Here is a 71,780-nt window from a genome sequence, read left to right on the forward strand (position 1 = left end):
ACGCAATACTCTTATAAAGAATGCAATTTCATCCTCTCCACATGATTCTCAAGAAACACCAAGCCTAAATGAAGATATTGAACGTAGCTCTGTACCTGAAGACCGCACTTCCCCTACACCACCATCACAGGTGCTTGCTCTAACTTTGCAGTGTGATATGTGGTTGCATGTTGCATACGGTGTCTAGCTTGTAATGCTTCTAATTAGGGTAAATTGCATCTGCTTAGTTTACACACTATACCTGTGAATATGACATGCCTTCCTATTTTTGGTACACACTACATCTATGTGTTAACCTTGTTCTTACATGAAACTACCTCTCTTCTGTATCCTGCATCAATCACTTACGATGAGTCACCTTTATTCGTTGCATATTGCATATTATTTCTAGCCTGTTTCCATGTATTGCTTCTAATTTGGTCAAATACATTTGTTAGGGCAGCCTTTTAATTTGGCAGAGTGATATTGGTTTCATCTTTCATATGGTTTCTAGCTTGCATCGATTCTAACAAGTTCAAGCACCTTGTGCTTAGTTTACACTTTATACATCATACATGTCAATATGTCACGCCGTCCTGTTTTTCATACATATTTCATCCTCCTATCATGCGGCTGCCTTACATGAAAGTAGTGTTCGTCAGTATCATGCATCAATGAGTTCTGAAGAGCAAATTTTATTCCTTTTTCTTGTGGGTTTGACTTGACAAGGCAAAATCAAGAAAGAGGAAGGAAAAGAGTAAGGAAGGCGATGATGGTGGTCCTCTGCAGCAACGTAAATGGAGCATCTCTACAGATTCTCCTTGTACTGATAGTGCATTACAAGGTCCAAGTCTCCGCTCCCCTACTCCACCATCCAAGGTGCTTGCTCTAACTTGGCAGTGTGATATCTGGTTGCATGTTGCATATGGTATCTAGCTCGTATTGCTCCTAATTAGTGTAAACTGCATCTGCTTAGCTTACACATGATACATGTGAATATGACACGCTTTCCTGTTTTTGGTACATACTATATCTGTCTATCACACCATGTTCTTACATGAAACTACTCTTCTTGTGTATCCTGCATCAGTCACTTATGATGGGACACCTTTAAGTTGGCAGTGTGATATTGGTTTGCATCTTGAATATGATTTCTAGCATGTATTGCTTCTAGTTTGATGAACGCCACCTATGACGAGACAGTTTTAACTTGGCAGAGTGATATTGATTGCACCTTCCATATGGTGTCTTGCAGTGTTTCTAATTTGTTGAAGTGCCTTCTGCTTAGTTACCACATCATAGGTGTGAATATGTCAAGCCGTCCATTTTTTCGTACATATTCCATCCTCGTATCATGACTTTGCCTTTCATCAGAGTAGTGTTCGTCAGTATCATGCATGAATGAGTTCTGAAGAGCGAATGATATTCCTTTTTCTTGTCGGTATGACCTCACAATGCAAAATCAATAAAGCTGAAGGAAATTGACAAGGCATTGGATGATGGTGGTCCTTCCGAGCAACTGAAACGGAGGTTCTCTACAGATTCTACTCCGCCATCCTCCCAACAAGATTCGCAAGACAACGCAAGGCTAGACAGTCAACGTAGCTGTGTAGATGATGAGCACATCTCCCCTACTCCACCATCACAGGTGCTTGCTCTAACTTGGCACTATTATATGTGGTTGCATGTTGCGTATGATGTCTAGCTTGTATTGCTTCTAACTTTGTTGAATTGCATCTGCTTACTTTACACATAATGCATGTGAATATGACATGTGTTCCTGTTTCTACATCAGACTACTATTCTTGCATATCCCGCATCAGTCACTCACGATAAGTCACCTTTAAGTCGCCACTGTGATATTGGTTGTGTATTGCATATGATTTCTAGCATGTACTACTTCTAATTTGTTGAAACGCCATACAGTTTGAACTTGGCAGAGTGATATTGGTTGCATCTTTCATATGGTGTCTAGCTTGCAGTGCTTCTAATTTGTTGAAATGCCTTCTGCTTAGTTACCACATCATAGGTGTGAATATGTCACACCATCCTGTTTTTCATACATATTCCATCCTCGCATCATGTGTTTGCCTTTCATCCGAGTAGTGTTCGTCAGTATCATGCATGAATGAGTTCTGAAGAGCGAATTTTATTCCTTTTTCTGATCAGTTTGACTTCACAATGCAAAATCATTACAGCTGAAGGAAATTAGTCCGACAGTGGATGATGGTGGTCCTTCGGAGCAACTCAAACAGGGGGTCTCTACAGATTCTACTCCGCCATCCTCCCAACAAGATTCGCAAGACAACACAAGGCTGGACAGTCAACGTAGCTGTGTAGATGATGAGCACATCTCCCCTACTCCACCATCACAGGTGCTTGCTCTAACTTGACACTATTATATGTGGTTGCATGTTGCGTATGATGTCTAGCTTGTATTGCTTCTAACTTGAATTGCATCTGCTTACTTTACACATAATGCCTGTGGATATGACACGTGTTCCTGTTTCTAGAACATACGTGTACACGATGAGCACATCTCCCCTAGTTCACCATCACAGGTGCTTGCTCTTACTTGGTACTGTTATACGTGGTTGCGTTTTCCGTATGATGTCTAGTTTGTATTGCTTCTGATTATGTTGAATTGCATCTGCGTAGCTTACAACTTATACCTGCAACGATCACTTACCCATAAGACACATTTAACTTGGGACTGTGATGTAGGTTGCATCTTGCGTTGTCTTCTAGCTTGTACTGCTTCTAATTTCTTGAAATGACACTTACGACGAGACACTTTTTACCTGATAGAGTGATATTGGTTGCATGTTCATATGGTGCCTAGCTTTCATTTCTTCTAATTTTGTTGAAATGCCTTCCGCTTACTGTTTTTTCATACATATTCCATCCTCCTATCATACATGTGAATATGAAACGCTGTCTTTTTTGTATATATTCCATCCTCCTATCCTGCGCTTGCCTTACATCAAAGTAGTGTTCGTCTGTATCATGCATCAACCAGTTATGCATAGCTAATTTTATTCATCTTCTTGTGGTTTTGACTTCATAAGGCAATATCAGAAAATAGGAAGGAAAAGAGTAAGTTAGGGGATGTTGGTGGTCCTCCGGACCGACGCAAACAGAGACTCTCTAGATTTTCCACTGCTACTGCTAATGAAGTTGAAGTTCCAAGTCTACATGATGAGTTCATCTCCCATACTCCACCATCGCAGGTGCTTGCTCTAAGTTGACAGTGTGATAATTGGTTTCATGTTGCATATGTTGTCTAGCCTGTATTTCTTCTATTTTGATTAAGTTGCACGTGCTGAGTTCATACGTTATAGATGTGCATATGACATGGCTTTCTGTGTCTAGAATACACTGCATCTATCTATCATACCATGTTCTTACATCAAAGTACTACTGTTGTGTATCCCGCATCAGTCACTCATGATTGGACGCTTTTAACATGGCAGTTTGATAGTGGTTGCATCTTGCATTGATTTCTACGTTGTACTGCTTCTAATTTTTCGAATTGCCACTTATGACAAGACACTTTTAACTTGGCAGAGTAATATTGGTTGCATCTTTCATATGGTGTGTAGCTTGCATTACTTCTATTTTCTTGAAAATCCTTCTGCTTAGTTTGCACATCGTAGCTGTGAATATGTCATGTCGTCCTGTTTTTATTACATATTCCATCCTCATACGGTTGTCTTACATCAAAGTATTGCTTGTCTGTATCATGCATCAATGAGTTCTGAAGAGTGATTTTATTCTTTTGTGTTGTGGGTACAGCTTGACATGGCAAAGTCAAAAAAAGAGCAAGGAAAATGATATAGTAGGGAGTGCTGTTACTCGTCGGGTGAAACGGAAAAGGTTCTGCCGTCGAGATTCTGCTGGTACTTATAGTGCAGTAGAAGGTCCAAGTCCACCGGCTAAATCTACAAACACGGTATCACCTGCTCCACCAGCTGCAGCATCCGCTTCAACTGTACCAGCATCTCAACCAGTTACTCGTTCGTTTGCTCCGGAACTGGCCAGTTCCCAAGCTGCCTTCACACCTAACACTACTTCCGAAGCACTGCTGACACAACAGGACTTGGCAAGATCAGATGAACCTCATGAGCATCAACACCAAGATGGTACCTGACCGAGTCAAGTTGCAGTTGCATGCTCCTTTATATGTACTCTCACAGTTTGATGTACACTAACACTTTCCATATTCGTTGTTGAACTAGCACCACGGCGCAAGCAGAAATAGACATCAGGGATAATGCTTGACAGATTAACAAAATCTAAAGGAGGAAGAATGGAGATCCATTTTGAGGCAGGTTTAAAAAGGCCACGTGATGCTACAGAGTCAGCCAAGTTAGTATCAGAGGCAGCCGTTGCCGTTAGGTGTCATGCACGTATCCTCCCAACGTGGATCCAGTACAGGAATGAGAAAGACAATACCCAGTTTAACACCTTACTTGACCATTTATCCGTAAGTAATGTTATTCATCGCAATTAGTAATATTGTCTTGCTCTGTCCCATACTTTCTAGCTTCCTCCTAATAAGACTCACATTCCTTTTTCAACAAATGAGGTTCGAGTTGGATCTGAAAGATGATGCAACTAAACAAGCATGCACTCATGTTTTTCAGTCTGCTCTGCGACAGTATCGGTACCACCTTAGAAAATCTCACTTTGAAGGCAAGGCTAACAATGAAATCGCCCAAACATCTCCAGTGGAATATATTACAGATGAAGACTGGACAACCCTCGTTAAACACTGGTCTGATCCAAAGTATCAGGTAGGCTATATGTATTTGATCACACCACATATTGAACTTGTATTTATGTATGTGCCTTACAAGTGTATCTTCTTCTTGGCTAACTGTTTGAAGAACAAAACCAACCGTTCTAAAGTGAAATTCCAACAGACAATAGGATCTCGTAGCTATATTGCACATTGTGAGGCTCTTGTAAATAGCTGCTACTTCCTTCTTTTCTTTGTGCCATATTATCGTATCTATATTGACTTGTTCCAAATACAGAGGAAAGCCCGTGCGGACCAAAAAGAACCTGAACCGAATGCAGTGCAAATCTTCAAGGATTGCCACACCAGCAAGATGAAGGGCATGAGCACACCAGTTCAAGCCACTGTTGTAAGTCCTTGCTCCTCCTGCCTTGAACTGATTGGTACTGTGATGTGTTCATTTAACTACTTGGTTTGCAGCCAATGTCAGTTACTCTGTTCACTTTTATTCACAGTTGTCTTAACGTATCATTTCACCTTACATGGTTTAAAAGAGATGAAGGATATTCTTTTGGTCTTGATCTGTAATCTAGTTGTTATGTTCACGTGCGCACACAATGATAAAATAGCCTGTTTGTTTTATATCTGTTTGCCCATGATATGAATGATGTCATACTATGTTCATCCTACTTTAAACCATGTCTCTTTATCCTTAGATGTCAATGAATGTGAGGAAATAGACAATACAGTAGGCATGCTACATGGACATATGTTCCGAAAGTGATTTTATTATGTAGTTGGCACTACAATACATGCTAATGTATTACAGTAGTTCACCAAAATAAGTTATGTATAAACGTTTAACCTACTTTGTTTGTTTTTGTCTCATTAGTAACTTATCTGGTACACTAATCTACAAGTTCAAACTTTCAGGAAGCTATGGAACAAATGATTGAACAGCCACAACCACCTGAAGGTGACGAGGCTACTACAGGCACAATGTCACCTCTTGCTGCAGTGCGTCAGTATCTCTCCACTAACAGTGCAAAAAGCACCTTCCTGCGTAATTCTGGGTTGGTTGTCAAGGTAACCTCGTCCAAATCGCCTACTGAACAAAATCTTCCTGCTAGACAGAGTGATATATCTGTGCTCCAGACACAAGTCCAATCCCTAATGGACGTTGTTTCGGAAACAAGAATAGTGGTTGAGAAATGTCGTCAAGATATGAATGGTTTTGAAACCAGACTATCAGACATTCGCTTCGTTGTTCAAGAGCAATGGCGGAAAAAAGATGGAGATCATGCTACTCCATCAGATTCTACAGCCTGAAACATTAGCACTTTCAGGTCAAATGATTTGTGCTTCTATACATCTGATGGTGCTTTTATCTGGAAGGACTGTAAACTTTATGCCAACAGGCCTTTTGTTGTATGGTTGGAATTTATTTTGTTGTGATACAACATTTATGATGCTGCCTCAGGCTGCAGTAATTACGACGCTATTTTTGTATAGTGTAGGTTTATCTTAGTAATGTATTCGGCCGAAAGCTTCGTAGGAGCCCAACATGCCAACATTCGTCGGGCCCATTCCAATTGGGCTAAAAACGATTACGGGCCGAAATTGGCATGTAGCCCACTAAAAATATCTGGGCCTAAATCAGCATAAGCTTTCATATTTTTCTGGTAGGCCTGTGCCCATAGTGGGCCTTTAACATGCCTAAACATAATTTGGGCCCTCAGTAAAAATAGTCCGTTTACAGGTGTAAATATCTCGAGCCCATAAAAAACATGGGCCTTTAATAGACCGAAAGTGAGATTGGGCCCTGATTGTGCCAAATAACCCACTAGACTTAGCAGGCCGAAATGGTGGCCCATTTACGATGCCGATCTTTGACAGGCCGAAATTCGGACGGGCCGTAAATGCGCCGATCTAATGCACGGGCCTTTAATAGGCTGGAACTTCGATCGGGCTAGATTATCGTCATTTTTATATGGGCCGTTAATGGGCCCGATATGACGTTGGGCCACATATGGCCCATGGTTTACGTCCGGCGTTAACAGGCCGAAAATGACAACAGGCCGAAAGTGGCCCAAAGCTATAGTGGGCCTCTAACAGGCCGAATGTCAGACATGGCTGAATATGACCCAAATCCTTCACGGTCGTTTATGAGCCGAAAGTTTTGATGGCCTGTAAATAGGCCCAAATGAAGCCGGACCTTTAACAGGCCGGAAATACACCAGGCCGTAATTCAGCCCAATTACTTAGCGGACTGTTAACGGGCCAGAAGTGACCATGGGCCGCGTTGATGACAAGTTTAGGACATGCCGTTGACGGGCCGATTTGACAGAGAATGTTGGGCCTTTAGCTGGGCCGGCCCATTATGGTCTGCAGAATCTTGTGGGCCTTTAGCTGGGCCGGCCCATTGTGGTCCGCAAAATCTTGTGGGCCTTTAGCTGGGCTGGCCCATTATGGTCTGCAAAATCGTGTGGGCCTTTAGCTGGGCCGACCCATTATGGTCCGCTAAATTTTGTGGGCCTTTAGCTGGGTCGGCCCATTATGGTCCGCTAAATCTTATGGGCCTTCGGTTGGGCCGACCCATTTAAACTTTGTGGGCCACTTTTGGGCCGGTCCACGTGTCAACATATCATAGGCTCATCTTGACCGTTGGATGAGTGACACCTGTGCCAACGCGAAGCTGACGCGTGGATCCGTCAGCCAATGAGAATTTTACACGTGGAAAATCGGCATTGGTCGTGGCTGTTAACGGGTTATCGGATCCAAAATCCGACCCGATAGCTTAACGACGTTCCGTTACGGTGGATGCCACGTGTCGGTCACCCTTGACGAAAGCACTTCTGTAACGCGCGATTTATCGTCATGGAAGTGGACACTTCCGTGATGATAATTTTGGCAATGTCATGGAACACTTCTACGACAACACAGGTATGACTATCTTGATTCTGTCATAAATTTGTCATGGATGTACATGCATGACAGAAAACGCGACCTACTGTGACAAACACGTATCATCACGGAAGTGTATTTTTTTGTAGTGCAAGTAATAAACTAACATTAAAAAGGTTAAATACACAATGTATTTGTATATATAAATACTTTCTTGTGGTCATTTTTTTTGAAAGATGTTGTGCCCTTGTAGACTTTGGACAAAAGACAATTATTTTACATGATAATCAATTAAGATTAATCGAATATCACGTTCATGGTACAAAATTGACACTACATTGTAATCGCTGATACTCAACTAATAATAATAGCAAGGTGAAGTTTTTCTTCATTTTTAACAGTCCTCTTCCTACATTCTTCACAAAACTCTCGGGATGCCTCCAAGTCCTAGTTTGGTCTCAACTCGAATTCTAGCGAAAACTGCTATGTTTAGGATGCCACAACAATTTCTCGCATGCTCAATGGGAACTTTCATAGCAACAAGAAAAACCCAAGCCAACTCGCTTCAAACTGTGGCAAATAATAGAAGCACTCGACATAACTAAAGAGGGATCGAAAAGATATGAACTTATGAGATATCAGTCAATGGATCAAAACAATTTGAAGTAATCCACACCACTAAAATAGCATTGAGCGTGAGTATGTGTGTCTCGAGTAGTGAATGACTGAGGGGTGGGTGATGTGAGGGACACATTTTAAAGGCGTCTCGAAGACGGTGGGAGTTGAAGGGGCATGTCACCATCGATAAGGTGCATGCATGTTCTTATACTTTGGTCAATATAAATGTCCAATCGGGGTACCCTGAGTTTAAAACGTGAGATTGTACATTAATACTAGTGTACTATGGTAGATTGGGAAGATGATTCGTAGTAGATATAATCGCGGTTGGCATAACCCCAAATGCACTTTTCTCACCTACTCTTATAGACTAGGGGTCTCTGTCCTTGCTCAATTGTATTTTGAGAGATAGTTCTAGGAGGATTGCTTGCTTAGTTATCTATCTGTTGCACAAAATCATTTCAGTGAAATCAAGCTACCTTTTTTATGCCGGTCATACAGTGTGACGACTGCACACGAAAGGTGGTGCGCTGAGTTTCTACCACGCCGCAACACCCTGGATGGGTGTTCCTCAAGTGCACAAAATGATGGGGTATGTGCTTGTTTTGATTCGATTGTTCACCGGATTCGACGCAATTTCGGTAGCTCATTGTTTGCTCATCTATGTGTGTAGGATGGATGCAAGTTTTGGTATTGGGAAGAAGAATACATTGATCTATTGATAGCACGAAGATTGATAGATGTTTGTGCATTCGTTGCTAGAATTGAGGCTAAAGATGAGATTAGATGTGAAGCAAGCGTCTACTTCTTTAGAATCGAAGAAGAAAGAAGTGTCGGAACTCAAGAATATGCAGATTAACAATGAAGACATAGAGAAGATATTAATTTAACTAGTGGGAGCAGTTAGCGAAGTTGGATATCTTCTAAAATGTCTAATTGTGGTTTCTGTTTTCTTTGATCTTGCTCTCATGGCGAAAATTTGGTGAATTATGTACTCCAATGTCGTTGAATGAAATAAAAAAGTAAGAAAATATGTTTCGGTGGCCGAATATGTGATGCAGATGAAAAAAATATTATTCCGCTAAATTTAGGGGATCAGCTAGAAATGGCCAAAACTTAGTGGAGTAAATTTACTTCATTAAAGTTTACGCCGCCATTTACTCCTCTATTTTTTGATGATCGATTAGAATTGCCCTTAGATGTGAGGTTGCTACATCTTATTTAGCCGAGGGCTAGCCGACCAAGAAAGACAGGGAAGGAGTGAAAAACAGAGGAATTTTCCTTTACGCCCTTGCCCACCGTCGTGACTCCTCCATACTCTCGTACGCGGCTGCCCAGCCGCCGGACGGGCGACCACTGTCGTCCCCTCGCCGCCGATCAATACCTCCGGCCGGCACTTGCGTTGCACCGTCACCAGTTGACCACCCTTTTTCCTTGCTGGTTACTACTTTAGGTTGTGCAGGTCCCGAGAGCAGGGAACGACCCGGCTTCGTGCGCCAACTATTCGACGGAATGCCCAGCCCGCTGTTCACTGGTCCGTCGTGTGATGTTCGGCTAATACAACGGGGGGAGCTCCTGATGACGACCATGAACATTTTTGTGAGGTAACCAGGTGATGTTTCGATCAAAATCGTTGGAAAGATTCACGCGATTATCTCTCACATGTATAATTAGCACACTTGTGCATCGACTCGTCAATTATTGCTGTAGGGTGCATCCATATGCCTAGGAGTGGTTTGCTATGTCAAATATAGGGTCTCCTCTATCAGGCAATCTACTTCTGTTACGATTGTTACCAGTTTTTTATGTTAGGAAATATGCAACCTTATATTATCAAGATGCAAAAGCCATCATATATATACATGTACAGAGGGAGGCCAAAGGCCAGAATGCAAAAGGCCAAAGGCCAACATAAATATAACTCGAACACACACACACACACACACCCCCCCCCCCCCCCCCCCCACACCCCAAACTCATGGTGGATCTACAACACTGAGTTTGGAGAGGTAAAATCCATGTCGCGCTCTAGTCTGGGCCTTCGTGAAGAAGTCTGCCAGCTGTAACTCGGAAGGCACATATTGAAGAGCAATAGCATGGTCCTGCACAGCAGCGCGCACAAAGAAAGCATCAACACCAATATGCTTGGTAAGCTCATGCTTCACGGGGTCCCGCGCAATACTAATGGCACCTGTACTGTCTGACAAGAGTGTAGTAGGTGTAGTAACAGAGACACCAAAATCCTCGAGTAACCAGCGTAACCAGGTCACCTCTGCCGTGAGAAGAGCCATAGCTCGCAACTCAGCCTCTGCACTCGAACGTGAAACTGCGGTCTGTTTCTTCGTCTTCCAGGCAATGAGAGAACCACCAAGAAAGACACAGTAAGCAGAAAGTGAACGGCGATCCGAAGGATCACTAGCCCAGGTAGCATCCGAATAGGCTTGGAGTTGTAAAGAGCTGGAACGAGGAAAGAAGAGACGGTGAGAGATCGTGCCACGAAGATATCGTAGAACACGAAGAAGGTGACTGTAGTGAACAGAAGTGGGAGAAGAAACAAACTGACTCAGGATATGGACAGGATAGGAGATATCTGGACGAGTGACAGTGAGATAGACAAGACTCCCAACAAGATGACGATAACGAGTCGGATCAGACAAGGGCTCACCATCAGAAGCACGAATGTGAACATTAAGCTCCATAGGAGTCTCAACAGTGCGCTCATCGCTAAGAGCCGCACGAGCAAGAAGATCCTGGATATACTTTTCTTGGGAAATAAAAAAGCCATCAGAGGTGGAGGAAATCTCAATCCCAAGAAAGTAACGAAGAGGGCCAAGGTCAGACATAGAAAACTGCTCACTCAGACGAGCCTTGACAAAGGCAATGTACTCAAGATCATCGCCAGTGATGATCATGTCATCAACATATAGAAGAAGAAGAGTGCGACCACGAGCAGAAAGGTGGACGAACAGTGCTGGATCATGAGCACTGGGCGAAAAACTAGCCGCAGTGATCACGGAGGCAAAACGCTCAAACCAAGCGCGGGGGGCTTGCTTAAGGCCATAGAGAGAGCGACGAAGACGGCAAACCATGCCATCAAGAACTGAATACCCAGGTGGTGGCTGCATATAAACTTCCTCACGCAACTCACCATTAAGAAAGGCATTCTTAACATTAAGCTGAGACACGGACCAGTGGCGAACAGAGGCCACGGCGAGAAGTGTGCGGACAGTGGTCATATAGGCCACAGGAGCAAAAGTCTCATCGTAATCACGACCATGCTCCTGCTGAAAGCCACGAGCCACAAGACGAGCTTTATAACGCTCAAGAGAACCATCAGAGCGTGTCTTAATCTTATAGACCCACTTACAAGTGATGGGACGAACACGGGGAGGAAGAGAAACCAGATCCCATGTGCCAGTGCGCTCAAGGGCAGCAATCTCCTCTGCCATCGCAAACTACCATTCAGGATGAACAGCATCTCGATAAGAAGTAGGCTCAAGAACGGTCGAAAGACCATAGCGAGAAGGAGAGTATCGGTCAGGGGGCGGACAAGGCCGCGAACGAAGACCATAAGTCGGCTGAGAGGAGGAAGACGACACACCAGAAGTAGAGGGCACATCAGTAGACTCATCCACAACACGTGGACGACGAGTATAATGGAAAGGAAAGGACGGAAGAGGTGGAATCACTGGAGGTGGAGACGGGGAATGTATTGGTGATGAAGGTTGAGAAGGGGAAGATGTCGGTGATGAAGGTTGAGAAGGGGAAGGTATCGGTGAGGAAGGTGGAGAGCCATGCGATGAGGGAGGAGAATAAACCGTAGGAGAGGACGGTGTCGGATCTGCAACAGCGGGACGAGGAGAAGGAATACTAGGCACGGAGGGAGGTGTATTCGGAAACGTAAGAAAAGAGATGTCCTCCGTGGAAAAGGTCGAGGAGGATGGACGCGGGTAGAAGGAACGAGACTCATCAAAGGTCACATCCCGGGAAATACGCATCCGGAGACCGACAGGATCCCAACACCGATAGCCCTTATGCTCATCACTGTATCCGAGAAAGACACACTCAACAGACTGAGCGGTCAGTTTGGTGCGTTCACGAGGGGCAAGCAAAACATAGCAAACGCAACCAAACAAACGAAGCGCTGAATAATCAGGAGAACGACCAGAAAGACGCTCGAGAGGAATACCACCTTGTAGAGCAGCAGATGGCTGTATGTTGATGAGATAGGCAGAAGTAGTAACAGCCTCAACCCAAAAGTGAGGTGGAAGAGAGGCGGCGATCATCATCGCGCCGTCTCAAGAAGGTGACGATGCTTGCGCTCAGCCACACCATTCTGAGCACACTAGTAGAAAACTGGGCTTTGGTCACAGGGCAATATTCACATTAGTCCCGGTTCAGTCATGAACCGGGACTAATGTGAGCATTGGTCCCGGTTCGTGCGGCCAGGGGCCTGCCGGGCCTCGTGGGGGCATTGGTCCCGGTTCGTCCGGCCCCTTTGGTCCCGGTTGGTGGGACAAACCGGGACCAATGGGCCTCGCTCCTGGCCCACCACCATTGGTCCCGGTTGGTGGCTTGAACCGGGACCAGAGGCTCACCCTTTAGTCCCGGTTCATACCACAAACCGGGACTATAGGGTTGGTCCTAGTAGCGGTCAGAGTTTAGTCCCACCTCGCCAACTGAAGGGCGCTCACACCGGTTTATAAGCCCGTCCCTCTCTGCCTTGTTGAGCTCCTCTCAAAGTGAAAATAAATGCCCTTATACAGGGAATTTGACCTAAATTCGGAGTAAATTTCTTTGAATTCATAGAAATTTATTATGAATTTAGGTTGAATTTTCTCTATAGGCGCATCTATGTTCATTTTTTTATAGTAAATAAAATAAATAAATAAACCTTAATAAAATAAAATAAAATAAACTATAGTAAATAAAATAAAGAAACCTTAATAAAATAAATAAAAATAGCAGCAGTGAAATAAATAAAAATAAAATAAATAAAGTAAAATACATAAGTAATTAGAAACAAAATGGAATAAAATAAATAAGTTTTTTGTTGTAAGTAGAAACAAAACAAAATAAATAAAGCAAAAGAGAAAACAAAAAATAGGGAAAAAAAATAATGCCACCTACTAGGCCACCACGGCCTGAATACGACTTGAAACCCATCCATGGGCCAGGATTCAGGCCCGCAGAAGGCCCAGTAGGCCCCACAGGCAAAGAGAACGGTTAGGCCCGAAAGCCTGCAGTTGAGAGGAGCTCGAGAGGGTGGGCGCAGCAGCGCTTATAAACCACTCTCGAGCTCTCTCAACTAGCGAGGTGGGACTAAACTTTTGACGCGGGGCAGCACAAGGCCTTTGGTCCCGGTTGGTGCCACGAACCGGGACCAATGGGTTGCCTATATATACCCCATCGCCACAGCAGAGCACTCCACAGTGCTCTGTTTTTTCTGGCCGGCAAGGGGAGGGCATTTGGGTGCTCTAGCTCACCTCCTATGCACATGAGGTGTTCGATGAAATGTCTGAGCCACACTAGTTAATCTTTCTCCTCTCGAAACTCGACCTCCGAGCTCCATTTTCTCCGAGATTTTTCTAGGTTTAGCGGTCCGTCACGTCCCGTCCCCGTCTTCACCGCCGTCGATCGCCCGCGCCGATCTCGTCGCCAACACCACCGTGGTGATCCTCTTGTTCTTATCTTCTTTCTGAAAGAAAAAAAATTCTTACTTTAGATAGATACTTGTCTAATTTTGTTACTTTTATTATTCCTTCTTATTACATAGTGCGATGGTTTTGGTATCCGCCCCCGTCGGCCCTCGTCCTGTCTATGATTCGGATGTGCTATATATTATCTTTTTATAACTATTTGGTTCATTTATTGTTTATGAAAAATATGCCGACCAACATGACATAGATTTTATTTATCTAGGAGGTGGTTGAACCGGAAATTCCAACCGACCCTATTGTCGAGAGGTTAAATTTAGTTGAAGAAGAAAACAATTACTTGAAGGAAAAAATAAAAAAAATTGAGGAGGAGAAGATGATATTGGAGTTGCATGTTGCGGATGTCGTCGATGATCACAAGATCAAGATGGATGCAATGTGCTTGAAGATTAGAAAGATTAGAAAATATGCCATTCATACCGAGGCTTGGTATCATTATGCCGTTGGATCAATTGTTACCTTGGTTGCGATTATGATCGCATTTGTTTTCGCATTGAAATGTTTTACATAGTTTCAATGTATGGTTTAATTAATTAGATGCTCTGGAGAGCTATATATATGTTGTTAGATGAGAACTATGTATGTACTTTGGTTTTAATGTGATGATGAACTTCTATTAATTTGGTCACTTAATTATCTATTCATGATGTTCTGTAATGGTTTTTCACACACTTAATTATATATAATGCACGCAGATGAACCGGCAATGGATGTACGGTGACAGACACACCTCCGAGTACATTAAGGGCGTGCATGATTTTCTCGAAGTGGCTGAGGCAAACAAGCAGAATGGTTTTATGTGTTGTCCATGCCCTACATGTGGGAATACGAAGTCTTACTCTGACCGGAAAATCCTTCACACCCACCTGCTTTACAAGGGTTTCATGCCACACTATAATGTTTGGACGAGGCACGGAGAAATAGGGGTTCTGATGGAAGACGGCGAAGAAGAAGAGGACGATGACAACTATGTGCCCCCTGAATACGGTGATGCTGCAACGGGGGAAGCTGCTGAAGATCAAGAGGAACCAGACGATGTGCCCAATGATGCTGCAAGGGGGGAAGCTGCTGAAGATCAAGAGGAACCAGTGCCCGATGATGATGATCTCCGCCGGGTCATTGTCGATGCAAGGACGCAATGCGAAAATCAAAAGGAGAAGCTGAAGTTCGATCGCATGTTAGAGGATCACAAAAAAGGGTTGTACCCCAATTGCGAAGATGGCAACACAAAGCTCGGTACCGTACTGGAATTGCTGCAGTGGAAGGCAGAGAATGCTGTGCCTGACAAAGGATTTGAGAAGCTATTGAAAATATTGAAGAAGAAGCTTCCAAAGGATAACGAATTGCCTGACAGTACATACGCAACGAAGAAGGTCGTATGCCCTCTAGGATTGGAGGTGCAGAAGATACATGCATGCCCTAATGACTACATCCTCTACCGCGGTGCGTACAAGGATCTGAACGCATGCCCGGTATGCGGTGCATTGCGGTATAAGATCAGACGAGATGACCCTGGTGATGTTGACGGCGAGCCCCACAGGAAGAGGGTTCCTGCGAAGGTGATGTGGTATGCTCCTATAATACCACGGTTGAAACGTCTGTTCAGAAACGAAGAGCATGCCAAGTTGATGCGATGGCACAGTGAGGACCGTAAGAAAGACGGGAAGTTGAGAGCACCCACTGACGGGTCGCAGTGGAGAAAAATCGAGAGAAAGTACTGGGCTGAGTTTGCAGCTGACCCAAGGAACGTATGGTTTGGTTTAAGCGCGGATGGCATTAATCCTTTCGGGGAGCAGAGCAGCAATCACAGCACCTGGCCCGTGACTCTATGTATGTATAACCTTCCTCCTTGGATGTGCATGAAGCGGAAGTTCATTATGATGCCAGTTCTCATCCAAGGCCCTAAGCAACCCGGCAACGACATTGATGTGTACCTAAGGCCATTAGTTGAAGAACTTTTACAGCTGTGGAATGGAAACGGTGTACGTACGTGGGATGAGCACAAACAGGAGGAATTTAACCTGCACGCGTTGCTGTTTGTAACCATCAACGATTGGCCCGCTCTCAGTAACCTTTCAGGACAGACAAACAAGGGATACCACGCATGCACGCACTGTTTAGATGACACTGAAATTATATACCTGGACAAATGCAGGAAGAATGTGTACCTGGGCCATCGTCGATTTCTTCCGACCAACCATCAATGTCGAAAGAAAGGCAAGCATTTCAAAGGCGAGGCAGATCACCGGAAGAAGCCCGCCGTGCGTACCGGTGATCACGTACTTGCTATGGTCAATGATTTACACGTAATCTTTGGAAAGGGTCCCGGCGGACTAGCTGTTCCGAATGACGCTGAGGGACACGCACCCATGTGGAAGAAGAAATCTATATTTTGGGACCTACCCTACTGGAAAGAGCTAGAGGTCCGCTCTTCAATCGACGTGATGCACGTGACGAAGAACCTTTGCATGAACCTACTAGGCTTCTTGGGCGTGTATGGGAAGACAAAAGATACACCTGAGGCACGGGAGGACCTGCAACGTTTGCACGAAAAAGACGGCATGCCTCCGAATCAGTATGAAGGTCCTGCCAGCTACGCTCTTACGAAAGAAGAGAAAGAAATCTTCTTTGAATGCCTGCTCAGTATGAAGGTCCCGACTGGCTTCTCGTCGAATATAAAGGGAATAATAAATATGCCAGAGAAAAAGTTCCAGAACCTAAAGTGTCATGACTGCCATGTGATTATGACACAACTGCTTCCGGTTGCATTGAGGGGGCTTCTACCAAAAAAGGTCCGATTAGCCATTGTGAAGCTATGTGCATTCCTCAATGCAATCTCTCAGAAGGTGATCGATCCAGAAATCATACCAAGGCTAAGGAGTGATGTGGCACAATGTCTTGTCAGTTTCGAGCTGGTGTTCCCACCATCCTTCTTCAATATCATGACGCACGTCCTAGTTCATCTAGTCGATGAGATTGTCATTCTGGGGCCCGTATTTCTACACAATATGTTCCCCTTTGAGAGGTTCATGGGAGTCCTAAAGAAATATGTCCATAACCGCGCTAGGCCAGAAGGAAGCATCTCCATGGGCCATCAAACAGAGGATGTCATTGGGTTTTGTGTTGACTTCATTCCTGGCCTTAAGAAGATAGGTCTCCCTAAATCGCGGTATGAGGGGAGACTGACTGGAAAAGGCACGCTTGGAGGGGACTCAATAATATGCAGGGACGGATATTCTTGGTCTCAAGCACACTACGCAGTTCTACAGAACTCTACCTTGGTGACCCCGTATGTCGATGAACACAAGAACAGTCTGCGCTCCAAACACCCGGAGCAGTGTGACGACTGGATTACATGTGAACACATCAGGACTTTCAGCAGTTGGTTGGAAACACGTCTCAGAGGTGACACCACTGTTTGTGATGAGTTGTACTCGTTGTCCAGGGGACCATCTTCGACTGTATTGACTTAAAAAGGATACGAGATAAATGGGAATACATTTTACACGATCGCCCAAGATCAAAAGAGCACCAACCAAAACAGCGGTGTCCGCTTTGATGCAGCAACCGAGAGGGGAAAGGACACATATTATGGTTACATAATGGACATATGGGAACTTGACTACGGACATGATTTTAAGGTCCCTTTGTTTAAGTGCAAATGGGTCAATCTGTCAGGAGGCGGGGTACAGGTAGACCCACAGTACGGAATGACAACAGTGGATCTGAACAATCTTTGGTACACTGACGAACCGTTCGTCCTAGCCAATGATGTGGCACAGGTTATCTATGTGAAGGACATGTCTACCAGACCAAGAAAAAGAAAAGATAAGGAAGCGAATACATCATACGATGAGCCAAAGCGCCACATAGTTCTTTCAGGAAAAAGGGACATTGTGGGAGTGGAGGGCAAGACAGACATGTCTGAAGATTATGAAAAGTTTCATGAAATTCCTCCCTTCAAAGTCAAGACTGACCCAAGCATCCTGATAAACGATGAAGATTATCCATGGTTACGGCGCAATAAGCAAATGACACAAGCGAAGAAAAAGTGAAGACTTTCTCCCATAACTATTATGATGATACCATGCCAACTTTGTAACAGACGAGTATGATACCATTGTCCGTTTTGTACACGAAGTGCATCTAGTTTTTGCTGTAACCCTCTCAACTTTCTTGCACATGCTATGTGGATGAAATGATGATACCATGCCAACTTTCAACCTTTTCAGAGTTCATTTGAAATGCTTTTCAATTTTAGGGTCTTATAGCTCAAAATAATTAGTAAATGCATGAAAAATGACAAATGAAGTCAGAAAGGGTTGAAAATTGATGATGTGGCTTTGAATGCTGCATTTTGAACACACAAAAAGTCAGGAGTTCAAATAAGTTTTAAAAAATGAAATCCCTTTGTAACGGACGAGTTTCCGTATGAAATCCTGATACTTCGAAAGAGATTGTCCGTTTTGTACACGAAGTGCATCCAGTTTTTGCCGTAACCCTCTCAACTTTCTTGCACATGCTATGTGGATGAAATGATGATACCATGCCAACTTTCAACCTTTTCAGAGTTCATTTGAAATGCTTTTCAATTTTAGGGTCTTATAGCTCAAAATAATCAGTAAATGCATGAAAAATGGTGCATGAAAAATAACAAATAAAATAAATAAGTAATTAGAAACAAAATAATATAAACTTTAATAAAATATATAAGTAGAAACAAAATAAAATAAACTTTAATAACATAAATAAAATTTATGAAACTAAAATTATCAAAGTATTTTCTGTTCAAAACATTATAAGCAACCTCTAGTATTATTGAAACTAAAATTATATAAAATTGATCCAACTAAAATTATCGAAGTATTTTCTGTTCAAAATCATTGAAAGCAAAAATAATTTTCATAAGGAACTTTTTTTGTTAGAAACTTTAATAGAAAAAAGAATTATCATAAAGTAAAATAAATAAGTAATTAGAAACAAAATAAAATAAAATAAATAAGTTTTTTGTTGTAAGTAGAAACAAAACAAAATAAATAAAGCAAAAAAGAAAACAAAAAAACAGGCAAAGAATAAAAATTATGCCACCTACTGGGCCACCACGGCCTGAATACGACTAGAAACCCATCCATGGGCCAGGATTCAGGCCCGCAGAAGGCCCAGTAGGCCCACAGACATGTACAGAGAGGTTAGGCCCGTAAGCCTGCTTTAGAGAGGAGCTCGACAGCTCAGGCGCACCGCACCTTATAAACAGGTGCGGCTCTCTCTCAGCTAGCGAGGTGGGACTAAACTCCCACCACCACGCCGCTGTGCAAGGCCATTGGTCCCGGTTGGTGGCACGAACCGGGACCAATGCCACCCTTTGGTCCCGGTTCGTGGCACCAACCGGGACCAATGCCCCCCCTTTAGTCCCGGTTGGTGCCACCAACCGGGACCAAAGGCCGCCGCTTCCCGCCCTTTGGGCTGCTGAAAAGAGGCATTTGGTCCCGGTTGGTGGCACCAACCGGACTAAAGGGGGGCATTGGTCCCGGTTGGTGCCATGAACCGGGACCAATGCTCTGAGTATATAAGAAAACACTTAGCGTTTTTCAGATTCATCTCTGCAGTTGCCCCGCCCCGACGACGCCGCCAGGCTGCCCGAGCTCGCCCCGTCGACGCCGTCGCCGCCCTTTGCTGTCTCGTCGACGCGCAGCCGCCCCTTCCCCGAGCACGCCGCCGGCGGCCCGCCCCGACCACGCCGCGCGCCCCTGCCCCGACCACGTCGTCATCGCCCCAGCTGCCCCGACCACGCCGCCGTCGCCTCTGCCCCTGCCCCGACCACGCCGCCGTCGCCTCTGCCCCTGCCCCGAAGCGCCGCCATCGCCTTGGTCAGGGCCGGCACTGCCCCCTTCCTCCCGATTTTTTTCTGCACATATATATGATGTTTTTTTCCTGATTATATATATATGTATGAGTATATGTATGTGTGTATATCTGTTTATATGTCCTTTTTTAGATCTTTTTTTTGCATTTTTATAAAAATGTATATATGTTCTCTGTGTATATATATGTTCATGTATATATGCAAAAGATAGATTTTTAGAAAAGTTAGGATTTTTTTGTTCATAGATTTTTTTGGTGATATTAATTATTGTAGAATATGCAAATGTTTGTATATTCATATGAACAATGCATTAGGCAAAACCTTTACTTTTTTTGAAATTTTCTATTTGAACATTTTTTTATGAATGAGAGGAAAAAGGAAAATAAGAAGAGGAAGAAAGGAGAAGAAGAGGAGAGGAACAAGAGGAGAAATAAATAAGAAGAGAAAAAAAGAAGAAAAAGAAAGAGGAGAAGAAGAAAGGAATAGAAGAGAAGAACAAGAAATAGAAAAAATTCTATTTTTTTTCTTCTCTCCTCTATTCCTTTCTTCTTCTCCTCTTTTTTTTTCTTCTTTTTTTTCTTCGATCTTCTCCTCTATTCCTTTCTTCTTCTCCTCTTTTTATTTCTTCTTCGTTTTCTTATGTTTTATCAGGTCTGTCGTCGTCGATATACCCCTCTCCCGGTAGCTTCAACATGAGGGGGGGGGTCGATATACCCCCTCCCCGATAATATTATTTTCCCATGTACGTATGTCGTCGTTGTCGATATAACCCCCTCCCGATAACTTCAACACGTGGGGGGGGTGATCGATATACCCCCTCCCCGATAACATTATTTTCCCATGTATGTATGTCGTCGTTGTCGATATATATAACTCCCTCCCAGATAACTTCGACATGATGGACGGTCGATATTTATACCCCCTCTCGACCGTGATAACTTATACCACGGGAGCACCCCCCGGCCCTCTCGCTCGACCAAAACTCTCGAGGACACCCAAACCCTAGAAAAAAACGATGTCGGTCTCCTACCCCCTCCCGCCGCGCCCCTACCCTTGAAGCGTTGCCGAGGCCACCCCAAACCCGGAATAAGCTAGGTCTACGTTTGCACTAATATATCCACCTGCTGTCATGTTTGTGTAATAATTGCCATGTTGTAATATTTGCAGAAACAATGGAGCACGGACGAGACGAGCAAGCAGAAGAGGTGTTGGGGGACATAATCTTAGCCGGAGGTGATATCTTGTCGTATCTTAACGACAATGATGGTCTGGAAGAACAGGGTGAAGAAGCAGGCTACGGTGATCGAAGAGTGGAGGAGGAAAGACATGATTATGATGGCTCCGGTGACCCAATGCTGGTGCAAGAAGGAGCCCGTGGTGACGGCTCCGGTGACCGAACAGAGTCCGGCCAGGTAAATATATTAGTTAAGCCTGTGCTGACTAGCTAATTGATGCATTCATTGTTTTGGTATGTACACATATTAATTAACACTCGTCTTTCTTCTTTTTTCTAGCCCTCCGGATCGAGCACAACTTCGGTAAAGAGACGAGGCCCGAAGAGAAAGTTGCGCTCGGATGAAAGGTTTGAGATCACAGCAATCGTGCGCGACGGCCAACCGATTGAACCCATCCGGACAAAGGATGCATTTGCTGCTCAGTGCGGGGTTCTAGTTAGGGACAAGATCCCGATCAGCATCCACCAATGGTATAAGCCTAAGAAGGAAGACCCTGAGGTGTCTTATGTCAATGATATGCAGAAAGATGATCTTTGGACTGAGCTGAAGGCAAATTTCACCCTACTGCCAGAGGAGGATCCGAAGAAGCCAGTTAAAGAGCAATTAATCAAGTCTCATGCTCTTATGAAGATGGCAGACCTATTCAGGAGGTGGAAGAATGAGCTGAAAACGTTTGTCGACAAAGAAGAGACACCAGAATTCATCGGCCGGTATGAGAAGATCAGAGATCACTGGCCCGCATTTGTGGCCCACAAGACATCAGAAAAGAGTAAGAAGATGTCAGCGACAAACAAGATGAATGCTTCCAAGAAGAAGCTTCACCATCGCACGGGGTCAGGTGGCTACCTCAAAGCCCGGCCTAAGTGGGCCAAGGCTGAGAATGATCTGCTTGAAAAAGGGATCGAACCACAGACAATGAACTGGACAGACCGTTGCCGGACTTGGTTCTTCGGGGCTGGCGGAACCTTGGACCCTGTATTAGGGAGGTGCGTTTGGACGAACAAGCTTTTGAGAATACCAGTCAAGAAGATTCAGCAATATATCGATGCAGCGCAGGAAGGGACGTTCGTTCCAGACAGAGAGAACGACGAGCTCATAATGGCCCTCGGGAATCCTGAGCACCCTGGACGGACACGAGGCACGCCAGGCTCCGTTCTGTGGAAGGCTGGTTTTCCGGACGCAGGCGGTTACAAAAGCCAGGAGAGGAGGAAAAAAATGGAGCAGACCCAAATTCAGAAGCTGCATGAAAGGGTTCAAGCGCTAGAGGAACGAGACGGCAATCGACATGCCGAAACTACCCCCGAAGCTACCCCGTCATCTCAGCGGAGAAGTAGTGTGGCTTCCACCGAGCTGCTTTAGCAGGAGCATGTCTTGACGGCTCCTGCTAGCTACCCCGTGGATGCTATCACGTAGTCTCAACATTGCCACCTTATGCCGGAATGGCAGAACTTCAAAGTCAAGGCGGCTGTTGGCTCTGTTTTACCTCCTGAACCCGGCGCAACCTACCACCGCCGGCCGATTCCAGAAGGATATGCTAGGGTGATGGTGGATGAAATAACGGAGGGATTTGAGGACCTCTAGCTTGACCACCCTACTAGTGAAGGGGAGACTCGGCTGGGTTTAGCTCTGAAGACTCCGTGCCTATGGCGGAAGGAGCTCATTAACCTTCCGAACTGGACGCCTCGGGCGAGTAAGGGCACTCCGCCGCCACCACCTCCTCCGGCGAGTGATCAGGGCACTCAGCCTCCTTCTCCGGCGCGTGGCGGCACTCCGCCTCCTCCTTCGCCTCTTCCTCCGGCGAGTGGTCAGGGCACTCAGCCTCCTTCTCCGGCGCGTGGCGGCACTCCGCCTCCTTCTTTGCCTGCACCGGCGTGCCAGAGCAGCCAGCCTCCTCCTTCTCCGCCTCGTCAGCAAGGGCGGAAGAGACCCGCCGCCGCTCCGGCTGCTCCGGCGCGTCGTAGTCCTTCTCCTCCGCCTCGTAAGCAAGGAAAGAAGACAGCCGCAGCCGCTCCGTCTGCTCTGCCGGCGTCTAGCAGTACAGCTGCCAGAGGCGGGAGGCAATACAGATTCGGTCCTTCTCTGAAGACTCCAGAGAAGTTACCATACGAGAGGACCGAGGAGGAGAACGCGAAGATCGTACGAGCCGAAGTGAAGAACTTCTTTGAAGGGGTGAAAGCAAAGAAACATCCACCTCCGGAGGAGAAGGTAGATCCGGTGAAAGCGAAGCGCACTCTGGATGCCCTGACAAAACCACCAAAGTCTCCGCCGAAAGGCAACTATGAGCGCATTATTGCAAAGACATTTGTCGAAGCGGAGCGGTCGGGAAGTACTGTCAGTGATCAAAGGTTAAAAGAACGACGAGCTGGGAAAAAATTGCCCAGCTCGGCGAACAAGCGAACCAATCGTGCCCCCCGCTCAAGGTGTCTAAAGACATCGTCGCTAATGATCCGAGGATGGTGGCCGGTTATAGCAATCTTGGAGATTACCTGCCCGACGATGTACATTATGAAATCATGGAGGTGGACGAACACAAATACCATTACGGGAAGCCTCTCGTCAAAGATGAAAGATCTCTAACAACGATGATGCGAAGATTACATGATTGGTACATGAAAACCTGCAGAGAGTCTGATGGGATGAATACTTTGACGCTGAGAGTTAAACCGGAGCATGACCTCGTTGGAATTGAACTGCTGAATGTTCCATTTGAGGAGTTCTTCCAGTTTTTCAATCAAAAGGCCCTCGATAAATCAACGATCACTTGCTACTGTCTGTAAGTAGTACTACTTCTGTCATTAAGTCTCTCTATATAGGTCAGCTCTTTCATTGCATGTATTTATAATTATCCTCACTATATTATGCAGATTGAAGATCGCCGAATTGAAGAAAAGACAAATCGGTGATATTGGGTTCATTAACACAAAATCTCATAGATGCATATACGGTTGAAAAACATGCCAAAGAAGCCGAGGCCAACTTGCTACGATCGTTGGTATTAAATCAAAACAAAGATATAATACTCTTTCCTTACAACTTCAAGTGAGTGTTACTGTCTTGTGCATATTCGGTTTCCCTTATTAGTCTAGGTTATGGTAATGTAATTGATGACTTATGCATGCATGCGCAGCTTCCACTATATTCTCCTAGAGATTAAGCTTGAGCAGGGAGTAGTAACCGTCTTAGACTCGAGACGAAAAGATCCCCAGGACTATGCGGACATGACTCAAATGCTCGAGAAGTAAGTTAAATCGATCATTATCCACTATATCAGCAACTTTGTTCATTTCCTGATATCAAGTAATTGTTTTCTTTGTCTGGCAGGGTTTGGAGAAAATTCACCACAAAAGCTCCGGAACTACCGAAGAAGCTGCAATTTAGACACCCGAAAGTAAGTACTATAGTAGCATGTTCCGCACATCTCCTAGTGATTCAAGCGCTAGTTTCATCAATACCATTTAGCATGCTTGCTTATCAGTTAGATTGACCTCTATTTCTTGTAAGTGGTTGTGGCAGGAACAAGGGAATGATTTCTGTGGATACTAAGTTTGCGAGTCTATCCGCCACATGACCTGTGAGCGGGGCTACTCTGACGAACAATATGAAGTGCGTAAGCAATAATATTCACAATTTTATTTTATTACCATCATTTGTGTCGAGTTTCGTTTATTCATATATATATGTATTGACCCCCTTCTTCAAATTAGATGTTTCGGATGTGGGATGAACTCCTAGCAGAAGATCGTATGCGAGCAATTCAAGAGGAATTGGCGGCATTCTTCCTTGACCACGTGATCGCTGAAAACGGAGAATACTATGTGGACCCTTGTTCTTACAATTTGATTAGGAGATTATATTGTAAGAGATAATTATTGTATACATGTAGCCGGTAGTGTCAGATAGATATACGAGAACTTCTTGTTCAACCAATCTCTCGGAGAAGGAGAGGTGGTCGATATCACTTCTCTCTGTATGCATATGTTCATGACGATCTTCTGTTTCCTTCATTTGCTTACTAGCTAGCGTGTCTAGTCCTCTCCATACGTATATAGTACGTAGCGTCGACCAAGCACGGAGATAAGAGAGGACACTTCTCTCTATTAATTAGCTAGCTAACACAATATATGAAACACCTAAATTAACCCCCCAACCCCCCCCCTTTAAAAAAAACAAAAACCCCAGCCCCTGAAATGCTGACGCGTGGATGCCTATTGGTCCCGGTTGGTGGCACCAACCGGGACAAAAGGCCCTGCCTATTGGTCCCGGTTGGTGGCACCAACCGGGACAAAAGGCCCTGCCTATTGGTCCCGGTTGGTGGCACCAACCGGAACCAAAGGCCCCCCTGCCTGGGCTGGCAGCAGCGGCCACGTGGAGGACCTTCTGTCCCGGTTCGTGTAAGAACCGGGACTAAAGGGTTAGGGCTTTAGTAACGACACTTTAGTCCCGGTTCGAAAACCGGGACAAAAGGCCCTTACCAACCGGGGTAAAAGCCCCTTTTTCTACTAGTGGCATGAGCACCAGGACAAGAGAACTGAGTAAGAGTACCCTGCTCGGCAAGTCATCCTCGCAGCGCATGGGAGATATACTCACCAGCTGAATCTGCGCGAAAAACACGAATAGGAGTGGAAAACTGGGTATGAACCATGGCAGCAAATTTTTTCTATATAGATAAGACCTCACTACGAGAAGACATGAAATAGATCCAAGTGTACCGAGAAAAATCATCTATAAAGATTATATAGTAGCGATGACCCCCTTTCGAAGCAAAGGGAGCCGGACCCCAAACATCAGAGTGAACGAGATCAAAGGGGCGTTCCGACACTGACTCGCTGTGAGGATAGGGTAGCTGAATCTGCTTACCAAGCCTACAGCCCAGGCAATCCAATGAAGCGCTACCAGAGACAGACCCTAGAACACCGCGATGAACCAAAGATGAGAGACGAGAACCACATAAATGCCCAAGACGATGATGCCACTGTTGAAAAGAGCTGGTAGATGCAGCAACAAGGGCTGCAAGACCGACGTCAGTGGCAGCGGAGGGAAGACGAAGCCAGTCAAGCTCCCAGAGACCATCAGAGCGTCGAGGTCCAGCACCAAGCAGAGCGCCCGTGCGACGATCCTGAACAGAACACGAATCAAAATCGAGAATGACCCTACAACTAGAGTCAATAATCTGACCACCAGATATGAGCTGCATGGTAAGTCGAGGAACATGAGCGACAGAGGGAACATGAAATGAAGAAGTGCTAAGAGTGCCTCGACTAGCTACGGGGAGGGGAGTGCCATCAGCTGTAAGGACACGAACAGGGTACCCGACAGGTCGAACAGAGGTCAAAGTGGAAGAATCATAAGTCATATGAAAAGACGCTCCAGTATCAAGAATCCATGGGGATGTACCTGAATGAGTAGAAGGTGGTTTCTCAATGCCAGAAGAGTCAGTCACGGAACCCGCAGAACCTGTCGACGAACACTCCCAAGCAGCAAGTAGACATCGCAGCTGCGCAATCTCATGCGCAGACAAGGACTCGACGGACGAGGTCGAGGTAGAAACACCTGCCGATAATGAGCAGTCGCCTCCATTCGTGGAAGCAGCGTGTAGAGTCGACATAGAGCCGCATGTGGAAGCTGCTGGGGGAGTCGACGTGGAGCGGTCACCGCCGCGTGCGGAAGCCACGTGAGGAGTCGGCGTAGAGCAGACACCACCACCGCGGGCAGATGCCGCGAGAAGAGTCGACGAAAAGCGACCAACACAGCCTCCTGAAGACGCCGCAGGAGACAACGTCACAGAAGGACGAGCACCAAGCACTGAGCGACGATGCATGTGTGAGACGGGATCAATATAGGGAACACCGTCGAAAATCACCGGACCGCGATGAGCAGAGACCGCCAACATAATATCTCTCTCTTTTTTAATGTCTTTTTTTTTTCTTCCTCTCTTTTTTTCTCTCTCTTTTTTTTAGCTCACATGCCGATCTGAATTCACACGAGACCCAAAGGGAAACCACCGGGTCAACACGATCCACTCCTTCCCGAGTGGAATCAGTGAAAACGCCAAGTACGCAGGTGGAACGCCAGGAAACCACCCGATCACCGGCAGATCAGAGGAGACCGACGGACGGAAGTGACAAACGACCAGCGGACGAGTGTGATCGCCGGCGACCGGCCGTAGCGACTTAGGCCGCGGACGGGAGGAGAGCGGGCGGAGGCGACAAGCGCCCAGCTGGAGACGAGGCCCGCGGGCGACAAGGCCGGAGCGGCTCACGCCCGCACCAGCGAAACGGGCGGACGACGACCGAATCGGCGGTTGGCGGCGGCGCACCGGCACCTGGGACGGGATCCGGTGGGCAGACGCTGGTGGCCTTGAGATCCTGGCGAATCGCACTGGCTTGCAGACGACTAGGAAGCAAGGCGGAAGACAGACGGTGACGGGCTGTTGGGACGATTTGGTTCGGCGGTGGTCCGGGAAAAAGCAGCGTGGCTATGAACAGGAACAATAGCACATGCAGGAAAGGAGCAGCACGCCGGGTGCCAGGAACAGCGGCGGCCAGCCAGAAGATTGGCCGCGGCGGCGGCGGCGGCGCAGCGGAAAACACAAGCTGTGGAGCGGAAAAGAAAACCTTAGCTCATGATACCATGTTAGGAAATATGCAACCTTATATTATCAAGAGGCAAAAGCCATCATATATATACATGTACAGAGAGAGGCCAAAGGTCAGAATGCAAAAGACCAAAGGCCAACATAAATATAACTCTAACATTTTAAACGGCCTAAAAGTTTACGATTGTTACAATCTACTTTAATCAGAAGAAGGTTGCTTTTAAATCTGCATGAAAAATCTATGACACTGACACAACAAAGGAAAACTAATTCATTGATTACAGTAATGTGGAAATTATTCAGCAAAAGATTCCTGTGATCAGAGTCCTGGCCAACAATATCTGAAGCCTTTGCCATCTTTATTTTGACAAACAACTAAACAGGACAAACGACTTAACACAGACGTTGGCTCGATCGAGAAAATTGCTTATTCTTCGCCTGCCTTCCATGTGAAGCTTGTCCACTTAACAACCACATATACATAGATTCTGTCACATAGGTCGTCAAAGAGTCGAAAATAAGCAATCCTCCATGTCTTCTTGAACAGGAATACACAAAACACACTCCAGAGACCCGCTACAAGTCCCAGCACAAGACCAAAATAGAAGGTCAGCGGCTCAAATTCCTGGTTGCTGCTTCCAAGATGATCATGGACAATGGTATCTCCTGAACAATTCTTATGAAGAGGAGGCCCACAAAGTCCGTTGTTGCCAATGTACATAAGTGCTGGGTTGTCGGCACTTAGGGTGTCAAGTTGGTGGCATGATGGTATCCTTCCAGACAAACTATTATAAGACATGTTCAAATAGCTCAGAGATGTCAAACTTGACAAGCTCGACGGGATTTCACCGGAAAGCTTGTTCCGAGAGAGGTCAAGAGACTCTAATGACCGTAGGTCGCCAATCTTGGTAGGAATGTTTCCTCTCAGGTGGTTTGATGACAAATTCAGATTTATCAGTGCATCAAGGGAAGAGATATCCGTGGGAATTTCACCAGTTAAGGAGTTGCCGGATAAATCAATGCTCACAAAATATGCAAGGGTGCCGCCATATTTAAGCTCTTGCCCTTTTGTGATTATTGACAAGATCGCTCCAAACTGACCTGTTACAGTTACTGAACCCAAGCCAGCTGGAGCAATACTTGTACTGGATATAGGTATGAAGCCCTTCCTGATCATACCTGTTAGGTTTGACAAATGCCAAGGTATAACACCAAATATGTTATTTCCTGATAGATCCAAGTATTGAACATAACTGAGAGCCGTTATTTCAGCTGGAATAGTCCCAGAAAACCTGTGGTGACTTAGTCGCACAAACCGTAATCCTGTGAGCTCTCCTATCCATGTTGGTATCCTTCCATAGAACTTATTCCATGCAAGATCAAGAAACTCGAGACTGTTTCGATTCTGCAGACATGTTGGGAATGTACCTGATAAACTATTGTTGCTTAATAGTAGGTGCGATATGGATATGTTCTCAAAGCACTGAGGAATTCCACCCTCCGAAAGTTTGCTTGATAAATCTAGATCTCCCAGCATTTGTAGTTTACACATAGATTCAGGAATGCTACCACCAATTTGATTTGAATACATGATTAATGTTTGCAGTTGCACAGCTTCAAGATTTGATGGCAGTGTCCCTGAAAAGGAATTGTTGGAGATGTCCAACACGGTGATATTTCTTTGGAACGGTGGTATTGATCATGTAAGCCGGTTTGAATTGAGGTAGAGTTCTTCAAACGCCATGTCATAGATGTGCTGGCAAGTTGCCACTCATCTGGTTTAGTTATTTCTTGTTGCCACTGAAGCCAGGCAGGAAACAGAGGACCCATCTGGCAAGATGAAAACAGTGCAGACTCCAGCCTGAAGGGAGGAAGCCAATTGGAATCTACTTCAATCTTCAAACTATTGGAAGACAGGTCTATGTTCTTTAAACCTTTTAGACCTGCAAGTGTTTCCGTGATCACACCACTAAAGTTGTTCTTGCTTAGGACCAAAGAAGTCAGATCACTAAGGGCACCAATTTCAGAAGGCACAATACCACTGAAGTTGTTGTTGCTTAGATCCAAAGAAGATAGACTAGTTAGGGGACCAATTTCAAAGGGTACGCTTCCACTGAAGCGGTTGTTCGAAAGGTCAAGGGCAGCTAAGCATGTTAAATACCCAATGCCCAGTGGTATACTTCCGGTGAGGTTGTTGTTGTTGAGTTTAAGTCCGCTCAAGCTGCTGAATGTACCTATCAAATTTGGCAGTGTTCCAGTGAAACTGTTGTAGCTGAAATCTAGCTCTTGCAAAGATTCCCATGCGCATTCCGGCAAACCCCCCATCATGCCTGTTACATCTCCATTTATTTCATTATTGCTGAAGTCTAGAATTTTCAAACTGCAAAGATTCTTCAGGTTTCCTGTCACCATCAAGTACTTGTTCAAATTCATTGACATATCAATGACCTGAAGGGATGTCATGTTTCCTAGTGCTTCAGGAAATCGGCCGGATAATCGGTTGGCCTTAAGATTGAGGTACTTGAGGCTTGTGGCTTTCCAAAACCAACTAGTTGCAATTGAGTGGTCAAAATTGTTCAAGGAAAGATCAAGCTTCTCAAGTCTTGTGAGATTGAGGTATGGAAGCGATTGGTTTGCACTCTCAAGTGAACAGCCAGGAAGACCGATAACCCTTAGAGACGGAATCATATTCAGCATATGAGGCCAGTGATGTATCCCCGAGAGATTTATCCCTCCGATGCTAACGTGCTGTAGCAAACGAAGGTTTGTTAACTAGGTGATGTCATCAGAGTACATCGGAGAAAGATGAATATCCTGACCAATGGCCAGATACTGCATCTTGGACAGGTTACCAAGCTATGGAGGCACCCTACCGGTGAACATCTCCCGAAAAATCAGGAGACACACTCCCGCTAACACTATTTTATGTATTCTCTTTGTTTCTGAATTTCTGTTGCTCAAATTGATCACATGGATAGTTAATAAACTTGAGCATTAGCCACTGTACTTCCTATATGTCGATAAACGGTACATTGCTTTTCACTTTGCAGCCAGAGGTTTAGACTTCACATGGATTAATGCAGTTATTTTTGGAGATAATTGCTAATTCAAACTTCAAGGTACTACTTTTTTCTTTTCTTATCTTGATAAATGATAAGCTTAGAACTTTAGTTATATAGGTATATCAAAATTTAGGACCCTATTTTGCATTTCATGCTGGCCTCACGCCACCGGCCGCCATGGCTCGCACCATGGCTGCTGCGTTTTTTCTTGGCAGTGCCAGCTCGGCTCTGCCTTGGCCTGCGAGCATGGCTTTGATGTGGCCTCGTTGCAGCTGCGAGTAAGGGTGTCGTCGAAACAGAGCTCCACATCCATCCCCGAAGCACACCCTACCCTGACGCACGTGCCGACGACCGCAAAGCTACGCGTATCCATGCCTGTGGTGGTGGCAAGGGTGAGAGACGCTTCCTCCGGGGGGGGGGGGGGGGGGGGTAAAGACTGGTGATGGTGGATGGAAGGGGAAACGGTCGAGTGTGGAGGGGCGGTGATGACGATCTCTCCAAAGGGCTTAACGAGGGGTAGTAGAGGTCATGCCAGTGGCAGTGGGCCAGCGTGCCAGATGGTGAAAAAAAAACTAGGCGGCAAAAACTAGAGAAAATGAAAAACCTCGAACTAGCACATCCAATCAGCACTAAAACTGGGGAAAATACTAAATGGCGTAAAACGTGGCACATGTTTGCTTAAATGGGGTATAAATGAAGTAATATCTGTCACAAACGTGAAACTTGCGGGTAAAGAGTGGAATTAACTCTAAACTAATCAATGTCAAGTAAGAAAACGCTTCTATATATAAAAGTATATTGTACAAACCTTGGGACATATAAATCTTACTGACATGGTTCACACAAGCTAGACCATGTGGCCTTCACTGACATTACAAGACCGTACATATTACTTGAAATTTTCGTAGAGCTTCCACTCTTCTGTGGTTCAAACCACACAGTGTCAAATATAATATCCTCAATGTCGTAGTGAAAATATCCGGGAATTTTCGAATCACCAACAACGCCATCAGGATAGCAATTATCATCACCTGAGTAACAGTTGTGCGTGTATAAGTCTATAGTCAAATTCTCGGTGTAATCCACACAAACCGTGACCGGTGGCAGCCTGCAAACACTCAACTTGCCATTGAAGACTGAAAAAGCACCCCCTTGCATGGTACGGTAGACCGCAGTTATTGTAAGTGAATCAAACAAATTGTCCCCAAGATGATGCACCTCAAACTCCAACATAGCCAACACGGCCTTTGGGATAGAAGCCATTCTTAGATCGACGCTGCCGTGGTGGCCAGTGTTAATGTGCCAATGGTGCCTTCCATATTCTGCATAGAAAGATGGAGCATAGACCGAATATCCGTCTATTAACACCTTATCATCTTCACCTTCTTCGTCTTTAATTAGCAAACGATATTCAATTAGCACAAGCCCAACCGCGTAGATGCCTTGAAGTGGATTAAGTAGAGGTTGAAGCTTACAAGAACCCTGTATATTGTATAGTTAGACACATATCCTGCAGATTTCTTCAGTAAAGAGAAAATAAGAGAAGGTACAACATAACTCACCGGCTTAAGCTTACATGGTTTGTCTCTAGAGTATTCAAAGACATAGCGTAGTTGGTTGTTTCGTACATCTCGGAATGCAAACATGCCGTAGACCTCTAAGGCGGCATCGTGAGGAGACGATAAATTCAAACTAAACACTTGGATTGCCCGTCGACAAGGTTCATTCTCCCTTTTGTCGACCCAACGGTTTTCCCATCTTGGCAATGGAGGCACTGCAGGCAATATGAAAACAAATCATTAGATATCAAAAGTTGCACAGTAAATACATGGATAACGTCATATAGATTAGAACTTGGGAATCTTACAATATATAGAACCCGAGGAAGACTTCTCTCAATTTTTCTCTTTACACATGCTTAGGTATTTTTTTATGACTTATGGAACTCCCTTCCTTTGGTCCACAAGCAAATCATTGGACATGGCGTAGAAATAGAGAATATGACTTGCTCGAGATACAAATGGCCATGCGCATGCAAATCTTTTTTTAACTTTATTTATAAATGCATACCGTCAAACTTTCTAAAAAATTGCCACCGGTACAAACATATTTGAGATTGTGATGTTCTAGAATCTGTGGGTTCAAAATTTATAAAATGTACTAGTCATCATATGCTTAAAACCAATGAAAAAAATAGCGCGCTACAGCAAAATAGCGGCGACCTCAAAATATGCTATTAGCGTGCTATATCGCGCTACAGCGTGCTATTAGCGAGACGTTGTACACTGATATATTTAGCGAGACAATTCTCCATACGCTATAGCGTGCTATTAGCGACGCTATAGCGCGCTATTTTTTTCAGTGCTTAAAACTAAGTGGATTCATCAAAACATAAAAACTAGTACACAATTGCAATTAAGCGTGGCCACTTACGCAAGCTTTGAGCAGATAACAGTGTTGGATCGAGCTGACACGGGCCCTCGACCTGAAGAGACCCCTCCCAGATCCCCCTTGATCTCTTGGCGCAGGGCATGGTCGGCGGAAACCGCATCTGATTCTCCCACCTCTCCTCCATGTCGGCGACGTAATAAGGGTTCCCATCCTCGTAGTAGAAAGTATACCCGTATCCCCAAGAACCACCATAGTGGAGCTCCTCTTCTTCTTGGTCTGATTCGTAGTACTCGTAATCGCCTTCGTCGTCTCGCTCTTGCTGTTCCTGCAGGATGGAGTCCAGCTCCCTGTCCCAGAGCCAGGTGCTGAGCACCTCATCCTCTAGCTTCTTTCTCAGGGCCGCCATGTCCAGATCCGGCTCCATGGCCGCCGCGGCGCCGCGAGATCGATCCGCGAGACAGATTTACAGGGGACAAAAGGGAGGAACTGACCTTCTCCTCCACCCTCCGTGATCTCCTTCCTCCGCCGACACGGACGGATCGAGAGGCGATTTTCCGGCGGGCGCCGAGGCGATCTCCCTCGATGAACAGCCGCCGCCAGGTGCGGTGCAGGTGCTACTTCCTCGCGGACGCGACTTCGCTGCTGACTCTTTGCAAGAGCGGCTACTGGGCTTTCTACTTTTGAACCCGGGCAGGGGGCTAATGGGCTTTCTACTAGTACTATTATTTTACGTGATAGTCAGGCCGAAATTGAATATATATTTTTACGATCATGTTTATTTTTTTTCAACATAACTAACTTTATTCCTCATATAATAGCCATGTCATTTACAGTAAAATCATGTTTTTCCAAAAAAAATCATGTGATTTTCTAAGAAAAAAAATCATGTTTCTCAGTCAATGTGCGGATACTCTAAAAAAAAGTCAATATGCGGCTACTAGCTTCATGGTGGCAGAGGATTTGCAAGGGTTGGCATGGTGGTGAGAGATCATGAGGGATCGGTGCTCATTTCTTCATGGTCTGCACAAATGTCGAGGAAATAGAACGGCAAGCTTGTTTAGTGGGATTGTATATTGCAGTTTCACCGCATAAGCCCGTCATTTTGGAGACTAACTGTTTGTTTACAAAAATATATTTGTCTAATAATGTTTTGTATAACTCAGCCCTCGTGGATTTAAAGAGGGAAGCCTTAGGTGTCCCTCAACTTATTCCACAGTGTAACCTGGCATGGATTACTAGGGACAAGAACAAAGTGGCCCATTAGATTGCTAAATTTCGTCTTGATTCTAGACTGGGTGGATTAATTTTAGCAGAGTGTACCATCCTGCGAAACGGATTCTATAACGAACGATTGTATTAAAGTTTATTAATTAATATGTGAATGGGTTTAAAAATGTTTATCAATTAATAAAAGCAGTAAAGTGAAGCTTTTTAAAATATTTTTGTCACTAACTCATTGAGGTAATCTTGATAAAACTTTCTAGATGCCTCCAACTCCCAATTTGATCTGAACTCTAATTTTAGCTAATCCAACAAGTTTACACTGTCACAACACATTTCTTGTGTACTAACTGTAAGCCTTCGTAGCAACAGGACAAAACTAAGTGAAACTACCTCACACTGTAGCAAACAATAGAATCACTGAAGAAAACAGTGAGGTGTCAGAATTGATCTCAATCTACAAGAGGCCGGTCAATGGCTGAAATGATTTTGAGCAATCATAGCCACTATAATAGCCTTAAGGGTGAGTATGTGTCTTGTGAGTGGAGAGGGGGCGAGGGCGGGGCAATGGGGCGCATTTAAAAGGCAGTTCAGTGAAAGTGGGATTTGAGTAGCATGCCACCAACCATAAGGGGCATTGCATGTTCTTGTCAGTTGGCCGATATAAATGTTTGACTCAGGGTACCATGAGTTTAAATTCTGAGATTATACATTATTACTAGTACTATGGTAGATTGGAAAGATCATTCATACTGCATACTATTGGGGTTGATGTCAAGACCATGCTAGAGACAAGCATTCTAGGCAAGACAACTCCAATTATCCTCACAAGCTGCGCACGCGGTGGCATGCAGTGGGTTATGTGGGAGCAATGAAAAAATATTAGCATTTCCACGGGTGGTTGTTAAATCCATCTCAACTGAAGCTCACATGCTTCTATGGATGTCACTATTAGAATCGCCTTGATTACTTTGTTACACTTGACAAATAAAAAACACTCGGCAAAGGCCAACCTTTCCGGGTGTTTCTTACAAAGCACTCGGCATTTTCTTTTGTTTTATTTTCTTCATTATTTTCTTTTATTTTCTATTTTTCATCTTATATTTTTTTTCTTTTCTTCTCCGTTTCTAGACAATTAATGGATATAGTTCAATTTGAAGTGCAAGTGCATGAAAACGTTGGCAAAAATTGGGTTGAAGTACTAAGGGCGTGTTCGGTAGCCCTCCACAGCTGCAAACTCCCCAACTCCGTCGCCGCTAGCCAGCAGTCGGCTTCTCGTGTAAACTCCTGGAGTGATCGATCCGTTCGGTGTGTTACCTTCTGCCTGCGAGCTGTATAAATGGTTGGCCTTGGTTGGTGACTAGCTTTATTGTGCTGTGGCCTGGAAAAAGGAATCGTGGGCCGTCTAAATGCCTAGTCCTGGTCGGTGGCACACCTCATATGGCTGTTCGGTCGTGGCTGTTTCTGCGTACCGGTTCGCAGCAAGTCACTTGGCGGTGGCAGCGAAGTGTAATATATGTGAACTCTCGCTTCTCAGTTTTTGTGGAGCTTGATTTTCTCAACTCCACGAATCCTCCAAATTTATATTGCGTGGTTAGCCAGCTTCTCGCTCGCATCGCCGGGAGTTAGACCGTTCGGGTGCACTCCACACATGGAGTTGGGGAGTTAAGAAGCCAGAGGGCTACCAAACAGGCCCTAAATTTGAATCAAAAGAAGTATTGAAATTAAACGTTGATGCACCATTCTCCCATCTACTATAAGTAAGCTCCCTATGGGTAAAGGCCTCTAATTCAACAGATTTGGATTCCCAATTTTTATTTAGTCAACATTTTTTCAATGAGCTCTCTTGTTGAAGTGTGGTGTTCAATTTTAAATCCGATTCATGATTTCAACTGATCAATGATTTCTCAACTCAATCGGTAGCAACTAGTTTATAAAAATATATCAGTCTCTTCATCATCTGAAAAAAATAATGGCCACATGCAACACTGTAACACCAATATGATTCAGGACTGAGTTCTAATTTTTGAGTCGGTTAACAATTTTTCAAGGAGCTCTCTCATTCAAGTGAGGGAGAGGTGTTCAATTCTAAATTTGGTTCACTGTTCCGACGGATCAATGATTTCTCAAATCAATCCGTAACAACTAGCATACAAAAATACATCAGTTTCACAGCCTCTCATCACCTGACAAAAAAATGCTAACATACAACACTGTAGCACCAATATAATACTTGTGGTCTCCACCGCAAGAAACTTCCATGCACATGTGTGGGTTAATTTGCATTCTTACAGAAATACATCGGTCTCTCACCCTTGTCATCACCTGATTATTTTTACTTGGTCAACTGTTTTTTGAAGAAACTCTCTCATTCAACTTAGGGTTCAATTTTAACTTCGATTCATGATTTTTTACTGCTCAATGATTTCTCAAATTAATTGGCAACAACTGTCTTATAAAAATATATCAGTCTCGTGCATGCTTTCATCACCCGACAAAAAATTAATGCCATCATGCAACACTGGTGGGTCAATAATTTCTTAAGGAGCTCTCACATTCAATTAAGGTGTTCAATTTTAAATCCGGTTCACGATTTTGACTGGTCAATGATTTAGATGCTTAGAAGAACAGTGATATCCCTAGCCTACCAGAGTTCAAGTTCTATGCTTTACACTAGTGCTCACATTTTTCTGGATTTATTCAGACCTTCCAGCAATGTGCGTACAGTGGGAGGAGACATTCCCGTCGACTACGCATGCGCATGTGGCGACTTCAATCTTAAGATAAAGTGCTGGCTCATGGGGTAGAGTGTGCACGCTCATGGGGTAGAGTGTGCATGCGGGGTGAGTGTACGTGCTTATGTATGAGCTTCTGCATTTGTGTTAAAAAAATTAAGAGGCGAGCATTCGCCAACTACGACCAAATTATTTTTGTGAGGGAAACCCACTATGATCAAATGAAGAGTGGTCGTTTTTGGTTCTTTCATTTCTTTATCACACTGGTAAAAGTTTAGTAGTATCTCCAAATCTTCTGCTAAAATACAAAATATTAAGAAAACGATTTTCTTTACAACATGCATCCATGTTATATACAACACCTTGAAAATATTTGCTACAAATTTTATCAGTAGCAAGGAAAATTCAAACTCCGTGGTAGCGACCACGATGCTGCCGCCCGTGACTCGGTAGGTCGACCAGAAAAAAAAACCCCGTCCACAAGCATCACCAACGTGTCGACCTCGCCGCGAACAGACGGTTGCGTCCGCATCGCCGCCGACGACAGAACACGTAGCACACACGGCAACCATCAACAGCACGACCCAAACCAAAACAACGTAGAAAAACAGCAATTACCACAAATCAAGATACAATACCACGATGGGAGGGCACGACAACAACAGAGTTGCAGCTAACAACAATGGTTCTGAGGTCTTCGACATAGACATACGTTTGCTTCATCGCAAACCAAAAGGAACATCACATATCAAGTTGGTTCGTCTTACTCATATCTAACAACCATATTTCTTCTACACAAAAGCTTAGACCTAGAACAGCAATTAGGAACAAACTACAACCGGAATCAACTCATCCCGATCCACTACCGTCGTTCACGGAGAGGACAGCTTAGGCCCTCTCGCCACGGATGCGGCGGGCGAGCTGGATGTCCTTAGGCATGATGGTGACGCGCTTGGCGTGGATGGCGCACAGGTTGGTGTCCTCGAACAGCCCGACGAGGTACGCCTCGGCCGCCTCCTGGAGGGCCAGCACGGCGTGGGACTGGAAGCGGAGGTCCGTCTTGAAGTCCTGCGCGATCTCGCGGACCAGGCGCTGGAACGGCAGCTTGCGGATGAGGAGCTCGGTGCTCTTCTGGTACTTCCTGATCTCGCGGAGCGCGACGGTCCCGGGCCTGTAGCGGTGGGGCTTCTTCACTCCGCCGGTGGTCGGCGCCGACTTCCTCGCCGCCTGAAATCACACAGCAATTCAAATCAGATCGTCAGTCAGCAAATCTCGAATCAACAAGGACAAACAGATCGAATTCAAACGAGGCGAGGGAAGAGGGGACGAGACGTACCTTGGTGGCGAGCTGCTTGCGGGGCGCCTTGCCGCCGGTGGACTTGCGGGCGGTCTGCTTGGTACGGGCCATGGCGGCGCCTCCGGTCGACTGCTGCGGATTTGGGGGAGGTTCGAATCGAAGGCGGCCGAAGAGGGTGCGGAAAGGCGAATAGTAGGATTGCGGACAGTTGGCGGGGGGTATTTGTAGGCGGAGGGGGTGGGTGCGGGGACGCGTGGGGCCGAGGCTGGTACCCAGTTACCGTTTGGGAAAAGGCTTCGGGATGCCGATCCGGTCGACGGCCCCGATCCGCCCCGAGAAAGCACACGATCCGCGTGCTCGCCGCTGGTTGGCCGAGCGAGCGAGAGCCGCTGATCGGTGACGTGGCGCTCTGGGTTTTTCTTCGTGGAGGCGGGTCTGGTTTGGGCTGGGCTGTGCTGGTTCGGGTGGGCCGGCCCTCTCGGGTGGGCTAAGTGGCATTTGGGCTGAGGCGTCGAGCGCTGGGCACAAACGACCTCGCCTCTTTCTGCCTGTCTCGCACTTCGCCGGGCGACATGGCCAGCAGCAACTCGGAGAGGCCGCGCCGCCGCCCGTCGCCGGACCCCGTGGCGGTGCTGCGGGGCCACCGCGCCGCCGTCAGCGACGCCTGCTTCCACCCCGCACTCCCGCTCCTCTTCTCCGGGTACTCCCTCCTAAACCCCTCTCTGTTCTGTTCTCCCCACGGCATCAGCCGCTTACCATGAACCTGCTGAACGCGACTCTGCTGTGCGCTGATGCTTGGTCTCTGGTTTCGCTCCACCAGCGCGGCCGACGGGGAGCTCAGGGTCTGGGACACGGCGAGCCACCGCACCGTCTCCTCCATCTGGTAAGCCCGCGCGCGCTTCTGCAGACTGCAGCGGCGGGTTTGGTTCGGTCTCGGGAGGTTGAGTGATGGTGTGTCCTTCCTTCTGCAGGGCTCACGGTGGCGCGGCTGGGGTGTATTCCATCGCCGCTGGCTCCGGACTTGGGAACACGGTCATTAGGTGAGTGAATTGTGGTGAAATCTGTCAGGAATACCGGTTGCTGTATCTCTGAAACTTAGCTTAGCCTAGGATGCAGTGTCCACCTTGTTGCTAGACAAGAATTTCTCGTATCCACAACTAGTAGTATAAGTATAACCATGTCAGCAGCTGTATTTGGAACACTGTTGCTGAATTGGTGTAGCATTTCAGTACTGAATTACAGTTGCTGAACAGGACATTGGGGAAATTCTAAGTGCCTTTTAACTTCTGCAACATTATTGTGTTGTGGAATGTGTATGGTAGAGATTTCCTTTGAGGCTTATTTCGAGCATGTTTCTTTCCACCGAAATGATTTTTTGTTGAATTTTAATAAATATATGTGCTTTCGATTTTGACACAGCCAGGGCAGGGATGGTTTGTGCAAAGGCTGGGCGATTGAAGAAGCTGGGCTCTCAAGGTATGATTCTCTTCACATGCTACAACTTAACATAAAACATAAGCTGGTGCATGATTAGTCAGGACCCAGGAATAGGCTCATGCTTTACTTAAATGCAAGGAAATACACATGCACATAATATTTCAAATCACACATCCCATGGAGAATTGAAAAGAAGTATTTACGATTACAATATCGTGTTATTCTGCCAAGGTCAGATTATCAGTGATGCTATCATTTTTATGGTCAAACTCAGTTCAAGCACCCACGATAGCAGTTAGCAATGAGCAAAATCTGGATATTGTTCTGAGTACCATGTCATAAGAATTAAGTTATTCATGTTATCTGATAGTATTTCGTCCTGACTATAGCTTGTAGGGAAGGCACAACCCTTATGGTGCTTTACTCTCTTTTGACGGATGTTATGTTGTTGTAATGTGATACTTTTAAGTCCAATGGCCCTCATCCTTAGACTGTAGTGGCAACCTTTTGAAGAACTTCTAACCAGGTGACCTTTAGAACCAAGAGATCTCTTTTTCCTATAAATATATCTTGACTCAACTATGATTGGCCTAGACGTGTGGACACTTGTGAAGCATTTTAGGAGATAAGATAATATGTACAGTGTTCATGTGGAAATCTGGAAGGATACATACTTTTTAGCAGTTTTTGTGGCCCATCCTTGTTCTATGCGTTTCTGTGGAATTTATAAATCCATTACTTGTGCTCTTGCAGGAGGCCCATATTTACAATTAAAACAAGTACATACCATTTCTGTAAGATGTCACTGGTTAAGGTTCCATGTTCTGCACATGGCACACAAACCAACTTGAGTGGCTCAAATAGTGGCACTGAGCCACAAAGAGTACCTATTGAAGATAATGCAGGATCAGATAGTTTAAATCCTGCAGAAGGAACACAAGAATATGAACAAGGTAATGTGCGACCATTTCTGAATCCCTTCACATTTTAAAAGCAGTGATAACCTCTGAATCCTACATGAATTTACTAACTATTGACTTATTATGGAAGTGTAAACTTTTCGATAATGGACAAATACATAGCATTTTCGTTTATTTATGTAGAGGAAAGACTGCAAAGCAAATGGCATAATATAACACTTTGTTGATTTCCAAATCTGACATCATTTAGAAGAAGATCATACTGTAACATGGTCTCTGACAACTTTTTATTTAGAAAAGGAAACCTATTTATGCATTGTTGACTTTCTTATGTATTTGCTAGGAAGTTCCTTGGATGGACAAAATATATTGACAATTGCTGGTCAAGAATCGTTTGAGGTTAGTTTCAAACTATGCTATCTTTACTCTAACTTAATGATCTATATATAAATTATTGACTTAATGTAATGCAATTAAGCAAGCCTGCCTGAGCTTTGTGTTTATGTTGTTACTTCTATTGTTCTCACTGCTTTCTTGTTGTAACTTCATAACAAAATCTACAGGTTGAACTTTGGGACATTAAAAATTCAACGAAGATAATGTGTTTGCCCAAAAGATGCAGTGCTAATATGACAGGTCACCCTACCAAGCAAAAAGGTTTGTCCTCACTCTTCAGTACTCCAGCTATAGTTGTTTGTAAAAATACCAAGGTGGGTTGTATGTAGTATGTGTATCCGGTGGTAACTTCTCGCGTAGTAGAACCGTGAAGTATTTAGACTTGATATCAGAGTAGCCTCCACCATTTTTGTTGTTTTACTTTTTTGTCTACCAAAAATCCAGAATTGTTCGGTTTGAAAATTGTCCGTCTGGGCTTTATTGTCTTAATATAAGCCGGTATGACCATCCAGCTACATGGTCCGTTGATTCATTGTTCGGTTTTCGTTGAAGGAAGTTATAAACACATATCCAAGATATGTACGCCTTGCAATTTGACTGGCCTCTCTCACCATCCAGCAGAAAGGATGTATATACATGATGTAGGATCAATCCTTCTTCCATGGCATGAAACTCTCTGGCATCTTGTTTATTTCTGTTTCCTGTGCTGTTGTAGTTTTCTTGTTATTACAAGGTATAATGCGTGACTTTGTTTACAACTATATTGAATTAGAATAATAATCTGCATCTGCAGGACAGTCATAAAACTCCGTTTTTATTGTTTGGTGCCATTTGTTTGTCTTCACTATTTATGCTTGTTAGTAATCCTTGAAAACTGTAATTCTGTTGTCCATAGGTCTATGCATGGCCGTGCAAGCTTTCATCCCGTGTGCGTCTGGAGGCTATGTTAATATTTTATCAAGGTACCCAGATCAACGTTTTACAAGCCCAATATGTTTGTATCTAATATTTCAACATATTTATCATGTGCCATGGCCTAGTGTAGTATCCGAACAAAAACTATTAAGCTATTTTCAGTTCAAAAACAACTGAACTTGGTCTTAGGTCAATTCTGGCAGATGGTTTAAATGTGAATCTGGTCCTTCTATCGGTGTCCAGGACCCATGCTCTCTTTTTATCCTCTGGCCTCTGTCTTTTGTTTGGGTCTTTGGGAGACTTGGCTCTAAGTGTCATGCAATGATTACACATAATTAAAAAATGGCATGAGCTGAATATATCTAATGTTTTATCTGGATAGTAATTATCACGTAGCATGGAAACGGTATTTGAATGCTTTAGCCTGGTTATATTGCACATGAATCATCTTTCCACTCACAAATTTGAGAGAATGATGTCCCCCCCCCCCCCCCCCCCCCCCCCCCATGGCAGAAGTTACACTTGATCAAATTCTTGTTGCAAGTGTAATGATAATGTTCTGTGAAGTGGACAAATGACTATATGCAGCATACAGATTTGTTCCTGCTTCACAATGTGCCATAACCATTGTTGTGTGTATTCCATGGGTATGTGCAGCACATAGTCAAATGATATTGTTGATGCATATTCATTTGATTAGCTCACATGTAAAGATTACAAGTATGAGTGTATGAAACTTACACAATTGAATTGATTGTGCTGTGTGAAACAACAAAGCAACTTTATCTTACAAAATAAAATCCATTAATTGAAGTGAGTATGTTTCAAGGGTTCAAGAATTTGGTATTATGGCATGAGTTTTTGGCTAGTCACATTATGAACTGTAGTGATATCTCAATATAATCTCATCTTCATTAATTGGTACCTAAATATGGTAAATTGATCTCTAGTACTTGATATGATAAACAATCCCATAGTATGTTTCTGGCACAGGTTAAAGTGATGTCGGTAACATTTTTCAGAATGAAAAAGATTTTCTTAGGCCTTTTTGTTTGACCCTATTTCCTTGTTTGCGTTCAGCGCTGACATTCAACCTTGAACTCTGAAACCAGTTGTTTCTAACTTTGAACTCTCGAATCAGTTTATTTTACCCCTTGGCCCTATCCCAAACTGTTTTGTGCTGACAGAGATGAGGATTTTTTAAATAATAAAATCACTTTTTTGGGTGGACTCCAGAACTCTTTAGGAAATTTGGCGAATAGCTTTTTTGCCAGATTGACTATTGATTCATTTTCAGTTTGCCACTATCAGGAAAAAACTTTATAGGAAATTGAGGATTTCATACTGACTATTAAAAAATTTAGCCACATGTCATCTGTGGAGTATTAAATCCTCTTTTTCATATTGAGTTTTGACTATTTCCGACCTTTTAAAAACTTCATAAGTTTTCAACAGGATAGGGCCAAAGGGGGTGAATTAAACTGATTCAACAGTTCAAGGTTAAAATACCAATTCTAGGTTAAAATGCGCGTGCTCATTTTATTAATAAACATCGCTTTTACGGCCACCAGTTATGAAGATGGAAGCACTCTTTGGTGGGATGTACGAAAGCCTGGGTCACCCTTATCTTCCGTGAAGTATCATTCGGAATCAGGTCCCATGCTACACCCAGTTTTAACTCAATTATGTAACCTGCCATTTTCAAGAGTAGTTATCTTTATCTTCCTTTGATGGAATGAAACAACGTATGATCTAATAAGATGCAGGTGTGCAGCTTTATCCATTGCTATTGACGGTTTATGCACCGGTGGGATCTCAGGAGGTGCTGATAATAAAATAGCCATGTTTGCCCTTAATCATCAGAAGGTGTGACATCGATCATTCTATGTTCTGTTTCCTGCTATATAAGCTCCTTTTCACGAAAATGCATGCTGTGAGTAGTACCCTACAAACCTGAGTTTTCACCTTGAGTTCTACGTTACGTCACTCAGTACAGTTTTAGTAATATTCTCAAGTATATCCTGACACAATCATACATCCATAAAGTGCTTCTAACAATTAGTAATAACACTTGAGACATGTAAGAACTGAGATGTGCTTACTTTGGGAAGTAGTAGTGGGCAAGGCACTATCAGTTAGGGACTTTGCGTTCATCAATTCTATGTAAAAATTGATGGTGCGGTATTATGTATTGTATCCTCTTTTCAGAAGGTTGATGAGTGCTTGCGTATCCAAATTGACAGCTGTGTTGAGATGTCAGTTTATCAGCTTTTCATACTTGGATATTAGCCCAGATTTGAAGCAATATGTCCATGTGATAATTCATACATGTAGTGCTAACTAGTTTACACACTAGGGATATTGAGCGTCTCTTTATGATCTGCTTCATATTAATTCAGACTTAATAGGTTGACATATCAACTACTTGTGTGATTTTTGCATCCGTTTTATGACAAGCATCACCTGCACTTGAGTGCTTACAATTTCAATTTAGGAATCAATACTTTTGAAATTCATAACTGAAATGTAGTTGTCTTGATTACAGGGCACGTTTTCTCTCAGGAATGAAATAGAAATTGAGAGACCCGGTGTAGCAGGTACAGCGATTCGGCCAGACAACAAGATTGCAGCAACTGCTGGTTGGGATCACAGGTTTGTTTCCCCATTCTTAGCTTTTACCGCTGAACAGGGATGCTAATATAACCTTTTTAGTGGCTTGGTAGATCAGATTGCCTGAGTCAATAACTGCATCTGATTTGAATATAGTACTTTTATTGGTAGACTAAATATACTTGAATGCAATCTAAAGTAAATTAATCAAATGGATGTCTCATGATTTCCATGGTGGACTAGGCGATCACAACTCCTATCTGGCCACCGCCACGGGGAGCGGGCAAGCTTTGAGAGGAACGGGATGGAGCCAGAGGCTAACCGTAATTTTTACATCCTGGTGATACTAGCTTCGTGGGTGATACTACACGATATCAGGGTGATACTATGATTTCCGGATGATACTACGTTTTGCGTGTGATACTAAAAGCCTGGGTGATACCACATTACCCATGCAAGCCATGTCGCAAAGTAGAAAGACATGTATGAGATAAAATAAATTATTGAACTTACAAAAAAATACATGAAATTTGGTTACGATGTCAGAGAATGACTTGATGAAATATGTGCTACCATGGTCAAGTCATATATCATGAGATCCTTGAAGATAAATGAAAGCCGCCATAAGATTCATATATATGTTTATAAGATTCGTCGATGAATCTTACATCGGCCGAGATGGGTCTTAGTTGTAAATTTCTCTCCTGCCACTCTCCGGTGATGACAGGCCATGGGTTATGTAGTTTCCACAATGATTTCCGTAGAGGCATTTGACAGGCCAAATGTTGGTTTGATATGTTGGTTTGATGCCAACATTTGGCACTTCCAATATTTGGCAAGTCAACATTTGACAAAACCAAAAGGTACCAAAAGTTGGCAACCATTTGAGACGGACAAAAACCAATTGGTAGCCAACCAATTGGTATCCAATTTTGTAGACTTACCAACAATTGGCATGCCAAATACTCCTTCCGTCCGGAAATACTTGTCGGAGAAATGGATGTATCTAGAACTAAAATACGCTAGATACATCCATTTCTCCGACAAGTATTTTCGGACGGAGGGAGTATTAGCATCATACAAACCAGCCTCGTAGTGCCAATACTGGGTTGCATAGTGCCGACACTGGGTTACATTGTGTACTAACAGGGTTACATAGGTTTATATTAGGGGGTTACATACCGAATATCCTGGGTTATAGCACGTTATGTTGTTGAGGGACTCTGGATCCACAGGCACGTTGGTGCTGGTGGCTGCGAAGCGGCCAAGTTGAGGTTGGGAGGAACCAGCTGTGTTCTTGCGCTCTCTTCTTCTACTACTGCGTGTTCTTGATCTTGACCGATTCATGCAGATTTTTGGAGGCAAGGTCAACTTTCAAACGGGAAGAGTCTGTACCCATCGGGTAGAGTGGATGCGGGTGTGGGAATGCAGCACCCGTATCTGCATACTACGCCTAGGCCTACCTCCATGGCTATGACATGGACCAGCGTATCTTTTCTTTTACCTGCCTATATTCCATGGCAGATCTGTTGACACCATGGATTTGGAGTGCTCCCTCCCAATTCTACCTGGAAATCGCAGTATCACCCACGAAGCTAGTTTCACCCTGATATCGTAGTATCACCGACAAAGCTAGTTTCACCCAGATATCGTAGCATCACCCACGAAGCTAGTTTTACTCTGATATCGTAGTATCACCCACAAAGCTAGTATCACCCTGATATCGTAGTATCAGAAGTGTCACTAGGATGTAAAAAATATGCTTAGCCTCTGGCTCCAACACCCCCCCCCCCCCCACCCCCCCTTTCCTGTCAACGCTTGCTAGCTCTGCTGCGTTTGATTAGTCATCTCTGATTACCAAACTGATTTAGTGCTGGCTGATGAGGTTTTCAGAGGACAGATAGTTGTGTGCCCTCTGAGAGGGCAAAACAACTAAGAAAAATAGAGCAGAAGTGCAAGACAGAGAAAAGATGACAGTAGGATATATAGGTGGAGAACAGAAAATAGGTAGCATTATGTGCGCAGAAGAGGAGTTAAGCAAAGTTGGACAAGGAGTAGGTGATGTCCTGAGTTTGCAATTGTTGCATTTGTGTAATCTTTCAGGTGTTTTGCATCATTTGCAGGATTCGAGTGTATAACTACAATAAAGGAAATGCTCTAGCGATTCTAAAGTATCACAGCGCTACGGTATGCAGCTTCTTTCATCTAGTTGCTCTCCACATTATCTTTTTGCACTGTCCTCCCTCGATTCCCACAATCCAACAATATCCTTTTCAGTTCTCTTGTTTACTTCATTTGGAATATGGGTCATGAGATTGTTAATTGGCTCAGTTTTCTCCTTGCACAAAACTTGGTAAATTTCCGCTCGACATGTAGTTTAACCTGCATGCTTCTTCTTTTTGCTGGCAGTGTGCTGCGGTGACTTTCTCACATGACTGCAAATTACTGGCCTCATGCTCGGCGGATACCACGGTCGCGTTATGGGAGCTGTATCCTCCCAAAACGCCCAGCAAAGTTGACATAGCAACAGAGGAGGTTGAGAAATAGAATCTGATCATGGTGTCGTATGATCATGATGTTTGTAACTTGGTCAAACATCATATCTTTTGGCTTCAGTAGATTGATAAAGAAATTTCCATACATGGATGTAGAGGACAGTAAACAATTGCATGTGAAATTTTGTGGGGAAAAAAAGGAACGTTCATCTGTCGTCTGTAAAGTGTAACCTAGTTACTGTAACATAGTGCTGCTTGATGTACAGTAACTTATATCCCAGTCTCGGAATAGCTCATATTTTTTGTACGAAATCCAAGTTTTGTAGAACTAAACTGTTACACGATGATCATGGCCTGGCAAGATAATTTCGGGTTTGAATGAGGTGTGCTGTTCGTTGAAAGTGGATAACCATCTAAAGAAGTGAATAGAAATTATGTTGGCTGGTATATATTTACTTTCTTTTTCTCTTTGTCCTGGCGAGTAAATAAAAGCTTGTGAGACCTTGATACCGAGACATATCCAAGGATTAACTCAGGTAGAATATCACAGCATAAAATCCAGCGATTCTCTATGCAAATTACTACAAGTTTATAATGCCTCGGGTAAAAAATAGTTACAAGTTTATAATGCCTCGGGTAGCTAGAGGCTAATTCAGCACTCAGAACAGAGAACCTCCTAGTACATTTGTGCAATCAAGCTCTATCCGAACTGCTGCTACTAGTAGTAGTACTCTAGGGCGACGGCGTCGAAGAAGGCCGGCACACTGTCCCCGCCCGGCTGCTGCTGCTCCGACACGGGGCCGGAGAAGTACTCCTTCGCTGCCTCCATCAACGCCGATGCCATCTCCGCCACCGACGCGGCTCCCTCTGCCTTGTCATCGTCGCCGGAGGGCACCGCGGGGGCGAGGGTGCCGTCGAAGGGCGCCTCGCAGAAGACCATCGTGGCCACGAACCTGTCCATCCCGGCGGCTGCCGTCTGGTCTGCTCGGACGCTCGGTGGTCGGGCTCCTGTTGCGCTAGCTCTAGCTTAGCTTGACGCGACGCAACGAGATTGAATTCGAGATCAAAGCCAATGCTTATGGTGTTGCTTGGACGGAGGGTGCTCGCAGGTGTTTATAGGCCTGCAAACACGGCCGCGGCGGTGAAGTTTCTGTTCGTCTCCGACTCGGGGTGTAATTAAGCGGGAAAACGGGAAGACGAGAGCGTGAGGAAGCCGGAGTGGCACTGCCTTTTTCCTTTTTTTTTTTTTTTTGAGAATCGTTGCGAGCGACAAGCAGCGCATCGCTCACGCGCTCCCCTTCTTGGCCCGGGCCCGTCATGGGACATATAGCTTAAGCTTCTCTCGCACGAGATGGGCCTGGCCCAGCCAGATGGCACACATCAGTTTTCTACTGGTTTCTCATTTCGTTTTTCGGTCAATTTAATTTATAGTTTGAGAAAAATCGTGATTACAATTTTTTTTTTGAATTTTTAAGGGGAAACTTTGTTTTTGCTACTGTAGCTTTTTGCCCACTTTGCTTTTGACACTCTAGAATTTGACATCTCGCTTTTGCCACTCTTATCTTCTGACAATACATCACAATTTCCATTCTGTGGCAAAAGCAAAAACATATTTAGAGTGACAGTTCTAACACATTGTCAAAAACTAAGAGTGGCGAAAGTGAAATGATATGAAATGCTTTTGCCACATAATGGCAATGTCAAATTGTAGAGTAGCATAAGCAAAGTGGGCGAAATCTAGACTTACGAAAACTAAGTTTTCAATTTTTTTAAATATGGTATTTTTTTTTATAAAATGTTGTGCATTTGATTTTATTTTGTTTCTTCCCTGGGTTTTCTTTTTCATCATTATAATTCGGTTTAATTTATTTTTCTCTCATTTTATGTTTCTTTGTCAGTTTTCTTCAGTTTTTGAATTTTAGAACAATGTCTACTTTTTTCAATGCATATTTACATTTTGCATGTAGACATGAAATATTTTTTTGATACACGTTGTACATTTCTGTACATTTTCCCTTAAAAACATGCTAAGAACAGGCTTTCAAATAAATGTAGATTTTTTTCAATTATACATTGAATATTTCATAACGGAAACAAAATATTTTTTAAAGCTACAATAATTTTTTTCTATAATTGCATAAATAATTTTAAAATTTTCACAGTCATTTTTCTTGGAAACACATGAATATATTTTTTAAATGTACATACATTTTTTAATTGGCAATAAATATATTTTTTAAGCTACACAAACAGTTTTTAAATGTCACAAACATTTTTTTGAAACCTGAGAACATTGATTTAAAATGTCATCTACACTTTGTAATGGTATGAAACATTTAAAAAAATAAAACCCGAGAAAATTCACCATACTACTCGGCCGGCCCACCATTGGCTCCCTATAGGAGTTGCTTGAGGGCGAGGGTGTCTTCCACCTCGCTAGAAGCAACGCACAACACCCCCCCCCCCCCCAACCCCCCACCCCCCCTATAGGTAGCGTGACGCAAGCTGCGTCCTAGTAAAGGCACGAATGGTTTTCTCTCTTTGCTTTACGTAATGTGCACTGGATAAACTGCGGCTTACTTTTGGTTTTTCCCCATGTAATTTTTTAAACCGGTTTTGTGAAGCTTCCAACCGATTTTTCCTTTTCTATATGTTTTTATGGGTTTTGTTTTGTATTCCTTCTTTTTTTTTCAATTTCATGAACTATTTTTAAAAATTTGATATTTTTTTCAAAATTGCGAGGAATTTTAATTTTTGTGATCTTTATTCAATTCTTGAACATTTGTCAAATTCGGGAACTATTTTTAAAATAGATTTACTTTTCCTGAATCTGCGGACATTCTTCTTGTAATTTTTTCTTAAATTCACAAATATTTATGCAATTTTTGAACATTTTTCAATTTCCAAGAACAATTTGTCAAATTCATGCAATTTTTGTATCCATGATCATTATCAAACAATTTTTAAATGTGCAAAGAACTTTGAAGTTCGAAACATATTTCAGATTCATGAACTTTGTTCAAATTTATAAAAAAATCCAAATCCCCCAACATTTTTCATATTCATAAATGTATTTTCTAGCTGTGATTTTTTTTTTGAAATTTTTAACTTGAAATTTGTTAATTCTTTTAAAATCGTGAATATTTATCAAATTCAGGAATTTTTTTATGAATCGGCAATCATTTTCAATCTCCCAAATATTTTCTGAATTCGCAAACATTTTTTCAGATTCATGAATATTTTCAATTCCTAAAAAAACTAAAATCGGATGTGGTATATTAAAGATATACATGAAAATAATTTCATTCGCTGCTTAGTACGTTGACGGCAACATTAAGCAACAACAAAATTTGCAAGTTGCAGCGAGTGACAAGCGGATGGGAATCGATAAGGGAGGCCGAGGAGGAGCAGGACTAATGAGCAGCTGCGTGGGGAGGCGCTGGAGCTTGCCAGAATCGGGCGGGGATGACATCGATAGAGTGGGGATCCGGCAGGAGCGAGGTAGCGGGAACCTTTCGAATAGCAGTTGGGTGACATGTTGTTTTATTTTCGTTTTGCGGCAACAACCGATCTACCATATATTTACAACACTTGCTGTTGTTTTCTTGGTCAGCCCTAAAAAATTTGGAGCAAAATTTACATCAAGGGTAGCTATTGGAGTAGTGTTTTTTGACCCCACATGCCCTAAAAAGCGGTAACGGCCTATTATAGGGCATCTATTGGAGATGCTCTAATATAGTTGCAAAGTGAGAGAAATGGTAGGAGCAAGATTTTTGAGAAATTTGTGCCAAAAACATGCATTGTTGCGACTCTTCCAAAAGGTCTTTCAAGTAGTAGCAACCCCACTAAGAAGCAGATTACGCCAGTTCTTCGGAAGGAAGAAATCCAACCCCAAACATACCATGCACATAATTTAGACCCCTTTCAAATCCAAGAGAACATATCACCACTTGCCACATGAACTTTGCAACGAACACTCAAACAATAGGTGATTCGTCATATCATTCTCACAATAGAAATGATAGTGACATCTCCTATCCATTCACTTCCCATAAGATTGTCTTTCACTATGATGTTGTTTCACATCATCAACTGAAGGAAAAATCCTAATATTTTGAGGGTTCTTGAGCTTCCATAAGTGTTTGCAAGTCGTCACCACCCCTGCCTGAGTTAAATATAAAGTGATTTGACAGAGAATTTCCCATTGTCTAGATTCTAAATCACACTCTCACCTTCTTCACTTAGCAACACAAAACAAACCTTTTCCTAAAGTTGTTGTCATTATCCCTCTACTTCTCCCAATAGAGTTCTTAAAAACTCATCATATCCAAACCATCATCCATGACTTTCTTTACTATTTTTTCCTGTGAGAAGGTAGCGCCATAGAGTCGAGAGAATTGAAGGGCCAAAGGCCCCCCATTTGCACAATCATCTCCTCAAAATATATTTCTAGTAGGTTTACCAACCACCTTCGTAATGTATCTCCGATATATCGCTGGGGATTCCCTGACTTCATTGGGCCAAGGCATAGAAGCTACAATAGCCTGCCTTTGTCAGATCTGAGGCATTGGATTAAGCAACAACGAAAAATATATGATGGCACGGTAGAAGGATATAGTTCTTTGGTATATAATAAGATGCTACAGTTCTTTGGTCTTCAAGTGCATATATATGGTTTCTGTTTAGACTTGCTTGGCGAAGGGATTACCCCTTCTGTTGCCGTCGACGCACGGGCATGGCCGAAGGCGAGGTCAGTACAGGTGAGGAGAATGTGACGCTGACATCGTGCTTCTCGCTCGAGGAGATTAAAGAAGGACTTCATGCCACTAAGATTGACACTGTGCCGGGACCGGATGGGTTCCCGGTCATCTTCTGGAAGCGTTTTGGGCGACTGGTGGGCCCCATGATTCTCAAATTGTTCAATTATTGTATGAGAGGCCTCATCGACGTAAAGAGACTCAACTATGGCGTCCAAATCCTGCTTCTGAAAGTGGCTGGAGCTGATCTTCTTAGGCAATTCCAACCTATCGCCAAAAGCTTTGCTATTCGGCCCTCTCTGAGAGGAACCCGCATTATTCATCCATATCAAACGACATTCATTAGAGGGCGTAGTATCCATGATGGGATTGCGACTTTGCATGAGGTGCTCCACAAGATCAAACTCTGGAAAGAAGAGTCCTTGATCCTTAAGATTGACTACGAGAAGGCGTATGATGGAGTTAACTGGGTGTTGCTAGAGGAGATTATGCATAAGAGAGGCTTCAATCCTGATTGGACTAGATGGATCCTGCAACTTATTATAAGGGAGCAAATGGACATCAACATCAATCGAGAGATTGGCCCTTATTTTCGTAATGTTATAGGGGTAAGATAGGTGGACCCGCTTTCTCCTTACTATTTAATATGATTGCGGATGCCCTGGCGGGCATTTTGGAGGGGGGGGGGCAAGGAGCTTGACCATATTAGAGTACCGGCGGCTCGCATATGTGGTGGTGGGACCACAAATTTGCACTATGCTGATGATATGTTGATTCTTATTAGGAACAAGCCCCGGGAGATCAGAAATCTAAAGTTCGTTCTTGTGTGTTTTCAGGCGATGGAGAATCTTAAGATAAACTTCGAGAGAAGTGAAGCCTTTGTCACGGGTGGAGAGGTGGAAGAGCAATGGGGGGTGGCCAACATTCGAAGCCCAGAACCGTCATGATCGATGACAGATTTCTCCTCTTCGTCATGGAATCCGTCAAGGATTAGTAAGATGAGAACAAGCCCAATGACAATGGTGTCCTTACAATCGACCGTCATGAATACTGTCATGAATCGACCAGCTGTATACCAAATATACCGTCATGGATGGCTCATGTTGACGTGTGAAGCGTGCGTGACCAACACCACACGTCTGACTTAGTTTTTTTACACTACACGTGTCAGGCTTAGTTTTTTTTAAGTTGTTCGAACAGTCAACGACGGCCTTGTGCTGCTTTTTTTTAAGAAGAAAAATAAAACTGCTGCGTTGTTGTCCCGACGTTGCTTTTTTTTTAAGGGAAAAAAGGGGCTGCTGCTGCGTCCAGATGTTGGGCCGCTGTAAGTCTTTTGTTTTTCCAAAAAAACTATATAGGGTTCGTGCTGGATGGATTCGAAGCCCAGACCTAGGGCTCGAACATGGCTTTGCTTGCCACTGCTGCCAACGGCTGGATGTGGTATATAGTACAGCGCTAAACTTGAAGTATTTTGTACAGCGGCCAACTCGTTATTTAGTCTTTCTTAAAAAGTTGAACAATGTTTTCTTGAAGAAATTTTGAAACTTGAACAGTCTGTTAACCAATATTCAAAACACGAAACAAAAAAAATGAATTTTAATATACGATGAACGATTTTTAAATATACATTGAAACATTTTTGAGATATACGCTGAACAATTTTTAACTACACACTGAACATTTTTGTGATATACGCTGAACAATATTTAAAACACACTGAACATTTTTGTAATATATGGTGTATATTTTCCAAATATACATTGAATATTTTTGTGATATACACTGAACAATATTTAAATATCATTGAACATCTATGTGATATACAACAACAACAACAACAACAACAACAACAACAACAACAACAACAACAACAACAACAACAAAGCCTTTAGTCCCAAACAAGTTGGGATAGGCTAGAGGTGAAACCCATAAGATCTCGCAACCAACTCATGGCTCTGGCACATGGATAGCAAGCTTCCACGTATCCCTGTCCATAGCTAGCTCTTTGGTGATACTCCAATCCTTCAGGTCTCTCTTAACGGACTCCTCCCATGTCAAATTCGGTCGACCCCGCCCTCTCTTGACATTCTCCGCATGCTTTAGCCGTCCGCTATGCACTGGAGCTTTTGGAGGCCTGCGCTGAATATGCCCAAACCATCTCAGACGATGTTGGACAAGCTTCTCCTCAATTGGTGCTACCCCAACTTTATCTCGTATATCATCATTCCGGACTCGATCCTTCCTCGTGTGGCCACACATCCATCTCAACATACGCATCTCCGCCACACCTAACTGTTGAACATGTCGCCTTTTAGTCGGCCAACACTCTGCGCCATACAACATTGCGAGTCGAACCGCCGTCCTGTAGAACTTGCCTTTTAGCTTTTGTGGCACTCTCTTGTCACAGAGAAATGCCAGAAGCTTGGCGCCACTTCATCCATCCGACTTTGATTTGATGGTTCACATCTTCATCAATACCCCCATCCTCCTGCAACATTGACCCCAAATACCGAAAGGTGTCCTTCGGAGGTACCACCTGGCCATCAAGGCTAACCTCCTCCTCCTCACACCTAGTAGTACTGAAACCGCACATCATGTACTCGGTTTTAGTTCTACTAAGCCTAAACCCTTTCGATTCCAAGGTTTGTCTCCATAACTCTAACTTCCTATTTACCCCCGTCCGACTATCGTCAACTAGCACCACATCATCCGCAAAGAGCATACACCATGGGATATCTCCTTGTATATCCCTTGTGACCTCATCCATCACCAATGAAAAAAGATAAGGGCTCAAAGATAACCCCTGATGCAGTCCTATCTTAATCGGGAAGTCATCGGTGTCGACATCACTTGTTCGAACACTTGTCACAACATTATCGTACATGTCCTTGATGAGGGTAATGTACTTTGCCGGGACTTTGAAAGCACAAGTGCTCCCTGGGTGATTTTGGTAATTAATGTCAACATATCTCTTGTTGGACTAATGTTTCTACCTAGTATGTTTCAGATAAGTTCAACAATGGAGTGGCATGGACTAGAGGATGTGGAACCCCCTCAAAATGCTGAAGACAAAGGATTGGCTCAAGCTCGAAGCTCAGGACTCTACACTTTCTATTTTAGTGATCCAAGATCACATTGAGTCCATAGGAAAGCCAATACTATTAAGAGGGGATGAGGTGTTGCTTAATGGCTTGCTTGCTCAAAGTGCTTAGTGATATGCTCCAAAGCCCTCAACCACTTTCTCATTTCCACATCTGTCCCAAACCAAAAGTCCAACTCGGCCCCACCGATTCTTTCTATCCGGAGCCACCGAGTTCAGTTGACATAGCCACTGCCAGAAACCCTAATCAGTTCGGTCTCACCGATGGGATCTCGGTCTCACCGAGACGGGCTTGCAAACTCTCTGTTGCCTATTGCAATAAGTTCGGTCCCACCGAGATATGCAATCGGTCCCACCGAGTTTGCTTGGCCAACTCTCTGTTTCGCTTATTACCATAATCGGTCCCACCGAGTTTGAGTAATCGGTCAAACCGAGTTTTGGATTTACCCTAACCCTAGCACATTAGTCCCACCGAGTTGATCCAGTCGGTCCCACCGAAACACCAAACAGTCACATTATGAACCAAATCGGTCTGACCGAGTTCTTTGAATCGGTCCCACCGAGTTTGGTGATTTGTGTGTAATGGTTAGATTATGTGTGGAGGATATAAATACCCCTCCACCCACTCTTCATTCGTGGAGAGAGCCATCAGAACATGCCTACACTTCCAACACTTATTTTCTGAGAGAGAACCACCTACACTTGTGTTGAGGTCAAGATATCCCATTCCAACCACATAAATCTTGATCTCTAGCCTTCCCCAAGTTGCTTTCCACTCAAATCTTCTTTCTACCAAATCCAATCCTATGAGAGAGAGTTGAGTGTTGGGGAGACTATCATTTGAAGCACAAGAGCAAGGAGTTCATCATCAACACACCATTTGTTACTTCTTGGAGAGTGGTGTCTCCTAGATTGGCTAGGTGTCACTTGGGAGCCTCCGACAAGATTGTGGAGTTGAACCAAGGAGTTTGTAAGGGCAAGGAGATCGCCTACTTCGTGAAGGTCTACCCGAGTGAGGCAAGCACTTCGTGGGCGACGACCATGGTGGGATAGACAAGGTTGCTTCTTCGTGGACACTTCGTGGGTGGAGCCCTCCGTGGACTGGCGCAACCATTACCCTTCGTGGGTTGAAGTCTCCATCAACGTGGATGTACGATAGCACCACCTATCGGAACCACGGATAAAAAATCCCCGTGTCTCCAAATTGCGTTTGCACACTCCAATCCCTTCTCTTTACATTCTTGCAACTTGCATGCTTTACTTTCCGCTGCTCATATACTCTTGGTATGCTTGCATGCTTGCTTGATATGTATTGTGAATGTTTAAACTTGTGCTAAAACTCCACATAAACCTAAAGAATTAAAAACTGTAACTTTTCTTGATTAGAGTCTATTCACCCCCCTCTAGACACCTCTTCTCGATCCTTTCAATTGGTATCAGAGGTTTGGTCTCCATTGCCTTGGTTTAAACACCTTTGGAGGAAGATGGACGTGTCTACTTTGGGGAGTCTTAGACGTAGAGTGCCTATTCTTGATGGAGAGTTCTTCTATGAGTGGAAAAATGAAATGCTTGAGATTTTCAATGAATATCATTTGAACAAGTACATTGCTAGTCCTTGTGCACCTCATATTGATCCTTTGCATCCTACACCCGAAGAGGATCTTGACGTGATTCGCAATCTTAGAACTATCAATCTTATCATTAGAGGATTGCCCAAAAATTTGATTGCTAGTTTGCCTACTCTTGATTGTGCCTATACTATGTGGAGATTTCTTGAGGAACGATTTCCAAATTATTCCTTGAAAAATTTAGACGAAATTCTCCATAAGTCTATTGCCTTGAGTAAGATGAATCCTAGTGATCCTAGCTTTGGTGATTGTCTATTTGAGCTTACCAATCTCATGCGTGCCAAAGGAGATGTTGGAATCATTAGCAATATCATCTCCGAAGCTATTAGAATTCATAAAGATAACCATAGCAATGATCATTTATCTAATGAATTACCCTCTCTAGGAGTTGATCAATCACAAGATGACGTTGAACATGGATACTATGATGAGGATGATGATAGTGACTATGATCTTGATGATGCAATGAGACACTTTGGTATTATGGCAAATCTTCGCGGCTACATGGCTGGAGGAAAGGAATGGGTCCTTGATAGTGGATGTACTGATCATATGACCGGAGATAAAGATATATTCCGTGAGCTTGCTGAAAACGACGACCCTCGAAAGTATGTCACTTTTGGTGATAACTCAAAGGTTAAGGTGGTTGGCCTAGGTAAGGTGGCCATCTCACATGATAGCTCCATACAAAATGTCATGCTCGTTGAATCTGTTGGGTACAATTTACTTTCAGTATCTAGACTTGCTGATTTCAGTTTCAATGTCCTATTTACTGAGGTAGATTGCCAAGTGTTTCGAAGAGACAATTGTAAAATGGTCTTTACCGGTATACGTAGAGGTGATCTTTACATAGTTGATTTCACTAAAAAGGCTCAACCTAGAACTTGCTTAATTGCTAAATCTTCTAAGGGTTGGTTGTGGCATAGAAGGCTAGGTCATGTGGGTATGCGAAATCTTGATAAGCTTATTAAAGGTGATCATATCCTTGGAATAAAAGATGTCATATTTGACAAGGATAGACTTTGTAGTGCTTGTCAGGCAGGAAAACAGGTTGGAGGAAGTCATCGCGTGAAGAACATCATGACCACGAGAAGACCGCTCGAGCTACTTCACATGGATCTCTTTGGTCCCAATGCCTACAAGAGTCTCGGTGGTAACTCATTTGGTCTAGTCATAGTTGATGATTTTTCAAGATTTACGTGGGTGTTCTTTCTTGATGACAAATCGCAGGTCCAAAAGATCTTCAAAAACTTCGCTAGGAAGGCCCAAAATCAATTTGACGTAAAGATCAACAAGGTTCGGAGCGACAACGGAACGGAGTTCAAGAACGCAAATGTGGATACCTTTCTTGACGAAGAGGGGATTTCACACGAGTTCTCGGCTACGTACACGCCTCAACAAAATGGAGTTGTTGAGAGAAAGAACCGGACTCTTATTGAGATGGCAAGAACGATGCTTGATGAGTACAAGACTCCAAAACACTTTTGGGCGGAAGCGGTTGAGACAGCTTGTCATGCAACAAATTGCTTGTATCTTCACAAGCTACTCGGCAAGACGGCATACGAGCTCCTCACCAGTAACAAACCCCAAGTTGGATACTTTCGAGTATTCGGCTCAAAGTGCTACATTCTTGATAAGCATCGTCGTTCTAAATTTGCTCCTAAATCTCATGAAGGTTTTCTACTTGGTTATGGCTCAAACTCTCACACTTACCGTGTCTACAACAATTTCACCCGAAAGGTTGAAGAGACGGTAGATGTGAAGTTTGATGAATCTAACGGCTCGCAAGTAGAGCAACTGCTAATTGATGTAGGAGACAAAGACCCTTCGGAAGCAATCCAAGACTTGTCTATTGGCAAGATTCGTCCAACGGAGGTGAAGGAGAGTACCTCGTCCGTCCAAGTGGAAGCTTCCACCTCACGACAAGGTGAACCAAGAATTGATACGAAGCATCCACAAGTGGGGCACACCAAGATGAAGAAAACGAGGAAGTACACCAAGATGAACATCAACAACCTCCTTCTCCACTACGACAAGAGAATGACAACGTCAACAATGAAGAAGACCAAGAAGAAGAGCAAGATGAAGAGGATGTTCCACCCCGAGCCAAGCCAAAGCTTCCACGAGTTCGAGCAAGAATCGCCAAAGACCATCCCGTCGAGCAAATCTACAATGATATCCAAACCGGGAGAATCACTCGCTCTAAAACTCATTTGGCTAACTTTTGTGAACATTACTCATTCATCTCTAGCATTGAACCTATGAAGGTTGAAGAAGCATTGGAAGATTCGGATTGGATTAACGCTATGCATGAAGAGCTACACAACTTTGAGAGAAACCAAGTATGGACATTGGTCGAGAAGCCCGACAACAACCACAACATCATTGGTACCAAATGGGTGTTTCGCAACAAGGAAGATGAAGATGGTCAAGTGATACGTCTCCAACGTATCTATAATTTTTGATTGTTCCATGCTATATTATATTCTGTTTTGGACATTATTGGGCTTTATTATACACTTTTATATTATTTTTGGGACTAACCTATTAACCGGAGGCCCAACCCAGAATTGCTGTTTTTTGCCTATTTCAGAGTTTCGCAGAAAAAGAATATCAAACGGAGTCCAAACGGAATGAAACCTTCGGGAACGTGATTTTCGGAACGAACGTGATCCAGAGGACTTGGACCCTACGTCAAGACATCAACCAGGAGGGCACGAGGTAGGGGGGTGCGCCTACCCCCCCAGGCGCGCCCTCCACCCTTGTGGGCCCCACGTTGCTCCACCGACGTACTTCTTCCTCCTATATATACCTACGTACCCCCAAACTACCAGATACGGAGCCAAAAACCTAATTCCACCGCCGCAACCTTCTGTACCCGTGAGATCCCATCTTGGGGCCTGTTCCAGAGCTCCGCCGGAAGGGGCATCGATCACGGAGGGCTTCTACATCAACACCATAGCCTCTCCGATGAAGTGTGAGTAGTTTACCTCAGACCTTCGAGTCCATAGTTACTAGCTAGATGGCTTCTTCTCTCTTTTTGGATCTCAATACAATGTTCTCCCCCTCTCTTGTGGAGATCTATTCGATGTAATCTTCTTTTGCGGTGTGTTTGTTGAGACCGATGAATTGTGGATTTATGATCAAGTTTATGTATGAACAATATTTGAATCTTCTCTGAATTCTTTTATGTATGATTGGTTATCTTTGCAAGTCTCTTCGAATTATCAGTTTGGTTTGGCCTACTAGATTGATCTTTCTTGCAATGGGAGAAGTGCTTTGCTTTGGGTTCAATCTTGCGGTGTCCTTTCCCAGTGACAGTAGGGGCAGCAAGGCACGTATAGTATTGTTGCCATCGAGGATAACAAGATGGGGTTTATATCATATTGCATGAGTTTATCCCTCTACATCATGTCATCTTGCTTAAAGCGTTACTCTGTTCTTATGAACTTAATACTCTAGATGCATGCTGGATAGCGGTCGATGTGTGGAGTAATAGTAGTAGATGCAGGCAGGAGTCGGTCTACTTGTCTTGGACATGATGCCTATATACATGATCATACCTAGATATTCTCATAACTATGCTCAATTTTGTCAATTGCTCAACAGTAATTTGTTCACCCACCGTAATACTTATGCTCATGAGAGAAGCCACTAGTGAAACCTATGGCCCCCGGGTCTATTCTCCATCATATTAATCTTCCAACAACAAGCTATTTCCATTGCCTTTTATTTTACTTTGCATCTTTATCACAAAAATACCAAAAATATTATCCTGTCATATCTATCAGATCTCACTCTCGTAAGTGACCGTGTAGGGATTGACAACCCCTTATCGCGTTGGTTGCGAGGATTTATTTGTTTGTGTAGGTGCGAGGGACTCGTGCGTGGCCTCCTACTAGATTGATACCTTGGTTCTCAAAAACTGAGGGAAATACTTACGCTGCTTTACTGCATCACCCTTTCCTCTTCAAGGGAAAACCAACGCAGTGCTCCAACGCAGTGCTCAAGAGGTAGCATCAAGTCGTCCGCAACAAAGCACGCCTAGTCTCCCAAGGCTACACTCAAGTCGAAGGTATGGACTATGGTGAGACATATGCCCCCGTTGCTAGACTTGAGTCCATTCGCATCTTACTTGCTTATGCTAATCACCATGATATCACCTTGTACCAAATGGACATTAAAAGTGCTTTTCTAAATGGTGAAATTGAGGAGGAAGTTTATGTTAAGCAACCTCCCGGCTTTGTCTATCCTAAGAAACCTAATCATGTTTACAAACTTCACAAAGCCCTTTATGGTCTTAAACAAGCTCCTAGAGCTTGGTATAAATGCTTGACAAAGTTCCTTATTGAAAAAGGCTTTGAAATTGGAAAAATTGATTCTACTCTTTTTACTAAAAGGGTTAATGGAGAACTATTTGTGTGCCAAATTTATGTTGATGATATTATATTTGGTTCGACTAACCCTCATTTTAGTGAGAAGTTTGGAAAGCTAATGTCGGAGAATTTTGAGATGTCTATGATGAGTGAACTCAAATTCTTTCTTGGTTTGCAAATCAAGAAAACTAAGGAAGGTACCTTTGTTTCTCAAACAGAGTACACCAAGGACTTATTCAAGAAGTTCAATATGCAAGAATGCAAAGGTATGTCTACACCCATGCCTACTAGTGGACATCTTGATTTGACCAAAGATGGTGAACTGGTTGATCAAAAAGTTTACCGCTCTTTGATTGGTTCATTGTTATATCTATGTGCCTCTCATCCTGATATTATGCTAAGTGTGTGCATGTGTGCACGATATCAAGCGGCCCCTAAAGAGTGTCATCTTAAGGCTGTGAAAAGGATAGTGAGATACTTAATACACACACCAAATTTTGGCATTTGGTATCCTAAGAGGTCTTCTTTCGATCTTGTTGGTTACTCCGATTCAGGCTATGCCGGAGACAAGGTTGATAGAAAGTCCACTTCGGGTACTTGTCAATTTCTTGGTAGATCTCTTGTGTCTTGGTCCTCCAAGAAACAAAACTCGGTATCCTTATCCACCGCCGAAGCGGAATACATTGCCGCTACTTCATGTTGTGCTCAATTACTTTGGATGACCCAAACTCTTAAAGATTATGGGATATATGTGAAACATGTTCCATTGCTTTGTGACAATGAAAGTGCTATCAAGATTGCTCACAATCCCGTGCAACATTCTCGAACTAAGCATATTGAAGTTCATCATCATTTCATTCGAGATCACGTTGCCAAAGGGGACATTGATCTTAAGCATGTTCGTACCGATAAGCAATTAGCGGATATATTCACCAAACCGCTTGATGAGAAAGTCTTTTGCCGTTTGAGAGGTGAATTGAACATCATTGATGCTTCAAACTTGGAGTAGGAACTGCATTTGGATATATGCAAGGCATGAGCCTTTGACTAATCCTTGATATTTCTTTCATGATGCTATCTATATGTCTTGGATATTCTTGCACCCTTGCATGCTATCTAACCCTTGTAGGTACTTGGATGAATCAAAATCCACGAAATTGCAACTCACTCATATCTTGAGCAATTTCTACATCACCAAGTCTCTACACAATGGTGGTTGAAGACAAGGAAGCACAAAACCCCTCAAATATATCCTTTGACACATTCTATGTTAAATTTTATGATTGTCATTTTGGATACACAAGTGCTCTTCCTTGCAAAACTAACCCATGTAGGTAGATGAACTCAAATTCCAAGTGGTGCTCCCAACTCTTGATGAGCTACATCAACCTTGAGCAACCCACACAAGTTCAGCTACATCAACACCACCACCCAAGGTATGTTATTCCATCTTAGAGAAGCTTTACTCCAAGTCATGGGGTAAAGCAACTCAACAAGATGTGAATACATCAAGATGCTTAAACGAAAAATGGTAACCCCATTTTGAGCTTAAACGATGAGTATGACCAAAGATCAAGTGACCTCACCTGACTCCTAAGTCAATATACTCTAACATAGGTGACTTTGTCACTGCCCAATTCTAGATGAAGTTCTCTTGTGTTTCCTCTTGCATTTGTCTCATGCATATGTGTTTCCCCTTTCAAAAAAAAACTTCATCTAGATCTTTTTATTTCTTTTCTTTTTTCTTTTTGTTCTGCATTTTTTGCATCCAATTCATTGCAAATCTTTTAGCTAGTTCCTTGCAAATCCTTGTGAGATCTTAATTGCCTAGTGAGCTGAGGTAACAAGTGTTTTTACTATGATGAACTCGGTCACACCGGTTTGTTTTCTTCGGCCCAACCGAGATCTTTCGGCGCCACCGAAGCACACAACTCGGTGCTACCGATTTCACTACAGGAAAGACAGCTTGCCATTTATTCCTGCATTCATTTTTGCTCCAGCTCCACTCAATGACTCTTATCCTCTACCAGCATCATATTCGACTTGCTACTTTGCTTTGAGACTCAAGGACCAAACCCTTTTTGAAAAATCCAGAAGAGCCCTTCTTGGAAATTGATGTCAAAGGGGGAGAGAGAGAGTACATCAAAGCTTAAGCTTAATCATTCCTATAAGGGGAGAGAACACTTAGGGGCATAGAGTAAGAAACCCCAGATGCTTGGTGTTCAAGAGGAGAGAAGTCACATGTCTTTAAGAGGGGAAAGACATGTTCATATTTGATTGTTTGCATTAGCTCTATTTCCTTTCTTTGCTCTAATTTTCTGTTCCCTATCTTCTCCCAATATCCCATGCAAGATTCAGGGGGAGCAAGACATCTAAGGGAAGGAAATTTTCGAATTCTTTGCACATCTTTACCTTTGGGGGACATGTCTATATCCAATAGAGTACTCATTACTCACTCTCTACATGTCATCCCAGTCTTGGTACTCTTGTGGTTTCTTCTGTTTGCTCTGGCTATTAGATGTATTTGTGTTATCTAACCTTGTTTACTCAGGTTCATTCTTTCCAAAGCCAACTCAAAGACCACAAGGTAAGTATATGCATCTCAGTCATGTGTATGAGGATCTCTTGCTGTTGTACATACTGTTTGCAAGAAGGACTCATGAGCATGAAGGTACATTTCCTATATTTACATCATTCACTCTGATGCATATAGCCAAGATACATGTAACACATGGCTTACTCTGTCATGCTTATGCATTCACATGCTCCTATGTTTCATATTTATATGATTGCATACATATAGGGGGAGCCTTTGCATGTTACACGTCTTTCCAAAGCTTTACTTGTTGTTCTCTATATCTTTATCTAAAGCTTTGATGTATGTTGTCATCAATTACCAAAAAGGGGGAGATTGAAAGCACAAGTGCTCCCTGGGTGATTTTGGTAATTAATGCCAACATATCGCTTGTTGGACTAATGTTTCTACCTAGTATGTTTTAGATAAGTTCAACAATGGAGTGGCATGGACTAGAGGATGTGGAACCCCTTCAAAATGCTGAAGACAAAGGATTGGCTCAAGCTCAAAGCTCAGGACTCTACACTTTCTATTTTAGTGATCCAAGATCACATTGAGTCCATAGGAAAGCCAATACTATTAAGAGGGGATGAGGTGTTGCTTAATGGCTTGCTTGCTCAAAGTGCTTAGTGATATGCTCCAAAGCCCTCAACCACTTTCTCATTTCCACATCTGTCCCAAACCAAAAGTCCAACTCGGCCCCACCGATTCTTTCTATCCGGAGCCACCGAGTTCAGTTGACATAGCCACTGCCAGAAACCCTAATCAGTTCGGTCTCACCGATGGGATCTCGGTCTCACCGAGACGGGCTTGCAAACTCTCTGTTGCCTATTGCAATAAGTTCGGTCCCACCGAGATATGCAATCGGTCCCACCGAGTTTGCTTGGCCAACTCTTTGTTTCGCTTATTACCAAAATCGGTCCCACCGAGTTTGAGTAATCGGTCAAACCGAGTTTTGGATTTACCCTAACCCTAGCACATCGGTCCCACCGAGTTGATCCAGTCGGTCCCACCGAAACACCTAACGGTCACATTATGAACCAAATCGGTCTGACCGAGTTCTTTGAATCGGTCCCACCGAGTTTGGTGATTTGTGTGTAATGGTTAGATTTTGTGTGGGGGCTATAAATACCCCTCCACCCACTCTTCATTCGTGGAGAGAGCCATCAGAACATGCCTACACTTCCAACACTTATTTTCTGAGAGAGAACCACCTACACTTGTGTTGAGGTCAAGATATCCCATTCCAACCACATAAATCTTGATCTCTAGCCTTCCCCAAGTTGCTTTCCACTCAAATCTTCTTTCTACCAAATCCAATCCTATGAGAGAGAGTTGAGTGTTGGGGAGACTATCATTTGAAGCACAAGAGCAAGGAGTTCATCATCAACACACCATTTGTTACTTCTTGGAGAGTGGTGTCTCCTAGATTGGCTAGGTGTCACTTGGGAGCCTCCGACAAGATTGTGGAGTTGAACCAAGGAGTTTGTAAGGGCAAGGAGATCGCCTACTTCGTGAAGGTCTACCCGAGTGAGACAAGTCCTTCGTGGGCGACGACCATGGTGGGATAGACAAGGTTGCTTCTTCGTGGACCCTTCGTGGGTGGAGCCCTCCGTGGACTGGCGCAACCGTTACCCTTCTTGGGTTGAAGTCTCCATCAACGTGGATGTACGATAGCACCACCTATCGGAACCACGGATAAAAAATCCCCGTGTCTCCAAATTGCGTTTGCACACTCCAATCCCTTCTCTTTACATTCTTGCAACTTGCATGCTTTACTTTCCGCTGCTCATATACTCTTGGTATGCTTGCATGCTTGCTTGATATGTATTGTGAATGTTTAAACTTGTGCTAAAACTCCACATAAACCTAAAGAATTAAAAACGGCAACTTTTCTTGATTAGAGTCTATTCACCCCCCCTCTAGACACCTCTTCTCGATCCTTTCAGACTTTGTGTTTCTCCAAGGCCCACCACATGACATTCTGCGGTATCTTATCATAGGCCTTCTTCAAGTCAATGAACACCATATGCAAGTCCTTCTTTTGCTCCCTATCTCTCCATAAGTTGTCGTACCAAGAAAATGGCTTCCATGGTCGACCTTCCAGGCATGAAACCAAACAGATTTTTGGTCACGCTTGTCATTCTTCTTAAGTGGTGCTCAATGACTCTCTCCCATAGCTTCATTGTATGGCTCATCGGCTTAATTCCACGGTAATTAGTACAACTCTGAACATCCCCCTTGTTCTTGAAGATTGGTACTAATATACTCCTTCTCCATTCTTCTGGCATCTTGTTTGCCCGAAAAATGAGGTTGGAAAGCTTGGTTAGCCATACTATCGCTATGTCCCCGAGACCTTTCCACACCTCAATGGGGATACAATCAGGGCCCATCGCCTTGCCTCCTTTCATCCTTTTTAAAGCCTCCTTCACCTCAGACTCCTGGATTCGCCGCACAAAACGCATGCTGGTCTCATCAAAGGAGTCGTCCAGTTCAATGGTAGAACTCTCATTCTCCCCATTGAACAGCTTGTCAAAGTACTCCCGCCATCTATGCTTAATCTCCTCGTCCTTCACCAAGAGTTGGCCTGCTCCGTCCTTAATGCATTTGACTTGGCTAATATCCCTCGTCTTCCTCTCTCGGATCTTGGCCATCTTATAGATGTCCCTTTCACCTTCCTTCATGCCTAACCGTTGGTAGAGGTCCTCATATGCCCGACCCCTTGCTTCACCAACAGCTCGCTTTGCGGCCTTCTTCGCCATCTTGTACTTCTCTTTGTTGTCTGCACTCCTATCCAGGTATAGGCATCTGAAGCAATCTTTATTCTCTTTAATCGCCTTCTGGACATCATCATTCCACCACAAGGTATCCTTATATTCGCTTCTCCTTCCCTGGACACTCCAAACTCCTCTGAGGCCACCTTACGAATGCAAGTCGCCATCTTCATCCACACATTGTCTGCATCCCCTCCTTCCTCCCAAGGGCCCTCCTTAATGACCCTCTCCTTGAACACCTGAGCTACCTCCCACTTGAGCTTCCACCACTTCGTTCTAGCGACTTTGGCACGCTTATCCCGCTGGACACGAATCCAAAAGCGGAAGTCAGCAACCACCAGCTTATGCTGGGGTACAACACTCTCTCCAGGTATCACCTTACAGTCTAGGCATGCACGCCTATCTTCTCTTCTCGAGAGGATGAAATCAATCTGACTAGAGTGTTGGCCACTACTAAAAGTCACCAGATGTGATTCTCTCTTTCTAAAGAGGTTGTTAGCTACAATCATGTTGTAGGCTAGAGCAAAGCTTAGGACATCTTCTCCTTCTTGATTCCTGATGCCATAGCCAAAGCCCCCATGCGCCCCTTCAAAACCTGTGTTAGATGTACCCACGTGGCCATTGAGGTCTCCTCCTATGGAGAGCTCCTCACCAATCGGAACACTTCTAACCATGTCTTCCAGGCCTTCCCAGAACTCCCTCTTGGTGTTCTCATTGTGGCCTACTTGCGGGGCATACGTGCTGATAACATTGAGAACCAAGTCCTCAACTACCAGCTTGACCAGGATAATCCGGTCCCCACGTCTCTTGACGTCTACCACTCCATACTTGAGGCTCTTGTTGATCAAGATGCCTACACCATTTCTGTTTGCAGCCGTCCCCGTGTACCACAGCTTGAAGCCGGTATCCTCCACCTCCTTCGCCTTCTGTCCTCTCCATTTGGTTTCTTGGATGCAAAGGATATCAACACCTCTCCTCACTGCTGCATCAACTAGCTCCCGAAGCTTCCCTGTCAGAGACCCTATGTTCCAGCTACCTAAGCGAATCCTCCTAGGCTCGGCTTGCTTCCTTACCCTTCGCACTCGTCGAGTCAAATGCGAAGATCCTTGCTCATTTTCCACTACATCCGGGCGCCGATGTAGCGCGCCACTAAGGATGCGAGACCCGATCCTCGCTCACTTGCCACCGTATCCGGATCAAGATACGGCGCGCCACTTCGGGGGTGACGGCCCGACCCTTGCCCATTTTCCACCACACCCGGGTTCCGATGTGGCGCGTCGCAGAGAGGGTTACGCCCCAACGAAAAACTTTTGGGTTTCATCTCCATAAGAGTGGTTGAGTTTTTACGTTGGCTCGCCAAGCCTATCACAACCCTCCTCCTTTACCCGGGCTTGGGACCGGCTATGTTGAGACAACATAGGCGGAGTTTGAATTGTGAACAATTTTCTGAAAAGGTGAAAAAAGTATGGAAACCATGTACATAAATAGGAATATCAAACTTTTTGAAAACAAAATAAAAAAATCATAAAATAAAAGATAAAAATAAAAATAAACAGAAAAAGAAGAAAAAACAAAAGCAAAAAGAAAAACAGAAAAACAAAAAAAACAAAAAACCCACAAAAAGAAAAAAACGGTTGAGGGGAAGGTTCCAAAACTTTTAAGCCCACGGACTGAACCAGGTACATGTAGCTTTGAACAATCATACTTGTGTGAAAAGATCTTCCGTACGATTGACAAAAATGTCCAACTTGTATTTTAAACATGTTTAAAGTTTTTTTAAATGTTCTTCTTTTAAAGAAAAAAATTAAACATGTATTCTTTTCAAAAACATTCATCATATATTTGATAAATGTTCAACGTGTATAAAAAAATGTGACATCTACATACAAAAAATGTAGAACATCTATTGGATAAAGTAGACATGTATTTTTTTAAAGAAAAGTAAAATGGATAAAAAGGAAAGAGTTAAAAATGAGTAAGAAAAATACGAAAAACCAAAAAAATGATGAAAGTTGTAAAACACATAAAACCAATTATAGAAACACAAAAAAATTATCCACTCTTATTTCATGATTGATTATCGATTATTTATTTATTTCCTCCTTCTCTGTTTCATTTCATAGGCCGTAGGTGAATCTGCCTGATGCTTCATCCTTTGGCACTGAATATTTTTCTACATCACCAAAAGTACACCATTAAATGATCCGTCTCATTAAATGATTCATTGGATTATTTATTTTTTTCTACACTCAAGATGCACCATTACCCAATCCAAAAATTTGGCATCTTTCCAAGTTTGATTTATATATTTAAGCCATTAAGTGCATTTCAAGACATTTTATGAATATAATTCAAATTTGAACTGCAAGTGGTTGAAAAGGTGGCAAATTTTGGATGAAAATCATATTTGTGTTCTTGAGTCTATGTTTAGGCCTTATACAAGAGAAGGAAAGGAATTCCAAACACGAGGGCACCAAGACTTGACCCATAACAAGGAGTTTTTTGATTTTCTTAATTCTGAAAAATCGAAACGAACTCCGAGAAGCGTGAAAATTGGCATGGTCTCGTCATATCATACCTGTAGGGTCTGGTAAAAAATTGAGAAAGTTATGCAAAAACTACGATGTACATTGCTTAGAGATCTATATAACCATCTCCGAGGAAGACACGTGGTTTTAAGAGAGAACGGGTCTAGTATGAAGATGAAGCGACAGATGTTTCATCCATTTGCATTGGATTTTTCCTGCACTCAAGATACACCATTACATGATTCATTTCAAAAATTGGCATTTTCTGGAATTCGTTTGTTGTATTTAAGTCATTAAGTGCATTTCTAGACATTTAGCGTATATAATTAAAATCGGAACTACATGTGGTTCAAAAGGTTAGCAAAATTGGGTTGAAAAAACATATTTATGTTCGTGTGTCTATGCTTAGGTCTTATACAAGAAAAGGAAAGGAATTCCAAATATGAGGGTGCCAAGACACGACCCCGAACATGAAGTTTTTTTTAATTCCAAAAAATGAAAATGAACTCCAAAAGCATGAAAATTGGCATGGTGACATCATATGATCCATGTATGGCATCGTAAAAATTTAAGAAAGTTTCGCAAAATTTATGACATACATTGCTTAGAAATCGAACCATTTCCGAAGAAGAAACATGGTTTCGAGAGTGAACAGGTGTAGTTTGAAGGCGAAGCGATCGATGCTTCATCAGTTGGCATTGAAATGTTTTCTACACTCAAGATACACATTAACATGATCCATGTCAAAATTTGGCATCTTTCCGAGACTTTTTGCTATATTTAAGCTATTAAGTGCATTTATAGACCTTTAACGAATATATATCAAATTTGAACTGCACGTGATTGAAAAGGCTGGCAAACTATGTTCATATATTTGCCTCCAAATAAAGTAGAAAAAATAGATTCCCTTCTATTTATTCTTCCAAGAACTAAGTAAAATTTGTAGAAGAAAAATAAGTAAAAGAAATAAAAAAACAAAAAACATAAAAATAGAAGCATGTTCGTTTTGAAACAAGGACTTCTTTGCAATGCTAAGGGCATGTAAAATGGTTGATAAAATAGTCTTATCTTAAATCTTGCATGTAATTTAGAGATGACAAAAAACATGTCTACAATGGGTCATCTCTTAGCTTTATCTTCAATAACTAATTATTCCTAAAAACATGGTGAGACATACTCCCTCCGTCCGGAAATACTTGTCTAAGAAATGGATGTACCTACATGTAATTTAGTTCTAGATACATCCATTTTTATCCATTTCTCCGACAAGTATTTCGGGACGGAGGGAGTATTATGTTAAGAGATCATCTCTTGTCTTCTCTTAAATAAGACTAGCAAAAAGGCCCGTGCGTTGCAACGGAAGAAAAAAAAATACCACACGCTCTTTATTTGCGAAAAGTGGTCTATAATTTGTAGCTACGGCCCAAACAAAGATGGTCTTAACCTATAAAAGCGCAGTTTAAGATTCTATAGGTGTTCTATTTCAACACGGCTTACATGTAGATTTCATCCGTAGAAAGAAACGGGCATGTGATCATGCATTATTCATGTCATGTTCAGAATGGGGTGTTGTTACGGGCGAGTAAAGGAAAACGACAAAAACAAACGATGGCACATTAGCACACTACGGAGACATGTGTGCATCAATGACAGTTTTCGGTTTAAAAATCACCAACTTATGGTAAGTCTTGAACAGTTTTTTCACATGCATATTTCTTAAATACATGAAGAGTTGTTAAAACGGGTGTTCAAAAGATACATGATTTTTTAATCATAAAAGAGATTTTTTTTGTCTGGAAAAGAACATTTTTGTATGGTCTCATGTGGACGCAGGTACTTGCACCCCTATTTCATCACTATTTCTTGACATACATGTCATCGTTATTGGTCCCTATTTCATCACTATTTATATCTTAAAAAACTTGTCTTTTATTTTATTTTTTGTCATGCATGCCTCCTTTTTACTATTTTTCATGCATGTCCCCTCATTTTTCTTCTTATATACAGGAGAATAGCACAACATGTCATCATTATTGGATCTCCTCTGCATTTTCTCTATTATTTCATTTATAGCAGACATACCATCTTTATTGGGTCGTTCTTTTATTTCTTGTCATGCATGTCCTTATTTATTGGGTTTCTCTAGCAAATTTATCTTCAATTTCATGTCCAATCGTGATTTTGCCAAGGTGTTCATCCACAATCTGAATTAGTGCCGGTATATCAATCCTGATTTTGCCAAGGTGTTCATCCTCAATCTGAATCAGTACCGTTATGAAAAAAAGACGGAAAATGCATTATTGATTAACAGTGCCTAGGTACAATAATATCATATTCAGATGTTACATATTTTTCTAATCAAATTTCATATATAACATGTTAAATTTGGAGTTATGGCTTAGAAGATATGAGTATTTTAAAATACATTTAATATGTACTGCGGGTTTAATGCAAGAAATATTAGGTTTTTTTTAATAAAATAGCAAAACGGACTAAGAATATCTATTTCTTTTATTAGTAGGTATAGATAAGACAAGTCTTTTCTTATGACTTCTCTCTTCTCCACCTCATCATTTATCCTACGTGGCATTCTAAAGATAAAACCATTGTACATGCCCTAATGTCACAAAACTACTTACTAATCCGCGATTTTAGTCTAAAACACACACGGGACTTTTTATAGCTACAGAAGATTTTACTATCCTGCTGCGTTCTTCTCTCAATAAAAAAACCCTGCTGCGTTCTGATTTGACGAACCAGCCCTCCCACGGTTCACCCGTCTCCACCGTCCATTCTTACCCGATCCAACGGTTCCTGCTCATTCTATCCTCTGTCTCTGCTTTCCCTGCTTCTTATCCTCTCACTGTCACGAACGCCAGCACCATGCCAGCAGCTGCCGCGCCCAATCGTC

The 71,780-nt window shown here is 43.3% G+C and overlaps 3 protein-coding genes, 1 long non-coding RNA gene and 1 pseudogene across 7 annotated transcripts in view; 2 read left to right on the forward strand and 3 right to left on the reverse strand.

Annotated features, from left to right (window-relative positions):
• Window positions 1-28,079: 28,079 nt before the first annotated feature.
• Window positions 28,080-31,082, reverse strand: LOC109743403 (receptor-like protein EIX2; annotated as a pseudogene).
• A 400-nt stretch (window positions 31,083-31,482) lies between these two features.
• Window positions 31,483-33,788, reverse strand: LOC109743404 (uncharacterized). Of its 2 annotated transcripts, none has more exons than XM_020302492.3 (3): window positions 33,148-33,771; window positions 32,277-32,488; window positions 31,483-32,196 (listed from the first exon to the last, which is right to left on the reverse strand). In XM_020302492.3, exons 1-3 carry the CDS (start codon window positions 33,527-33,529, stop codon window positions 31,540-31,542), a joined length of 1,251 nt encoding a protein of 416 aa, XP_020158081.1. In that variant the 5' UTR covers window positions 33,530-33,771; the 3' UTR covers window positions 31,483-31,539. The 2 variants fall into 2 exon arrangements, with proteins under 2 accessions (XP_020158081.1, XP_020158082.1); XM_020302493.4 differs by having other exon boundaries at window positions 31,919-32,196; window positions 32,291-32,488; window positions 33,148-33,788.
• A 3,887-nt stretch (window positions 33,789-37,675) lies between these two features.
• On the reverse strand, window positions 37,676-38,829 carry LOC109743405 (histone H3.3). Its single transcript, XM_020302494.4, has 2 exons — window positions 38,398-38,829; window positions 37,676-38,288 (listed from the first exon to the last, which is right to left on the reverse strand). Exons 1-2 carry the CDS (start codon window positions 38,467-38,469, stop codon window positions 37,950-37,952), a joined length of 411 nt encoding a protein of 136 aa, XP_020158083.1. The 5' UTR covers window positions 38,470-38,829; the 3' UTR covers window positions 37,676-37,949.
• Window positions 38,830-38,867: 38 nt separating this feature from the next.
• LOC109743407 (protein DECREASED SIZE EXCLUSION LIMIT 1) lies at window positions 38,868-47,532 on the forward strand. 3 transcript variants are annotated; one of them, XM_020302495.4, is made up of 13 exons: window positions 38,868-39,058; window positions 39,179-39,241; window positions 39,330-39,398; window positions 39,778-39,834; window positions 40,549-40,748; window positions 41,059-41,114; window positions 41,279-41,372; window positions 42,007-42,073; window positions 43,598-43,680; window positions 43,801-43,892; window positions 44,572-44,678; window positions 46,760-46,823; window positions 47,046-47,532. In XM_020302495.4, exons 1-13 carry the CDS (start codon window positions 38,931-38,933, stop codon window positions 47,181-47,183), a joined length of 1,218 nt encoding a protein of 405 aa, XP_020158084.1. In that variant the 5' UTR covers window positions 38,868-38,930; the 3' UTR covers window positions 47,184-47,532. The 3 variants fall into 3 exon arrangements, with proteins under 3 accessions (XP_020158084.1, XP_040252481.1, XP_020158085.1); XM_040396547.3 differs by lacking the exons at window positions 46,760-46,823; window positions 47,046-47,532 and adding an exon at window positions 46,530-46,701; XM_020302496.4 differs by lacking the exons at window positions 46,760-46,823; window positions 47,046-47,532 and adding an exon at window positions 44,880-45,253.
• Window positions 47,533-71,565: 24,033 nt separating this feature from the next.
• LOC109743406 (uncharacterized) overlaps window positions 71,566-71,780 on the forward strand; it is an 869-nt gene continuing 654 nt past the window's right edge. Inside the window, exon 1 of the long non-coding RNA XR_002228073.3 lies at window positions 71,566-71,780. This exon is cut by the window's right edge and continues 48 nt beyond it. This is a non-coding gene — a long non-coding RNA (uncharacterized lncRNA).

Source organism: Aegilops tauschii, chromosome 7, assembly GCF_002575655.3.
Source record: "Aegilops tauschii subsp. strangulata cultivar AL8/78 chromosome 7, Aet v6.0, whole genome shotgun sequence".
In the NCBI taxonomy this organism is placed as follows: Eukaryota; Viridiplantae; Streptophyta; class Magnoliopsida; order Poales; family Poaceae; genus Aegilops; species Aegilops tauschii.

Coding starts and splice junctions, on each gene's coding strand:
- LOC109743404 (XM_020302492.3), bottom strand. CDS start 33,529: ATGGAGCCGGATCTGGACATGGCGGCCCTGAGAAAGAAGCTAGAGGAT. Junction 32,489..33,147: donor GTTATCTGCTCAAAGCTTGC/GTAAGTGGCCAC, acceptor TATTGCCTGCAG/TGCCTCCATTGCCAAGATGG. Junction 32,197..32,276: donor AACCATGTAAGCTTAAGCCG/GTGAGTTATGTT, acceptor TACAATATACAG/GGTTCTTGTAAGCTTCAACC.
- LOC109743405 (XM_020302494.4), bottom strand. CDS start 38,469: ATGGCCCGTACCAAGCAGACCGCCCGCAAGTCCACCGGCGGCAAGGCG. Junction 38,289..38,397: donor GCAAGCAGCTCGCCACCAAG/GTACGTCTCGTC, acceptor GTGTGATTTCAG/GCGGCGAGGAAGTCGGCGCC.
- LOC109743407 (XM_020302495.4), top strand. CDS start 38,931: ATGGCCAGCAGCAACTCGGAGAGGCCGCGCCGCCGCCCGTCGCCGGAC. Junction 39,242..39,329: donor CGCACCGTCTCCTCCATCTG/GTAAGCCCGCGC, acceptor TTCCTTCTGCAG/GGCTCACGGTGGCGCGGCTG. Junction 43,681..43,800: donor GAAGTATCATTCGGAATCAG/GTCCCATGCTAC, acceptor GCAGGTGTGCAG/CTTTATCCATTGCTATTGAC.